Source organism: Zootoca vivipara, chromosome 7, assembly GCF_965207765.1.
Source record: "Zootoca vivipara chromosome 7, rZooViv2.hap1.1, whole genome shotgun sequence".
Lineage (NCBI taxonomy): Eukaryota > Metazoa > Chordata > Lepidosauria > Squamata > Lacertidae > Zootoca > Zootoca vivipara.
The window spans coordinates 50,497,721-50,569,576 of record NC_142590.1 but is presented as its reverse complement, the minus strand read 5'-3'; the positions used below and the strand labels follow the sequence as shown (position 1 = coordinate 50,569,576).

Genomic DNA, 71,856 nt, shown 5'->3' with positions numbered 1-71,856 from the left:
GGCCGGCTTGCAGTACAATCCTAGTATAGGCGTCTACTCGGAAGCAAGCCCCGCGAGCTCAAAGGCACTTTCTCCTAGAGGCAAGCGTACAAAAAGCATTGCAGCCTCGAAGCGCCCACAAGTGACCCTCTCAATATGGCGGCCACGTCGGCGGCGGCCCTGACCTCCACATGATGGCAACTGGAAGAGAGACGCCTGCTTTCCCCTACCAAGATGGCGGTAAGCCCTTCCTCGCCGGAGAAGGTATCACTTCCGGCTCGCGCTCCTCCGCTCCTCTCTGGCTATGGCCGCAGCGGGTCTGTCGGACGCAAAGCTGCGGGCGGAGCTGCTGGGCCTCGGCTACCAGCCGGGGCCCATTACCGATTCCACCCGCAAGCTCTACGCTAAGAAACTCACCCGGCTGAGGGCCGAGGTGGCTGCTGGGCTGAGGAGCCGCGGCAGCGCCGGCCAGACACACCCTCAGGGCCCGACAGGCCCCGCGAGCCCCAAGGCCGCGGCCGGGCCCAAGGCGGCTCCCCGGGGGCCCCGCGTCCCGGTTAGGAGGGAGGAGAGCGATGAGGAAGAGGAGGAGGGGGAGGAAGAGGAGGAAGAAGGGAACGACTACGAGCCGCCTCGTCGGGAGGCGGCGAGCGGGAGTCGAGGGCTGCTGCCTCAGGGCAATGACTGGCGGGCAGAGAGCGGGCTCGCCGCCCCCCGGAGGCCCCATTTGACGGCTCGGGAGGGAGCGACGCCGAGCAGCCGCTGGGAGGGCAGTAGCGGGTTGACTTCGAGGAGAGCCCGGCTGGAGGCGGGAGATGGCTTCGAGGCCCCTTACCAAAAGGATGCGGCGGCGCCCAGGTTCACCCCCAGCCCTTCGTGGGGAGCAGCATCCCCAGGAGGTGGCATAGGGTCAAGTCCCAGCAAGTGGTGGGAGAGCGAGCAGAGCGTGAGCCCCAGCCTTTCCTGGAAGCTCCCCGTGGTGGGGGGCAGTGCTGCAGGCTTCAGTAACAGGGCCCACCTCGAGGCCGAAAGGGGGATCGCCCCAAGCGCCTTCAGTAACAGGGCCCACCTAGAGACAGAAAGGGGAGTCACCCCAAGCTCCTATTTGGGGTCGCTGACCCAAAGGAGCGAAGAGGGGCTGACCTACAGGTCCCCATGGAGAGCGCAGAAGGAGGTTGGGCTAGCGCCCAGGAGTTTGAAAACAACACCATGGGGGGCAAGAGAGTTGGGTAGGGAGACACGTTGGGATGGGACGCGCCAGCATGTAGGCTTGAAACCCCAAGCGCAGGGCATAAGGAGGAAAGGCAGAGGCCTAGAATTTTATCTCTCCTGGTTCCTGTGGCTGGCAACCATAGGGCTGCTGGTAATTTTCCTGGGCATCCTTTGGGTGAAGATGATGGGACCTCCCCGACTGGAAGGACCTGAGAATTGTACGTGCGGGGTGTAATGCTGTTTTTCCCCTTCAACCCTGCTTCCATCTCTTCTTCCTCTTGCTGATAGCCTCATTTAGAGTTTTGTTGTTCCAGTTCCTTTTCTTTTCGGCTTGTTGCTTACGGAAACACAACTCGTAGAATGTTTTTGTGGCGAAAGTTAGCACCCGTTCCTTCAAAAGCTCATAATCAATGTACAAAAATGACTGAGGCTGCATGCTCACTATGTCTTTAAAGCACATTCAAAACACATTTTCCCCCTCAATGCTAGGCGCTGTAGTTTATTAAGGGTTGCTAGGAATTGTAACTCAATGATGGGTGAACTACAGCACCCAGAATCCTTTGAGGGAAAGAATGCAGTTGCAGTGTGCTTGAAAGTTATAATAGCCTAAAGATGATTAATCTTTTCAAGTAACCATTATAGGAAGTTTGTCCTGGCCCAGGTTCTAAGAATATGTTGTCAAAAGAAAGCTTTATGATGTCTTTCAGATTGGCTGCCTAGCAACTACTGATCTTGAAATGTTTAATAGTTACAGACACCAAAGAGATTAAGCAGATGAATTCTACCTTTTGAAAAGGATAGACTGAAATAACAATTCTCTTGTATGACTTTAGAATGACAAGTAGGAGATGGACATGGTTGTTACTAATAGGATGTTTCCTTCACTCTCTTAGACTACCACTCCAAAAGTCATAACAGTTACTTCAGTGACTACAAATTCATGATCAACTGGACAGTTTTTCTGGTCACTTTGTTCTTGCAAAGTATTGTGGGAAAATGTGTAAAAGATTCTTCCCACCCACTCCGATTTTAAAAACTGGTGAACTTTTATATGACGGTATATATCAGCTGTTACCCTTAGGTTACAGATTTATGATGAAGTAGTGGGATGTTCTTACTCATGCCAGAAATCAGTTTAGCATGCTTTCACCAGCATAACAGTAACTTCCTACAGTATGATAGCAAAATACTGTCTCAGTCAAGATTTGTCTGCACTATGTTTTAATCCATAAGTGTTCAAGAAACTAAACCACATTTTCTCTCTATAGTTACATTCAGAATCAAACCCCCAGATACTCTGCAAAGTAAACAAATGTGCTTATTTTGACATGAATGCAGAATAGTTATTTATTTCTCTTGTCTGATACTATGTTATGTAAATCATTTCCTTTTGATGGGAAATCTATGGATGCTTAACTTCCCAGTAAGTCCAATTGAACAAAATGGGGCATTTCCAAGGAACATTACTGTATTAGGTTTGTATTGCAGGTTTAACAAAATAGCATGCTTAGAGAATAAATTCCAGAAAAGTAGCCATGTCCATCTTCTGTAACAAAACAAAGTGGGCTTTAATCCGCAAAAGTTTATGCCACAATGAACTGTTAGTTTTGAAGATGCTACAAGACTAATTGTTTTTTAAAAAATAAATCCTTATTTTTTCTCATTCACAGTTAAGCTATTGCCCATGGATTGTGAAAGAACTAAAGAAGGTGTAAGTGTGAATCTTATTACCATCTCCAATGTTAAATTTCATTAATAAGTACAATGTACAGCTTACCTGTGACCCCTATCAGCCCCAGGCAGTTTGGCTAAAGGCTAGAGATGATGGGGAGTTTGTTCCACAATATCTGGAGGGCCACAGGCAGTGCTTTTTCTGGGGGGACGCTGGGGTCTGCATACCCCTAAACATTTTGTGAATACAGTGGTGCCTCGCTAGATGAATTTAATTTGTTCCACGGGTCTTTTCTTATAACGAAAAATTCATCTAGCGAATCCCATAGGAATGCATTGAATTTTTTTTAATATATTTTTTTTTAAAAAAATTGCCCATAGGAACGCATTAATTGAATTTCAATGCATTCCTATGGGAAACTGCGATTCGCTAGACAAATTTTTCATAAAACGAATTCGTCTAGCGAGGCAACCTCTGCTCGAAAAATCCTTTCGTTAAGCGGAAATTTCGTTAAGCAGGGCATTTGTTAAGCGAGGCACCACTGTATAAGTTTGGCCTCATTGAGGGGCAGTATTTCAATATGAGTAGGAAAATGAGAGTATCCCTAAACATTTTTTTTAGAAAAAAGCACTGGCCATAGGTCACTTAGTATCTGTGTTGCTACAGAAGAAAACCTCTGCTATTTTCCAAGAGAAATCTAATGATTTATTGATGTGCAATTAACAGACAGCTTGTTATAGATTACTAATTCAGACCATGTAAATCTAAGCTGCTGCAAATCTAAATCCTTCTTATTTTAGAGAAATATTCGTTAGTCAGTTGTAACAAAAGTGAGACTGATTTGTGACAAGGATTTCATCTGTAAAGCTACTTTTAAATAACAAGCTTAATAGAGCTAACCGTCTTTAATCTCTCCTGATGTGTGCTTGTAGTTGTGACTTTTTCTATAACATGTAGATGAATAAGACAAACCTTGTTATATAGTGCATATAATTAAAATGAAAGCCCTTGGTTTTTTTGTACATACGTAGATTTAAGATTATTTATCATCAAACTTACCGGTATTTAGAATATAAGAATTTGAGATCTGAGGACTGTATAGTTTTTGCACACACACCCAACCCCAAAATCCAATGTTTTACAGTGCACATAATCCACAGGATGTGATGGGTTTTATTCTGATAGTAACTGCAATGAAGGGAACTGATATATATTGAGTCCACTCATTCTCACCATCATCATACAAAATGATATACTTTAGCAATGACATTTGCAGAAAGAGAGAATTAAACTCCTGGCAAGAAACGAGGTCTTATGAGTCCATCCTTAGTTTTCAGTAGCTAAATTAGAGCGCATGAGAAATGTTCTATTTGATAGTTAGTTGTAATTTTTGTAGTTGGTTGAATTAAAGATCTGATGAATAATTTTCTCTCTTAATTTTTCAGTACTGTCAGGAAAAGCATGAAGAAATGGTAATGACCATTCTGTATGAACTATACAATTATCTTGCAATTCAAGCTGGTAAGTTCTTATTTATCTTTTTTCCAGTCATTTGTTCAAAGAAAATAGGTGTATACTAGCTAGGTTTTTTCAACCTTAATTTGAATTTAAAAGAGTGAGGACTGTTTTGTTTCCCTTCAAAGCCTGCAGAGGAATGTAGGAAAAACAGCCTTTCTAAATCTGAGCTGCATTATTATTAAAACAATCACCCCCTAATATGGCACTGATGTTTTCACATAGATAAAATGAGATTTAGGGTCATATTCAATTACTTTAGGGTCATATTCAACTAATCCATTGTGAGCCCATACAAGGATTCCCATTAGCGCAATGGGAATTCCCTCCTTTCCTCCCCCTGCACATATGCTGTGCCATTCCTATATCAGCTCCGGGAGGTTGGGGAAAAGCACAGTACAGATTTGATGAGAAGAGAGGGGGACAAGGAAAGTCCTTATCCTAACATAACCTTAGCCTTTGTGCTATGTTGAATACATGTCAAGCATTTCAGTTCTCAGATGTGCTTTCCTGATGTGACCCCCAGTCCATGTCCAAAATAGAGATGCAGTTCACAAGTTAAGTTCAAGACCTTCCTCTAGCTTTCACAGATACACAGCTTAAGGTTACCAGGAGTCCCCGTTTCCTGTGAACAGTCCCCAGATTTACAAATCAGTCCCCTGACAAAATCCTATCATTCCGACTCATTTCAATGAAGTGTCCCTGGATTCATTGAAAAAAATCTGGTAACCTTAATTTAGCAGATGACTAATCAAAATATCCCAAAGGATATTGATATGCTTTTCCCTGTGAAAGCCATGGTTGTGTGTTCATCCTTCACCCATCTCATCCTGGATACTATATGGAATGTTTCCATGAATGAGTTCCCTGATCACAGCAATGTATATGCCCCCTTTCCACCAGGCTGGCCCATTTTATATCATTAAGCATTACATTTCTCTCTGTGTGTCCCATTCTGCATTGCAGAACTGAACTGTGTCTGGAAAAACTTTGGAGGTCACTAGGGTGAGCTCCCATTGCTCGGTCCCAGCTCCTGCCATCCTAGGAAAGCACGTCAAAGTGCAAGTAGATAAATAGGTACCGCTCTGGCGGGAAGGTAAACGGTGTTTCCGTGCACTGCTCTGCTTTCGCCAGAAGCGGCTTAGTCATGCTGGCCACATGACCCGGAAAAACTCTGCGGACAAACGTTGGCTCCCTCGGCCTGTAAAGCGAGATGAGCGCCACAGCCCCAGAGTCGTTCGCGACTGGACTTAACTGTCAGGGGTCCTTTACCTTTTTCTAGGCAGCATTTCTTTAACGGCAACAGGGTCCTAGATGCGGTAGGCTGTAATCCTCTGCACACATTGGACACAGTGGGACTTTCAAATCGAAATGCAAAGGATTGCACTGTTAAATAACTTCTTGCGTCGTTCTCAGTATAGTTTGTTTGTATCTTGAACATATTTTTTTTTCAGCTGTCAACACAGCAGACGTTTTAATAGCTGGCCAAAACTACTTTGTGGGCAGTGGATGGTAGGGGTTTTAGGCCACTGTTTCATATAGTAGGCTTGTTTCCTGAATTTCAGTGGTTCTTAAGCTTTGTTGAAATTAATTTGTTTGTTCTTTGTACATCACATTTTCTTACCTTGTGGCCACTCTGCAGGGAAGGATACTTAAAAGTCTTTTGAACAAAAAATCATGACTGGTTATGTTCTTTATAACCACAGTGGGGGGCAGTGCATAAACTGCTTGCACTGTTGAAGAATTTGGCTTCTTTTCAGTTCAGATTTTGACATTTAACTTTAAAATTGGGTTGTGTCATCAGCATGTGGTAGATATATCAAAGCGTTCTTGATGGCTTCATGGCCTTGCAAATGAGAAACCAGTTTTTTTTAAAAAAAAAACCTGTCACTGGACAACTGCTTAAGTGTCAGGCTGTATCTTAGAGAGTGTGTCCATTATGATAGGCAGCAATCCCGTCTCACGCCCCTCTTGTGTTTATTGTGAAAGTCATAGTAGTAGTATGCCACCCTTCTTCCAAAGATCACAGGGCAGTCACAACAAAATGGCAACAACAAAATGAGAAAACAAAATACATAATAAAAACAAGAACAAAGCATTAGTCCTCCTCCCACAAGCAAATTTAAAGGCCATAGAATGTTAATCAACCAAAGGCCTGGTTATAGAGAAATGTTTTCGCCTGGCACCTAAAGATTTGTAATGAAGGCATCAGGTGAACCACAGAACATAACCTAACCAGCAGCTAAGTGGCAGCCCCGCTCTAAAACCTTTTCAGCATTGGAAGCCGGTCAACGTGTAACATCCCTGATCCCATCCTGAACATGAATCATCATGAAAGCATTTTTAAGGGGCATCTGGGGGTGGCCTCAGACATGTTATAAATCTTTGTATAATTTAGTATCCCATTACCCCAAAGTATTAGGCAAGGTACAGTTACACAAAGGCGGGACACATACATGCATTTCTTCAAAGGTATGGGCTGCTCTCATGGAATAAATGTGAGGTTTGATTGCCTTATGCTAGCATGTATACAGCAGTACAAATGTTATTAAGTCATAAAACTAAACCAGGTCTATATTCTGTAAAAACATTTTGGCTAGCATTAAAAGTGCTTTAAAAAGGAACTTAGCTCAGTGCTTCTTTACTATTTGGCAAGTTTCATGATTTCCATGTCAATAACGCTTTCTGTCTCTCCCACCACCACCAGGCAACTTTGAGTGTGGAAACCCTGATAATCTAGAAAGTAAATGCATTCCAGTGAGTGTGGCAAAGGATTATATAGAGGTAAGCAAGGCTATGACATTTTTCTATTGCTGTATATATTTGTATCTGCTATTTATTGCATTAAAACTAACTTTTATTTTATTTTTTCCCTTCAGTAATTTTATTATTATTATTTTGGCTGTTACTTGGTTGGCATTTTTTTCTTTTGAGTTGTTGCGTTGGAAAGCCTAAATAATATGACTGCTGAGACTTACCATTTCTTTTTCCATTTGAGAAACCAAAATCTTCCAGCATTTTAAAGTGGTTGCTTACAAAGCAGTAGTAAACACATTGCTTTCCTCTTTTCTTTTCTTTTTTGTACCTCTCTATAGAAAAGGATTGTTAGTATACTATAGTTATGCACACTTATGGGGTGTGTTCCTGCATCAAATATGATCATAAAATTATAGTCTTAGCTACTTAGAAAACTGAATAGAATCCTAACACTCATTTTAATGCATTTAAAAGGTTGCTAAACTACCGTAATTGTGCTGTAAATAGGAACCCTGTGTATATTTTCTCAAATTCCTCTGTATATTTTCTCAAATTCCCTGGAAAAGCAGGTGGAATATAAATATAATAAATTAAACAATATGGAAAGAATGTATTTACAGAAAAGTCTCACTGCTAGCTGAATGCAGAACTTACATCTTGGGGCCCACTTCCTTACAGAATGTGACTGCCTACAGTGCACAAAGGTTTGTGGATGCTTTGCAGCGGTTACTGGACAATCACAGAGACTCGGGGATATGGTAAGTGCATTGGAATGACCTGTGTTAAATTTATCTCCATATCTGTTCACTATCCCATGAGATTCAGTAGAGATGTGACTCAGGGAACCATAAGTGACTGTTTGAAAAGCAAGCAGTGTAAGACTTTCCCTAGGAAGACCCCCCAGGCTCCTAGAACCTGCTAACTACAAATGTTCTTCTAAGCCTGGCACTGTAAGATGTTTTTATTTATATTTGCATTTGATCTGCAGAATTTGATACCCACCAAGTTGTCCACCAGAGGTTTGGTAATTCACCTCCTTTTGCTTTCTGCCTGACATTGCCAAAACATGGGTTGACGGGCAACTGGAAGGTCATAGTTGCTAGCTGTGCAGCTGCATAACTCTCAAAGAAATGAAAGGCTGGATTTATAAAGGTGCAGTTGTACCAGGGCCCAATGCCTGCAAGGGGGCTTGAACTGAGCTTCCTTTCGCTCCTCCTCCTCCTCAGTGTCTGTCCCTACATCTTATAAAGCAAGATGTGCAAACACCCTTCTAAGCAATTTCTGTGAGATAAGCCAGCCTGGCTACTCCCACTTTTCAGTGTTTGTACTCTGTGAATGGAGTCAGAACTGTGATGAGCGAGTTATTTGGACAACATACCGTACTACAGGAATCTCTGCAGTTCTAAAGAGCTGCTGTTCTCCTCTCCCCGTTAGTGTGCTTTCCTTTCCTGCCTCTGTCCTTGGGATTTATAGTTTCTTTCCGTTCCATTCTGTTCCTTTTTAAAATGAAAGAAAATCAATCTGCTCTCCACAATCCCCCACCCCCATTTTTCACCATGTGAAAAATGAACATAATATTTTAGCAGCAGTTAATTCATTTTCAGCTTTGTATTCTTGTTCTAAAAAAGGTGTGCCTAGACATAACCTAGGTTTAAGGTGCCATTTAGCTCCTAGCTTTCACCTCTCAGTTTCTAACACTGGCTATAGGTCTAAAATAACTCCTTGGGAATAAATCTATTGTGCACTCTAGCCTGGGAACAATATCACAGCTGAACACAAGTGGGATTGTGCATCTAAAGCATCCAACCATCTGGCCAGGTTAGTATTGGTTGAAGCCTTGGAGGTGTATTTAAGTGCGAGTGGGCAGAAAAATCTGGCCCTTTTGTAGTACAAAGGTGCATCGCTCTGGTTAAAGGAACCAAAAGTTGATACCTATGATAAAAGCACCAAGTCCCCTTTTGTAGGCATTTAATGCCTCCTCCTGTATCTCCACAACAGGCATGCAAAACAGGTTTGACTGACTGACCCAGGTTAGGAAGTGAGCAAAACCAATGAGATTTGAGTATAAAATATGAAAATGCATGTGTATTCATTTTGTTGGTTGTCAAAATGTTCGTCTTTTGCTGAGAGCTGTAAAACTGCACATGCTCAGAGTATTTATTTGATAGTCCATGAAAGTAATAATAAATTTAAGAAATATCTTGACATATTTTCTGGTACTTTATTTCATGCATTCCTTTTGGGAGGAAGAGGGGGGACTGCACCAGCCCTCCAACTGCCTTAATGTGGCCTTGATGGTGTGTGCAGGCCTGACTTGTAATGCTTGGCTGTTAAACTTTATTTATTTCTTATTTGTGGAAGCTAGTGTGGTGTAATGATGGGGGCTTCCTGGTTCAAATCTTACATCTCCTTAGGACAGTTGCTCTCACATGCATACCTGTAATATGGAGATGATAACAGCCTACCCTACAGGAGGAAGGTAGGGGAAGTCCCATTGCACACTCAGAAATAGTGGTGCTGTCAGGACACTTGCTTAGCACTGCTTTGGATACAACTCAGTACATAGACTGGCTGTCATTTCTCAATCTGGAACCTCATTGGATCATATGGGGTAAGCAATATTTTGGTACATCATAACTGAGAAACCTGAGGCTCTCCCTGCTAATACCAGGGTGTTACTTGAAATACCAACAGTTCAGAATGCAGTGATCTCTCAGTTACGGAACAAGGGTACACTCTGCCTTTTCTGGGCTTTCAGGTGGACTGTAAAACTGATTCCAGTCCTCTGAGATTTATTAATTTTATTTTGTTTTAAGAGATTGATACTGAATACCATGTAGTTTATGCAGGTGGTTGAAATATGAGCTTGGTTATGCTGGCCTAGCTTTCATGTGGTTTAAATTCAGGAGATTCACGGAGCATTTGTTCCCGTTCTCTTGTGCTTGAAGCAAATGTAGTTATGTTAAAGGGAAGTTTTATGCTCTTTAAGGTATCTATAACACATACGAAATTTGGATAGTCTTGGTCACATCTTCAGAGTAGCTAACTTGCTCACTTGCATAAAGGGCAATATCCTTGCTGTCTTCAGTTGGTTCTGGAAGAACAGAATAAGCTTTTTTTCCCAGCAGCTGAGTTTGTTTATTTGTAAATGGTGGCTGCAGACTGTCTGGAGAGCAAACATCACCCTGTGCAAATCATTTCAGCTCTTTGAAAAATCATGCCATCTCTCTGAGTGCCTATTATATATTTATGAGGACTTCCTTGCCTGTCTCGTCCCGATATTATAGATTACTCTCTTGAACTGTGAGGGAGATATCAAGAGCCACTTGCTGCCGGCAGGAAGCCCATATAAATATATTTTCAAACTCTAATACAGATGTGCTATTTGAAAACACAATTATTTTGGTGAGCAGGAAAGGATGGATAATAGCAATTTGAAATGCATTCCTTTGCAGTTACCAGAGATTCAAGCCAGCTAGTGTGCTAAGATTATTCAATCTCCACTCATCATAGTTATTTCTGTGTGGTGTAGAATTCTTTATTTGAGATTCTGCATTTGTAGTCCTGTCTACAAAAGTTACTGTTGAAATTCCCATAGGCCTCAAATGACTTACTGTTTCTCATGAAGCTTGTAATCATGTCTCAGTTCAGGTTTTTTGGTAGGGTTAACCTGTTAGGACCCTGTTTTCACAATAGATTTTAAATCTGTTCAGCCACTGTGGCTTCAGTCTAACCAAAGATACTGGGAAAGATTGTTTAAAATTAGTTAGCCCTTTCAGCCTTTCACAGAAGTCCCGGCACACTTGTAAGCGTGATGTAGTGGTTAGAGCAGGGGTCCCCAGACTACGGCCCGGGGGCCGGATGCGGCCCAATTAGCCTGCCAATCCGGCCCGCGACGACCCCCGCCACCCGCCGCCGCCCGCTCTCGCGGCGCGCAGCGTGGCAGCGCTCTTCCGGGTTGGGAAAAAAGCGCTGAAAATCCTTTCTGCGCATGCGTATGGGCCTCTCCCGACCCGGAAGAAGTCATTTCTGGTGCACTTCCGGGTCGGGGGAGGCCCACGCGCATGCGCACAACGGATTTTTGGCGCTTTTCCGCCCCTGGAAGCGCCGCGCCCCCGCCCGCCGGCCCGCACAGGCACGCGCTCCCCCGCCCTCCGGCCCGACACGCGATTGGCGCGGTGGGAACCGGCCCAAACGCCGGTAAGTCTGGGGACCCCTGGGTTAGAGTTTTGGGCTCAGACTTGGGATACCAGGGTTCAAATCACCAATAGGCCGTGAAACTTGCTGGTGACCTTGGGCTGGTCACTGCTTCTCAGCCTCACAGAGTTGTTGTGAGGATGAAATGGGTAGGGGGAGAATCCCTGTATTGAGTTCCTTGGAGGAAAGGTAGGATATACTGTAAAAATAATAAGAAAATAAATAAATAAATACTGGTAACTATAATTCCTCGAGTTCTTTGGGGGAAGCCATTGTTGTTAAAATGGTATCAGATTCAATCTTTTATCAAGGCAGAATGATAGAAGAGTAAAACAATTTGCCTGTATATGTGTCCCTTTTGAAGCCCATGAGATTAGTGCACAAATTTGCATAGAATGCCTGGTACCAGATTTTAATTATTTTGGTATGGAATACAGTTCTGGGTAATGTTTTGAAGCTGATCCCAAAAGTACAGTCTTGCTGTGTTTTCATGTAAGTTGGTAGGTGCCAGTGCCTCAGTTCAGTAGTGTTTATCAGATTTCAGGCATAATTTTGAGGCATTGTTAACTCTCTCACTGCTGTAGAATAATTCAACAAGCCCGAGGCTGTGAGCAACAACAAAATACTCTCCTCCCCTAATCTCATTATCTAAAACTCTGCTGTAACCTAATGTTCGAAAATGTGTTCCATTTTTCCATTCTTTGTATAGGAAGACTCCACACTGCTAAACACTGTTCCCTTAGGGACATGCTTAGAATTGCTGGTGGGATGGAATTCAGTGTTTTCTAATTAAGATTTTCTTCACTGTTACAAGCCATAGCCTGGAAGCGTAAAATACACTCCCCACTTTTGTATTCACCATAATTAAGAGTTTCATCAACACTTGAGCAAATGGATCCTGTTCTGGCAGCTCAATATGAAACTCAATAAGAATGTACAGCATACTAAAGACCTGCTGCAGGCTTTCCAACAAATGTTGTGTGAACTTATTTGACACTGTTCTGTTAAGAGCAGAACCAAATAAGACAGCTGTGCTTGGGAACCCTGCTCCACATTTTAAGATCTTTCAGAAACTTGGGATCCAAATAATCCATGGGGGTGGGTAAAAAGTTGGGTGTAATGCGGTATGTCAGGAGCTTATGTGCACTGTTCAGCAGTATTTCTTGGACAACTGATTTGGACTATCTGTATGATGAGCTATTAATTGCAACGCTGGTGTAACATCAGTTGGCTGCCAAAAATGTGATCTGGATTTTTTTGTATACGCTGATTGAAAAGGCCTGGAGACTGGGAATTCTACAGCAGGGCTCTCCCAGATTTTTGTTAGTGAGCCTGCAGAGACTAAATTCAAAGTGCGGTAATTGCTGTACTTCTTCCATCTTTCTGTTTTGCGGCAATTCCTTTATCTGCCTTCAGTTTCTGAGAGAGGTTTTCACAGGCATTTTACCAGCATTGCTAGGGCTGGGCAATATCAGCTTTTCGACATCACGGTGTATCACCAGCCAAACACTGTGGTTTGGCAATATACCGCAATGTTGAAAAAACAAGATGCATTGTCCTCTGCGTGCAAGACACCAGGTGAAACTGCCCCAGCTCTCACCTCAAGAGGGTGAGACAATTCAGCTTGTTTGCGGCACTCAGCTGGGAGGATGGAAGGTCCTCCTGCCAGCTGAGACAGACCCAGTGCTCTTGCCGCTCTCACACAAGCAACAGAAGCATCAGGGCTGCTTTGCGCAGCTCAGCTGGGGGGAGGGAACGTCCCCTCCCCCAGCTGAGATTGCCCCAGTGCTCTTGCGCAGGCAGAGCATCGGGGCTCCTTTAACTGTTCGCTACAGAGAACGGCAAACACACTCTCCTCAGCTGAGCAGTTTCACAGAACCCCCACGCTGTTGCAGGCTTGTGTGAGCCAGGGCTGGGCTGGGGCCTGGCAGCTGCACACTCCTCAGTCGAACAGTTTAAAGATGCAGAGGGAGGAACAAGCTGTATCGGGGCCGTCGGCAAAGTGGGATGGCAATTTCACTCAGTAATATATCATTGGGGAAACCACCACCGCTCCTGAGTCCCTCTGCTAGTGGATGCTGCTAGTGGATGCTGCTAGCAGAGGGACTCGGGAGCGGTGGCGGTTTCACCAGTGATACGCCTCTGAGTGCAACCGACGTCACGGTCTGCTTCTCATACTGGTCCTGGGTGATAAATTGATACATTGCCCAGGCCTAGCATGTACAGACTCTTAAATTCTATATTCACACATTCTGCTGTCATGCAAGTCCATTTACTCAACTGCATGGTTTGAAAGCACTCCATGCCCAGTTACCAAATATCCTGAGATAATCGTCTCTTGCATTGAGACTCCCTTATCATGTTTACTCTGCTGGGTCCATGGGAAGCCAAGTTCCTGTAAAGCCCCTCTGGCACAGTTTGCCAAACTATCATTTTGTGGGGAGCTGGAATTATCCTAGTGGTCATTTCCAGTGTTTTCTCATTTTGCAGGATGAGGTTTTTCCTTATTGCAGATTTTGCACAGAATAAATTTGGTGTGCATATAATTATAGGCTTTCCCCTTGTCCTTTTCCAAAGATACACCAACATTTAATTCAGGTGAACTTAACATTTTATTCAACAAAATTGACTGCTGGAATTTGTTCCAAGGAAAATAGACCCAACATGCATGCACACTTTCACTTGATCTCTGTGCAGTCACTGGAGGAGGGAATCCAGTTTAAAAGTTTAATCTCCTGTATACTGTACTAAGAGGTGCTGTCAGAACAAACAAAAATACTATAGAAGATGACTACCTTGCTCGTGTGCTATCTTTGTTTGCTCTCATATCCTTCTCAATCTGCTGCTAATGAGCCACTCCTGGAATATTCTGAGAAGGTTGAGAGCAAGAAACTAAGGAGTGTGATGGAGAAGATATAATCCTGATAAATATGGACCATCAGTTTCTTTGCATTGTTCAGTCAAGGAATCTTTCTGCTTCATCCTTTCAGGTTACAAGGCGATGAGAGTTCCGAAGCAGTTACTACAGTGGGCCAAGTGGTTTGTCTCGAATCCACCCGTCCCCGGATGGGCTTAGGCTGCCGTTTCCGCCGGGCACTGAATACAGCAATTACTAACCTATTTATATTCTTCTGGAGTAAGTTTCCCCCTACTTTTATCTGTGACAGCCAAGATCTCCCGACAGTCTTGTACAGTGTGAGATTCTGGAAGGTTGAGGGAATAATGGATGAAATTGCTGAATATTTAACCTTGGGCCTAACAGCAAGAAACAGTCTTGAGACTGACTCACACACTGTGGGTGTTTGCCATTTCATGAAAATCATCCCGTGGCGGTCTCCCTGTGTGCACCAAAACTTCATGCAGTTGTGCTCTGGCATTTACCCCAATGAATTCTGCCCTCCTCCTCACAAGGCACTATTAATACCCTACTTCCTTAACAGTAGCAGTTTTACTTAGTCATGCATTGCTGACTAAGCACAGATCATGCACACACATTAGTTGAGATCCAAGTAGTGTGGTTAGGCATACATTCATGCAGCAGGGCTTCTGCTTCCTGTTTTTCTCCTGCAGCCATCTTTCTCCTCAAACCTCCAGAAGGTTGACCCCCCCCCCCAAAAGGAAATTTTGGGAGCTGCATGAAGAAGAAGCAAAACCTGCAACCCCCACTGTGCAAGAGGATTTTTGTTGCGCAAGTGGGCAGACCTCATTGGATGTCTCCTGTTTCATGGGGAATACCCCGCAAAGAATGTGCATGTGAATAATATAAATGGGAACAGGTTTTACGAGGAAAATACCAGCAGTCAGCCTTTACGCAGCTGGTGTGTTATAGTGGGTGTTGTTTGGATTTAGACTTGGGAGGGGGAGACAAGGTTTCAAATTCCCACTCAGCCATAAAGCTTGCTTGGGCCAGTCACTATGAATTGTCAGGATAAATTGGGATAGCTCTGAATTTCTTTGCTGAAAAAGTGAAACACTGTGATGATCTGCCAAGTTGGTGAAAACAAAGTGTTATGTTGCCATATTTGTAGCTCAATCCTTCACTGAAGTCTTCAGCTAACAGTAACTTAACTGTGTTTGCTAAAGCATAGAGATACCCTGTGAACTGGCAAAGCTAGTCTGATTTTATTTTATTATTAATCTACAAAGATTGCAAATGGTGTTCAGGCTTTATTGGGTCTCCAAGAGAAGAAAGTCTCATAGCTGTGTAGCACCTTCCAAAAAACACGTCTCTACATAATGGCTATAGCTGGGTGCATGGATGGGAATTATTAGAGAGCACCTTTGATAACTGATCTTAAGGATTGCAATGAAATATTTCAGGCTAGCTCATGTGTATTCAGAAGATTTCATCTCTGTGCTTCCTTCCTCACAGGTTTAGCTTTCCTTTGGGGGATTCTGATTCTTCTAAAGTATTACTGGCGGAAAAGGGAAGAAGAGGAACGGGACATGTATAAAATGGTGCAGAAAATCATAGGTAGCATTCACCTGCTAGTCAAATTATAAGTACTGTAAAATCATCTCAGTTTCATCAGTTTGCTTATTTGCCTGACTGCATGTGTTGTTCTCTCAACAGCTGCCGTCCAAGGTCACTACAAAGAATGGGAGCAGAATCTGGAACGGTACCCATATGTAGGCATCCTTCACATCAGAGACACACTCATCCCACCACAAGACAGGTGAGTTTTTCTTTGACTTTATTAATGGTCCTGATTAAGTTACCATGTAGATGTGGGGGTCACTCTTCCAAAATAATGGCCAACCAGTTGTCCCTGAGAAGCAGGCTGAGGAAGCAAGCATCCGTTCATATTTGCCACCAATATTTGGAATGCCTAAGAACTATTTTCCTCCAAATATAGATGATAGCCCCTGATAGGACCAGTCCTTCATGGATGTGCCTGAACTTTTCAAGCCATCTACATTCGGGACCACGATGATAACCTGCAGCAATGAGTTCTATAAGTTGATTGTTCAAAGCTCAAATGAATATTTCCTTCTGCTTGGCCCTGACGCTTTTGCAGATGATGTCTTTTGAGTTCCAGTTTTTAGAGAGAGAGATCTACAATGACACACAAGTTGGAAAGGGGCCTTTTTTCGCTTTTGTAGCTTCAAATGTTGGCTGCTACAGAAATGATCCTTGGTTGATCGTGCTCTAAGCATTAGATTAGACCACCATTTTCCTGCATTGCACAAATGCTCAGCTTTGGTTACAGTGCTCCTTTTTTATCCCCAGGAAAAAAATGAAGCGGGTTTGGGACCGAGCAGTGGACTTCCTTGCTTCAAATGAGTCACGTATTCAGACCGAGTCGCACAGGGTGGCAGGAGAGGACATGCTGGTGTGGCGTTGGACACAGCCTTCTTACCTCTCTGATTCAGATCATTAGCTCTGACCAGAGGCCAAGCCATTGGTTTAACACTGTGCAGGGCGATGTTCCCTCTTCTAGCTAGGGAATGTCCTGTTGCCCAAACTCAGGTGAACCCCTGATACTACTGTACATGTGTGTGAGAGTTGTACAATGACTCCTTGGGGGTGATCATTTTCTGTAAGGAATATAAATGTTGAAATGCAGGTGCACACCAAAGTTACTCTCATGGCATATATTTGGCTTTCATTACGTAACAATTAAAGAAGAGGAAACAGGATTCCTTGCCCTAATTGAAAGATGCCATTGATAGCTTTGCTTTGGTATTAAGGGAAGTCTGTATCCGACCATCTACTCAGAATGTCGGTGCTGACCACTAAAAGATGCTTTGTAAAGGTGTTCATTACAGAAGCACTGTGGATAAGAGTGGACAGCAAATATGCAAGGTATATTTGTTCTTACAAACTGATCAGGAATAATCTACTGGCATTGTTTATTGGGTGATGGGTGGGACTGAGAGGGCCAGGTCTTGAAACTTTGGAGGCAAGGTGGGAGGGGCTTAAAGCTTTTTTTTCCTTAGGCAGTGGTAGGTGAGCACATTTTTTTCCGCAAGCAGTAGAAAGCATTCAGTCTTAAAATGGCTTGGTGGGGAGCACCGGAATGCAAGAGCAGATGGGGCGCCAACAGTGTTTGGTACAAAAACAACTCCTCACAAATCAAGTGTTTACAGGATTGCCCAGGGAGTGGAAATCTTTTATTCAGCCAATATAGTAACATGTTTTGTGCATATAGCACCTTAGTTGGTCCAAGTTCATGCTGGTTTGTTTGTGAGGGGGAGAAACGCACCAAAATGCCATGCACTTCCTCAGTGACGTCATAAAGTCTGAGGCTCTGGCATGATGGCACGTCATTCCATTATTGGTTCAGGGCACCCACTTAACTCATCATGAACTTCGCCTCTGTCCAGTGGATATAGCAAGTTGCATATGAATTTGGAATAAAGTGTGCACATTTGAGCCTCTTTAAGTAAAATGAGCTGAGCCTTTATGCTACCTTTTGTGACATGTTTTGTTTCAACTGGCATATTTTTTTGCAAGTGGGTGGTAGCCTGAACTTGGAAGTTTGCCCTTTTACTCCCCCTGCTGGCAGAGCTGAAAAACTGACAGATTGGAGTTTTCACCTAGGTGCCCTTCGAGGCTGTTTTAGCAGCATGTAGCAATTCATTATGTGCCTCCTGCTGATTCATCATTGCTGAAATCAGTGCAAAGAAAAGCAGCCTCCAAAAACAAAGCACCAGGAGGTCTTATTGGTTAAGTAGAAGAAAATCTTGCATTCATTTGAATTTTATCCCCACATGTTGCCATCTGTAGCGTAGGCGGTGTCTTAGAGCAAAAGAAGAGATGTAACAGATGTCTCCGTGACATTAGCCATCCTTTTTTTTTTTACACAAACACTCCCCTTATACTGTTGAAGCCGATAAACAAATTATTGCTTTTAATGTATTCTTAATTTCTGCTGATGTTTGCAAAAAAATCCACAGTGCCTGCATTCTTAGGGCTTTAAAAGAAACATTTGTGGGTATTTTTTACCATCAGACTCTCAAGGGGAAATGCCAAACAATATTATGTACAGTTGACTAAGCTGTTCATTTATTTTTATGTAGATGGGCTGGTGCTATTTATTATACATTTTGTCTGTCCATTTTATCTTGCAAAATAAAAATTTGCTACAAATGGGACTGACTGGTATTGGTAACTACCGTAGTACCATCTCCTGACAAGGCAGACGCAGGCAGTTTGATTCCCTGGATATTCAATGCTGAAAGCACTCCTGAACTGAACTTCATCTGATCATATGGGGTTGCCATGAGTTATAGACAGCACTGGACAAGCACAATGGTACTTGTAAAAACTAAGGCCTTAGGGTGAGGTCCCATCATCCCTGACCATTGGCCATGCTGGCTAGGGCTGATGAGAGCCTGATTCCAACAACATCTGGAGGGCACTACATTGGCTACTCCTGCCCTGCAAATAACCAAAGCTAAACTCCAGCCTTCAGAAACAATTTACAAACATTCACAATGTCTGAGGATTTTAAAAGTTGAAAGGAAATCATAAGTTTCCAGAATGGATTTGGAAGAGAGATCACAGATCACTCATCCTACTTTTGCCCCTGGTAAACACTTGTTAAACCTGTTTGACCAAGAAGTGATAGTGGGATAAAAATCTCTCAAACTGCTTTAAATTCTTAAGATGGTCACCTGGTTTCCCACAGCACCCGAACTCTCACTAAGCTTAGTTGAGAGCATGTGAACATGCTGGCTCCTGGGGAGGAGCTTGCAGCCACGTTGCTCTTTTTTGGTCCTCCTGGCTAAGGTTTGGCTTAGCGTGCCAACCAGACAAGTTTGTTGTTAAGCCCTTTACTCTCTAGCCACAAGCTGTAACAGAGATTCTCATTTACAGTTCATGGTTAGTCAAGAGAGAGCTTTAACCACAAGTGTCAGGTTGGATGGCACACCATCATTGTCATGAATTTACTTGTATGCCAGGTTTCCATGGCAGAACCATGCTCAAACTAGCGCACGACAACATACAGAATATAATACAACAACAACTAAATATTATACATTAACAGTTACAAAATAACACAATTTAAACAAAACACCACACTAATAATCACTAGGGCAAACAAACATCTCATGTTAATAAATGCTGAAACAATGCCTAAAAATAAAATGCAAAACATCCAAATAGCACCACGCCTTGGCCATGCTTAGTGCAGCTGCAAAAAATGACGAGGAGCAAAATGGATGCAAGCTTCTACCCATGGGCCCTTACATCACACAGTCATGTTTGGCTTAGGGTTAAACTCTTTGCAAAATGAAAATACAAGCAATGAACTATTCCCTGAGAGATGGTAACTTCTAAACATAGCTGGGGATCTGAACCCAAGGCCAAGTCTAACCCCTTCACTGTACAGAAAACATTACCTAAGTCACTAGCGAGGGCTCGAAGAGAAAACAAAACAACTGAATGCAGACAGCACTGAGTTTTTATTTTTGCCCTCCTTCGCCATTAATGAAATATTGGGGTAGCCCCTGCTTCTACTTCATCGCCCCATCCTGATATGTGATGTAGCGGACAAAGTTCTACAGATCTTAGTTTAAAATGGTTTGTGCTTCAAAGGTACTGTCTGCAGCTGGTCTGTTGAAAGTTATTTCAGGGTGTCAGATGCGTGCACTGTTTTTATGCCTTTTTTAAAAATACTGAGATGCTGATGTGCTTTGAGTGTGTATTTTTTTTCCTGTGGCAGAGGCAGGCACATGCATTAGCCTGTTCATCCAATTGCACCTTTTCAGCAAGAGTTGCCTTGTGTTGGGGCAGTTCACAGTTTCCATTGACTGTTTTCTTCTGTCATTGTGACACACGCTAGGGAGACTATAAATCTGAGAAATCTGGGTTGATAATGCCATTGTGTCCTTTTACTGTCAAAAAGAAAGAAAAAATATGCACCAACTAAGCATCTAAAATAAAATTTGCCCTTTATCTTTTTTTATTTTCCATTTCCATTAAAGGCTTTTCATATTAAATGTTTTGTCTCCCACTGACATGACAGCTGATGCTGTTTTCTATTTATGGGAGCCTAGTTTGGGAACAGTGCCAGTTCTACTGGGAAAATCAGCATGAAGTAAATAATAAAAAGGAACAGGCGGTGAAATGTGCCCAAAGCAGCTCATTTCCCAAAGCCCTGGACTGTAACCTTCAAACACTTAGGCCGAATTAGATGGTACGCAAAATGCATAAATGGACTTTACATTTTTACACTTTTGCTTTAAATAATGGGGCAGGGGGAGTCAGAACCATGACATCCAAAGGGGAATGTTCACTTGCCTGCTGTCTAGTAGCCATCAACAGCTGTATCTTCCATGACTTTGTCCAATCCTCTTTTAAAGCCTTCCAGGTTGGAAACCGTCACCACATCTTGTTGGGAGCGAAGTCCATAGTTTTATGTTCTCTGTGCAGAAGGTACCTTCCAGCAAAACGTCAAATAAGCAGAGTGAGCTTAAGGTTTGTCCCCTAAATGGCAATGGCAGGTCCATTGTTCCCTTTCAGATAATCAGTCTTCAGTGTGATGGCATGGGATGCAGCCCTCTTTCCCAATGGTAGTCCTTTTAACCTGGGGATAGCTCACATTCTCCCACCAGCATTTTATTGTTGGGAAAATGCTGTTCTTTCCTCTCTGGAATGTCTCCATTGTTGCAAGTGCATATGTTTTCTGCTATTATAGGCATGTACTGGGTAGTGCCTACTTTATACCCATCTCTCTAGAAAGACTATTGGGGTAGCCAATGTGGTACCTTCCCATAAACCCCAGCCAGCATGAATCGTAGCCCAAAACATCTGGAAAGTGCCATATTGGCTACACCTGCTATACCTCCTGTTCTTTTATAGGGGATAGAATAGCTACTGCCCCGGTGGGAGCCATCACAAGTATAACATTGTGTATGTAATCTAATCTTGCACGTAAAGGTAAAGGACCCCTGGCAGTTAAGGCCAGTCGCAAACAACTCTGGGGTTGCGGTGCTCATCTCGCTTTACTGGCCAAGGGAACCGATGTTTGTCCACAGACAGTTTTTCCGGGTCATGCGGCCAGCATGACAAAGCCGCTTCTGGCTAAACCAGAGCAGCGCACAGAAATGCTGTTTACCTTCCCGCCAGAGCGGTACCTATTTATCTACTTGCACTTTGACGTGCTTTCGAACTGCTAGATTGGCAGGAGCTGGGACCGAGCAATGGGATCTCACCCCGTCGTGGGGATTCAAACTGCCGACCTTCCAATCAGCAAGCCCTAGGCTCAGTGGTTTAGACCACAGCGCAACCCACATCCCTATCATACACAAATATAAATATAAATAATCTGGAAAGGCTATCATTCAGGGCATTGACCATTGGAGTGTTTGGGTAGATATCATAACTCAGACTATTTTCAAAATTAGTGTCAGATCATAAAGACAACCCTTGTTCCCTACAGCTGTAGACAAGTCGATTTTAAAATGGCGGGAGTCCCATCCCCCCAGCCTTTTGTCTTGAGTTTTCTTCCTGAACTCCAGCAGTATGGGGCTTGTCTGCTCCTTTACAGATTTTTTAAAAGCTGTTTTAAGAGAACTGTGGAGAATTTGCACAGCAGAATATACAGTTGTACAAAGAACCTCAAAGACGTTTATATTACAAACCTAGCTAGCGGATCCTCTTAATTGGCAGCAGGCTTAGCAGTTCTACAGAGGTTTATTTCCCCCCAATAACAATCAAACTGGTAGGGAGGCAATGCAAACCTACTGCAATAAAAGAACACAAACCCATTAACACAAATTCTAAAACCCCGTCCACAACCCCAATGCAAGCAAAATATAGCTATAGGCTTTGGTGCTTTGTCAGCACTGAAGGACTTGCTTGCCGTTTAGTATTTGATCAGACAAGAGGCAGCAGATGCCCCACGTTTCCATCACTGAAGAGGAACTTCTCCATGCGCTTCTTACTGGAGCTACTGCTGAGTATGTGCCGTCCTTCCACTTGCTTCTGCCAAGGCTAGTGACAATTATTCTTCCTGATCAAAAAATGAGGCTCTTCCTCAAACCTCTTGAGTGATGCTGGGAACCAAGCTTCAGACTCTGCACAGGAGAGATAAAAAGACTCCGCATCAACGCCAAGGATTTCCACACATAATGAATCACCGCCCACTTTGTCCCTACTGCTCTGTCTGTACAACCAAAACTCATTCATTCTGGTGGGCAGAGAGAGAGCGGAAGGTGGCTTGTTAGATATTAGAAGCAACGTTGCCCGTGGTGAACATTCATCCCACACGTTTCTCTGTTTGCAGGGAAGGTTTTTCCAGGTGGTGTATACAACACAAGACGATGCCCCTATTGTATCACTTTCTATACACCTTAAAAAGATGGTCTGTCTCTGCTCTCTAGGCAAAAAAATACTGTCATCCTTGGACCTACGGCATTTTTTTCATATGGTTGCATATAGTTAACCCTAGCAGAACTGTCTTACTGTGTTAGCAATGCTCATCCTATAAATGCTCAAGCTGTAACAGGGTTAGAAGCCCAAGCCAAGCCTCAGTAAGTTTTCTTCAAGCTTCTAGTAAATTTGCAGACACTCTAGTAATTTTTGCTCCTTGTACATACAGGAACATAGGTCTCTGCTGTGATGTCTGAGAATAGCACATGGGTCGATCATAGAATATTTGCAGCTGCTCTGAAGGAAATTAATGGATCTTTGGGTATGGAAGGGAAATTATCTACACAAAAGAGAAGAACTGGCTAGGACAGGCATCCCCAAACTTCGGCCCTCCAGATGTTTTGGACTACAATTCCCATCTTCCCCGACCACTGGTCTGTTAGCTAGGGATCATGGGAGTTGTAGGCCAAAACATCTGGAGGGCCACAGTTTGGGGATGCCTGGGCTAGGACTCCAAGCAGTAGGTCAGCAAAAATAATATTTTAGTTCCATTAGCTGGCAGATCTTCATGGGGAGGCTACTACATGTGTGTATAGATGCATTAATGGCAGCATACAGTTGTTGTTGTTGTTGTTGTTTAGTCGTTTAGTCGTGTCCGACATAGCAACATACAAACAGGTGTTAGGTAAATCATGCTTGGAGTCTACATGTGAATTTGAGCCTTAAATCACTTTCCCTAATAAATTCTTGCCATTGCGCAAGGCCACGTGTCAGTCTCATTTCACTTGCCTAGCTATGAGGAGGACCTGACTATACAATTACGCAGGCTTGGCAGCTCACTGGCAGCCAACACCATCTGCAAAAGGCATCCCTGCTGCAAAAGGAAGGAGACTGATCTGGCTCTGATTTCCTCTGTCTAGAAAGCTGTGTAAAAAGGTAGTGATATTGGTTGTGTGCTCTGCTCAGACAGGGGATTAATGAATCGGTCAAGGTAGTAAAATATGATTCTGGGTGTTCTACATAAGTTGCAGAAGGAATGGCAAAGTGTGGCTCTGGCTTGTCATCTGTTATCCCCAGAGCGTCCTTTCATTCCTGATTGTATCACATTCTTCCCCACCAAAACTGACACTTTCTTGCACCTTAACATTCCTTAACATACAGTACCAGATCCAATAGCTGTTCTGCTAAGCAATACAGTGGTACCTCGCTTTATGAACACAATTGGTTCTGGAAGTCTGTTCGTAAACTGAAGCTTTCATAAACTGAAGCGAACTTTCCCATTGAAAGTAATGGAAAGTGGATTAATCTGTTCCAGACGGTCTGCAGAGTACTCAACCTGAAGCGTACTTAACCCGAAGTATGAGTGTAATTGGTTCCGGAAGTCTGTTCATAAACTGAAGCGTTCATAAACTGAAGCGAACTTTCCCATTGAAAGTAATGGAAAGTGAATTAATCCATTCCAGATGGGTCCGCGGCATTCGTAAACTGAAAATTCATAAACCGAGGTGTTCATAAACCGAGATTCCACTGTAGTTCATATGCCTCAAGTTTCTTGCTTCTCTTAATGCATATCTCATGGACATCTGAAAGACATGAGGTTGACAAATGATGCACTAAATCATGTCCTTTAGAAAAGCAAAGCAAATAAAATCCAACTGAAGGGCTGTGAAACTCAGAAAACACTTTTAAAAAAAAATGTCTGTTTGGATTATCTCTCAGCTTAGAACAAACGAGAGGAAAACCGTTAGAGACAAATGCTTGGGCAAATCAAGAAATGCTCATTCCCTTTAGCAATGAGTCAGTACACAGCCTAGGATGAATGTGTTTTGATTCTGGGTTAAATCACAGCAGTCCTCCTGATTCAGAGATGCTCAAATGCTCAGGAAGTCCGCAGCTAGCTGAGTGGAAAAGCTGTGCCCACATAGACATCAGGCGCAGAGCTGGCAGTTCTACATCCACATTGACAGACGGATGCGTAAGAATGCTCCCGGCCATCCTGTATGCAAGGGAGGACAGAACTGCACTGCCTAAATTGCATTGGCCTGCACCTCTGTATGCCCACACCAGCAGTAACCAACAACAGCCTGTATGTGTGGAGTGCAACTACAGTACTTGGAACTGCCTCCATCATGTGAAAGAGGGTTTAGCATTGTGCATTTCCAGGCATCAAAAAGCCTCTACTGAACGCACAGGATGATGATCACTGGGCAAACAGGCATAACTGAGCTGATCATTTTTTTAAAAAAAAAAAAGACTAATCAAAGTGCCAAATAACAGCCATTGATTATACAGTAGTTCAGATGATGATGATTTTATCATTTTTACAGCTGGTCAGGTGTGTTTAAGGTCCAAGGTTGGTCTGTAAAACAACACATACATGCCGTAATGCAATACAATCGTACCTTGGACCCCGAACGCCTTGTGAGTTGAACGTTTTGGCTCCTGAATGTCGCAAACCCAGAAGTGAGTGTTCCAGTTTGCGAACATTCTTTGGAACCCGAACATCCAAAGGGGCTTCTATGGCTTCTGATTGGCTGCAGGAGCTTCCTGCAGCCAATCAGAAGCCGTGCTTTGATTTCCAAACGTTTTGGAAGTCGAACGGACGTCTGGAATGGATTCCGTTGAACTTCCGAGGTACGACTGTACTTGCTTTCAGGTAATGTCTGCCCAAGTGTGTTTTAAGTTTCCAGAGGGTACTCATCCTTTGGTTTGGAAAGTATTGGAGCCAGGTAGCACCTTCTAAACATATTTCTACAAATGCCAGACTCCTGGCCATAATGGCACCCAGCATAAGACATGGTGGCTGACAAACCTTAGAAGTTAAGCAAATGGATGCAAGCATCGTTCCACTAAACCAGCCTTCCCCAACTTGGTGTTTTGGAGTACAGCTCCTATCAGGCCCAACCAGGTGGAGTAAAGATGAACTAAATCATGTCCTTTTGAAAAGCAGAGCAAATAAAACAGAGAAGGGCTGTGCCACTCAATTAACTTGCCTTAAAAAAAAGTCAGTAGACATGTCCACCGTCCCCTTTACACTAACTAAATTCTCCCTGCAGAAGAGAAGTTTGAACATGATTCTTGCAACGTGCTTTGTCAGAGATAGCACATGGCAAATAGATCTGTATAAACAATTCCTAGAAGGCATTAATCCATGACATGCTCATCACCCAAGGGAAGGAGAGCTTACAAGGCAGATGGATAGCATTGCTGCAGATAATGGCTTCATTCCCATGTGGAAGAGACTCATGTGGAAGACTTCGATGCTAAGGGCTCCTTCACACATTAGATACTGTATACATCTAGGATTTTGTTTTAAAATGTTCAGCTAAAGGAGGAAAGTGTGCTTGCAACAAACAGGTGTTTGGAAATGCATTGGCTCAGGCATGTCTCTGCAGAATGTGTGAACTAATACTTAGCAGTCCAATATACTTAGGAAAAGTTTAGGCCCCTTCTGAACGTTTAGAATGTAAAGCTGAAAATTGCAGGGGATGTTTATTTTACAGCTGTGACAAGCATATGAAAGATCCAAAATATCCAGGGTAAGGGAAAGCTGCCATATTGGAAAATGGTCAATTTCTCACCCTTTAGCTAAAAGCACCCATATATCTGAAAATGACAAGATATGCCTTAATTGAACAAACCTCACCGAAGGATCTTACAGCCCAAATGATAAGGATTGCTCAGAGAATTATTTTGCAGAGGATTTTAAAACTGAGGGTTTGGGGGAGATTTATCAGGGCTATCCAAGCAACGTGCCTTGCAGATTTCAGCTTTTCATTCCAAATGTCCAGGTCATTTGCTAATGTCACTGGAGCTACAGTTACATGTGTTTGTCTATATATGAGTTTTATAGCACATATAACATTGCAAAGGCAGCCAAACATAGATTGCACCCATTTTTGTCATACAAAAATAACCCTTCTTCAGACATTAGCTATGGCAGCCGCATGCCTAGCTAGATACCTGGGCCACAGTCCAACACCACATTAAGCATGCTGAAGCACATTGAAATCAGTGGGCTTCAATGCACTGAACAATGTGTTATCCTGGGTCCCTGATCTCTAAATTTGCCCTTTCAGATTGTGCCTTGGTTTGGGCTGCTATTATTATTATTATCACTTTAAAAATAAAAGTTTTATAGTCCAAATTGTGGGACATATTTTCAGCCCTCTTCTGCCACACAACTAAAATTAGCATTCCAGCAAAACAGGATAGCCACATGGGTCAGATAAGGACGAGCAGACCTGCTTATGAAGCCTAGAAACAGGATTACACAACCCACACACAGCTCCACATCCTGGATAAGGTTTCCGGGGTGGGACTTGATTGTTATTAATAAATGTCCTGAGATCATGCAGACTGAAACCTGGGAAATTAATTTCACCATCAGTGTGGGATGGAATAAAATTTCTGATGGGTCTATAAACCGATTCCTATTCTAATGGCTAGCTTATACTTGTCTACTCAGAAGTAAGCCTTGCTGCGATTAATAAGACTTGCTCCCCAGTAATTGTGTCTAGGACTGCTGCAAATATCTGTTTAAAGGGCTGGAGTCAACCCAGGGCTTCTCCACACTTGTTCTTTCCAGGAAGAGGTCTGCACTTCAATGCTCCATATCCAAGCATTTATTATTATTTTTTATTGCCCAGAGTTCCCCCATGAAAATCAGCTCTTTAAAGCGGAATCAGAGCAAACGTCAATTCAGGTTTCCCATGGATTGAAGTTTGCTCCAATATAGCTTTAAAGAATGGGTTTTTACAGAGAACGCTCAAGGCAAAAAAGAAAAGGGCTCTCAGACATGGAGATTTAAATAGTTGACCATGCCTGGGAAAAGTGAGGGAAAGGTTAAGTGTGGCTAAGCCCCTAGATGGAAGAAGGGTGTGCTTTAGTGTGACTTAACAGGGATGTGGGAAGGGTTCACATTTTTAGGCAAAGTTACCTAATTTGCATTTTCCAAAATGATACACAAACTGAAACACTGCAACCCTGTGAAATTTGGACTTCTCTGAATTTTGCAGTGTAGTTCTTCAGCAAAGCAATGTGCACAAACGTGCAGATACTAAGGTAAAGTTTCCATAAAATGCATACATTTCCCAAAATAGCATATAGAAATGCACTACATTATGGGAAATTGCTTCGCACAACTGTGTGCGTCAGGTACAGTTGCATATAAAGATGTGTGTGCATATTAGGAGAAATCCACACGAAAATGCTGCTGAATTTTCTTGAGGACTTATTTTTAAAAAATTCACAAACTGATGTGGAAATGTGGAGAAATGAACTTAAGAGAGTAAAAATGAGAAACTGAGAGAAACTGAAATTGACAGATGCACAGTCCCTAGTTATCAGTGAATAATAATAATAATAATAATAATAATAATAATAATAATAATAATAATAATTTATTATTTATACCCTGCCCATCTGGCTGGGTTTCCCCAGCCACTCTGGGCGGCGTCCAACAGAAGAATAAAAAAACCGATTAAAGATTAAAAGCCTCTCTAAACAGGGCTGCCTTCAGATGTCTTCTAAAAATCTGGTAGATGTTTTTCTCTTTGACATCTGGTGGGAGGGTGTACCACAGGGCGGGTGCCACTACCGAGAAGGCCCTCTGCCTGGTTCCCTGCAACTTGGCTTCTCGCAACGAGGGAACCACCAGAAGGCACTGGACCTCAGTGTCCGGGCAGAACGATGGGGGTGGAGTTTAGTCTGCATGATTTCACAATGACAGTGATGCCTTAATAGTCAAAGCTCCAGTTGACAGCACAAGGGTGGTTTGGATATAACTGGTCATTACTCAGAGCACCAATTCAAACTGCCATAACAAGCCAGTGCATATTTGGGTTGCCAGCTTTTGTTTTTGTTTTTTTAATTGTGGCACATGGGCAAGGCCTGGGGTCAGAGGCCAGATTTGACTGAGTCCAGAATCGTTAGGTGTTTGTACAAGTAGAGGCCAAGTTACTTGCATAACTTGTCTTCAGATGAAATCTGGCAACTAAAAATTCTGACTGAGAGTCTCAGCCCAAAATAAGACGTTGTTGCTGCAAACACAGCTAGGATGCTCTAGCCAAATATGAAAGGCTGCACAGAGCAACAGAGCACAAGCTACAGATCTAGCGTCTCCTACCTTAGCAGCTCCAAGTGCCAAGAACATAATGCAGACTACTCCGGCCTGCCAATGGCCAAGAGTAATAATATCTTTGTGCCTATAATTAGTGCTTATTAGCATACTTTGAATCAAAAGCAGGCCTGGTCTCCCCTTAGAGTGCTGTGCTTTTGACAAGTGGCTGAGTAATTGGCTCTGGTGCTTTGCGACTCCTTCAGCTATGGTACTCCGCACGGCCAGCTGCCCCAGGGACCTTGCAAAGGCCACAACCTCCCCATATTTCATAGACTTCTTGTTCAGCAATCCTCAGCTCTGCATGTCTTAATGATATAATAACTTGCAAAGGACACGTCTCTTGGCACCACAATGTACTCGACATAAAAATTTAATCTCTTCAAATAATCATACATTATAAAATGCACACCATGTTACATTCATTTGGCTTGGCACAGGAGCTGCCCCACAAGCGTCTGACCAAGTTCTACAAAAGGAATCGGAGTTCTCTTCCAAGCTCTTCTGAACTCTCAGTGTAGGATTTTCCATGCCCTTAGGCATAGCTGCCAAGTTTTCCCTTTTCTCGCGAGGAAGCCTATTCAGCATAATGGAAAATCCCTTTAAAAAAGGGATAACTTGGCAGCTATGCCTTAGGATTGCTGCTAAATGGAAATAAAGGGAGTGTCTCCACTAGCGCCAATCTATGGATGGTTTTTTTTTTGTAACAGATCCATGCAGAATACCAGAGTAACCAGTGCCACAGATGAGTGTGGTTGCTAGTGCAATTGTAATGTCCAAGTTACAGGTAGGTAGCCGTGTTGGTCTGAGTCGAAGCAAAATAAAAAAATTCCTTCAGTAGCACCTTAAAGACCAACTAAGTTTATATTTTGGTATGAGCTTTCGTGTGCATGCACACTTCTTCAGATCTGGTATCAGATCTTTCGTGTGCATGCACACTTCTTCACATCTGGTATCTGAAGAAGTGTGCATGCACACGAAAGCTCATACCAAAATATAAACTTAGTTGGTCTTTAAGGTGCTACTGAAGGAATTTTTTTATTTTGTAATGTCCAAGTCTGTATTATGTGATGTGAGGGGCGGTGTCAGTAGTAGATGATCTAACACCACATCTCACTGATGTAATAATAATAATAATTTATTATTTATACCCCGCCCATCTGGCTGGGTCTCCCCAGCCACTCTGGGCAGCTTCCAACAGAAAAATAGAACACAGTAATCTATTAAACATTAAAAGCCTCCCTGAACAGGGCTGCCTTCAGATGTCTTCTAAAAGTCTGGTAGTTGTTTTCCTTTTTGACATCTGTTGGGAGGGCGTTCCACAGGGCAGGCGCCACCACCGAGAAGGCCCTCTGCCTAGTAAGAGATGCACTATGTAAGAGATACACTATGTACCATAATCTTAGCGTCATTGGAAGCTACATACCAGTGGAGTTACAGCAATATAATTCCTTACCAAGAATAGCAGGAATGCCTCTTCAGACACATAGCTGCCAAGTTCCGGCCTGAGAAATAAGGGACTGGACCTGAAGTAGCGCTGCTGCCATTTTGGAACTGGGCAGAGCATGCTCAGAAGCGACTTTTGATGCTGCTCTGCCCTGTTCCAAAACAGCGGCCGCACCAGATGTCACGCTGCAGCCATTTTGGAACTGGGCAAAGCAGCATCAAAAGTCGCTTCTGAGCATGCTCCGCCCAGTTCCAAAATGGCCACCGCACCAGAATAAACCGAGGAAAAACAAAAAAAATCCGTTTTTTTCGGCTGGGGACAGCCGGAAAAACGGGGGTTTCCCGGGGAATACGGGAGACTTGGCAACTATGCAGACATTGTGTGGGGGGAATTGTATGAAATCACATTTAGATTATCATGTTATGATTGCACACATGTCTTTTTTCCTGCAGGGAGAGATTCCTTCTGAGAAAAGATGATTAGTCAGGGCTTTCCAGTGCAAACTGTAGCTTGTTCCACATGAACTAGGACTTCTCTGCATGCACACCGAACCACCACCACCAGTGCTGCTGCCACTCTGTAGCCTCCATGTGAGATGGAGTCTGCACCAAAGCCTTTAGGCAGTGGCACATACTGATGTCATTAGTGCTTAAAAACCTTTTTCATTGGCCTCAGCCAATGGAAATCTAACAAAACCTGGTGTGGCTTCTGACAAGTCCTTTGAAAACTCTAGTGGGTTCTAGCTGGGCAAAAGAACGCCCAAATCTAGTTGGAATTCTGTCTTGACTCATAAAATGGGCTGTTGCAGTTTGAGAGAAGAACCTGCTCCATCTTGGGTGGGTGTTGCTTTTGAAACTTAGCACCACCCACCCTGCTGTGAGTTCAGCCCTGCACTCGCTGAGGGGCCATCAGAGGGTGCAATAGAGACCCTTTTTAAGGGGCAAGGGCCAGTGCGGGATTAATTTCAAACCTGAGTAAATCCCAGGTTGGGGTGCTGTGTTGGAGTAGAAAGGTTGGATGGGGAACAGAAAATATGCTGGTCTCCAGCCCTGGCTGGTTACAGAGCCAGAGAGGGGACTCCATGGGGCTCAATGGCATTGCATGAAATTTCAAGAGCATGAGGCGGGGTTGTGCCCTCAATTATGAATGGGGCCAATGGAAAGCTCTCAACTTTGAGGGGGGTTTTAAGCCTAACTTGATAAGAGAAGTGAAATCTCAAGGGGTGGGGGTGTCTAGTTGTCCCTGTGATGTCTGTCACCTGCCTGTTTAAGGGTATGGACTAGGATTTTCACAAGGAATAAAAAGCACAGTGAGAAACTGGGACCTGGACTAACTGAACCCCCCTGTGATAGGTGCTGCTAAGGAATGGGAAGTGGACTCTTGTAGGAGAGAGAGGGCTCACGAAGTCTACATGTCCCCCCCCCTCTCTCTCTCATTCTCACCACACCATTTGTTATGAAGGTGAGCTAGGCAAGTAGACAGACCACATATCTGCACATTGGCAGTTCAAGCCACTGAAACCACAGAGGCTCTGCTGATTTCAATTGGCTGAAGAGAGCCAGCTCATGGCACACAGAGAAAGAGGTGCAGAGTTTGGCAAAGAGGGACTAACAATTACAAGGAAGAAACAGGAGGAGCTGTCCAGCTCAGCTGCACTACAGTAGCTCACCTCAGCTCACATCTTGTAGACTTCAAGAAGAGCTCATTTCAAGGTGTGTTTTTTCCATTCCTCAAATGTAGGAGTCTGCAAATAACACTGGCTGAACGGGGCTCTCATGCAGGTGCATGTTTGGTCTATAAGTAAGCCAGCTTATCACTCATAAAAGCAGAGGGGTTTCCGAGGTGACCATTTTTAAAACAGCACTAGGTGTGCTTAACAAGCTAGACCCAGATCTAATGAGGTGTGCTTGAGCTGTACTTGGCACAACTGTGCCAAAGACACTATATTTTATCTGGGATTCATTTACAGCCTCTAGGGGTGATGTTCCCTTTTACCTTGTATTTCCTTTGAAACTTTGTGCAGGGGATTGTAGGCATGCACAAGCTCACATAAGAGTGTTGTTTTGTTGCATGGATTTAAAGCATGGAACCCCTAAGGTGCCACAACATTCCCTGCACAATACCTCTTAGTGCATAATTAAGCCAACATTTCTTTATACAGTGTGTTTATTCATTATTTCCAACTATACACCACCTTTCAAGTCTTTGGTCTCCAAAGTAGCAAATAATGGGATCAAACAATAAAGCATTTCTAAGACACTTTTTTTAAAAACCCAGTATGTCCACACACACACACACACACACACACACACACGGAGAGAGAGAGAGAGAGAGAGAGAGAGAGAGAGAGAGAGAGAGAGAGAGAGAGAATATACCTACCAAAATCAACAAAGTCTTGTGACACCTTTACAGCTAAGTAGAAAAGGAAAGGCAGGGCAGGGTGTATAGGTGCCAACTCCTTGGGGCCCTGGGTGGCTGAGCACCCACAAAATTCCCCACAAAGGGGCTGGGCACCCACACATTTTGGTGCCAGGGCCATGCACACTACATGTCAAGGCAGCCCTGTTTAGGGAAGCTTTTAATGTTTGATGGATTTCTGTATTTTAATGTTTTGTTGGAAGCCACCCAGAGTGGCTGGGGGAACCCGGCCAGATGGGCGGGGTATAAATATTATATTATTATTATTATTATTATTATTATTATTATTATTATTATTATGTCACTCACAATCCCAGGCACCCACAGTTGCTGGCACTCCTGGCGGGGTGGTTTTGCTGAGCTCTGGCGGAAGGGCTCCAACACATCAGTTGCACCAGCAGAAACTCGTTGGGCAGCAGATTGCACAATCTATTGTGCAACAAGTTTACCAGAAACCTGCTTATGCTTTCCCTCATGCATTAATATTCTGCTGGCACAGGGGAAAAAATCACCAGTGTTTTCACTGTGTGACTCTAACTTAGTGCTGCAAGAAGTCTGGACTCACCCCGTTCAAAGCAACTGAATCAAGTTGGCATGGGCACTTTTGCTGCAAAGAATTGCTTCCACACTGTCTGTTTCTCAATGGGAAATGTTAGAACCGCCTGTCACCGCCATAGCAGGCAGCAGGAACATTTAAAAAAACCAATCTCATCCACTCACGTGGTGACACATCTATGCTTGTTCTTCCATAGTGTGGAGGGAGTGGGAGAACAATCAGTGAAGAAATGTGTGCTTATATCAGTACAAGCATGAGATGATGGCAATGCCACAAGCTCATCTCAGACTCCTTTCCAGGGTGCTTATTTGATGTAACAAAGAGCTAATGACACTCTGGCAGCCAGAGCACAGAAGCTCATCATCATCATCTCTTTTTACCAGTTTATGTGAGATTGACTGAAGCAAGCTAGAGTTTTACGGCTATTAATTTATCACTTGCAGGGCCAGGGACTATGGTTATTCTGAAGCCCACAGCATGCTGCAGAATCTGAAGTGGCAGCAGAATTAAAGTTATCTCGTGACCTCCCCCCCCCCTCCGGAGATTTGCAGCTGTTTTACCCAGGAGGCGATTGGTAGGGAGTGTTAGACTGTCAAGTTAATCTATAATTACATTCAGGCAGCTTGGTGGGTTGAAGGAGGCTCTGACGAGGTGACAGTTACATGTGGGGTGAAACTGAACCTCTGGCGTTCATAATTCTGAGCCCAGGGCACCTGCAGCCACCATAATGAGCCTTGTTAGGGAACTTTTTCAGCTTCCAACTGCAGCAAAAATTCCTTCCATGGCATGTTTGTGGGGATGTTTGTAAGCCAACTTCGAAAACAACAGTTCAGAGCAAATGTAGATTACATACTGATCCCAGCCCAGTTGATATGAATCAGGTGGTTCTGAATCATAGAATCATAGAGTTGGAAGAGACCACAAGGGCCATCCAGTCCAACCCCCTGCCAAGCAGGAAACACCATCAAAGCATTCCTGACAGATGGCTGTCAAGCCTCTGCTTAAAGACCTCCAAAGGATGAGACTCCACCACACTCCTTGGCAGCAAGTTCCACTGTCGAACAGCTCTTACTGTTAGGAAGTTCTTCCTAATGTTTAGGTGGAATCTTCTTTCTTGTAGCTTGAATCCATTGCTCCGTGTTTGCTTCTATGGAGCAGCAGAAAACAACATTTCACCCTCTTCTATATGAAGAGCCACTGTTTTATTTGATTTTGAGGCTGTAAGTAAAGCTTACTATTTCCCACTGAGGTGGCCATTCTGGCAATGTGAAACTTCTCAGCAGCAAATCCACATCAATGACATGAACAGGAAGATACTGGGAAAAAAATGTGGTGGTTTTCCCCCCACACACACATGTTCACATCATAGGGTGCCATGACCAAATTAAGGACATGACAAAACTCAACGGACAACAGCGGGCTGGCTGAAGCCTGTGTTTTACCATAAAGCTCTGGATATTGGAATATGTGCAGTTGGCTGGGGACATGATAAGGCGTGTGGTGGATGGATCCTACACTCCCCTGCTATTTAGCTGTTCAAACACAGCGGGAAAATGGAGGTAACTGGCTGGCAAGGGTACCTGCCTTTTCCCTTGATGGATGGCAAGGGCAGACCTTGGTAATATGCCGCCCTGTGCAAGGCCCTGAGACACCTTCCTCCAGCCTTGTGGCACCAGTTTAAGCCGTGCTTTGGGAAGGAGGCGTGAGGTTCTGGCAGGGTCCTGGTAAGTGCTTGGCTGGCTTTGGAAAGGAGGAGTCTAGGACTTTGGCAGAGCCCTCACGCCTCCTTCTCGAAGCTGGGCAAGCGCTAACTGGCCTTTGAGAAACACGCAGCCCAACAAGATAATGACAAAAATTTACCAACAGCATACAAATCAGTATGGCTAACCTGACCCAAAAATACCCACCCACCCCACTCACAAATGAAATCAAAAACCATCATAGCCAATCACAAAGGAACAACTACACCCCTGGCCAACCCAAATCTCTCTCACCATCAAAAGACCTCCTTCTTTGGAGGTCTTTAAGCAGAGGCTTGACAGCCATCTGTCAGGAATGCTTTGATGGTGTTTCCTGCTTGGCAGGGGGTTGGACTGGATGGCCCTTGTGGTCTCTTCCAACTCTATGATTCTATGATTCTATGAAAAGAACACAAGCGAATAAAGAGGTACCAACACAAAAAAACTGACATCAAGCCCTACATATATTAAGCAAAACAGAAACATCTTCACCTACTCTCACCCCCATCCACCCTCCCATCCCCTATCTACCTCGTTTTCCCTCTTTCTTCTTAGTGTCTTAACAAATGAAACTGATTTGCAAAAATGATACATGTTAAAATATGAGTGATACTGCACACACCTTTGTAATTCAAGAAATCTTTAATAAAGAATTTTTTTTAAAAAAAAACCCTGGGCTTCGAGAAGGCGTCCTCCTCTACTGTGTGGCCAGTACAACTGCAGTGCTCGCATTTCCCCCAAATTCGCCTCTGTGCATGGTCACTTGGCATGCTGTCCCTCCTGCCTCCTCCTGCATCTGAGGGAAACTCTAATGGTTGGGTGATAGGAAAGTGCTGGCAGGTTTCTTCCAGATGAGCAACTCTGCAGCAAGTCTTTAAAGTGAAGCTGGTCCGCACGTCTAATTTTCCGAGACTAGACTTGCTGCAACAGCTCTTTTTGCTGTAGTAATGCAACAAGGTGCTGTGCTATTTCTTTCCGCGTCCAACAGGTGGCACAGGTATTTCACAGGTCATTCATTTTAGTCTGCAAGAAGCATCCCTCATATTAGGAAGAGAAAGAGAGATAGTGGATTTGACTGGACTGGCTAGTCCATAAAGTAACGGAGGCAAGCTTTTGTTCAGAAATTCATCTTCAGAACTGTTGTTGATGTATAGTTGTTGTTGCTGTTAATAAAATTAAAATTTTAAAATAATAGTTAAAAATGTTTTTATTGCATAACACCATTAATATTAAGCTATGAAAGCAGAATAAGGAATTGTTCGCTCACCTCCATCTAAACCTTAGCATTACTGGTGTAGAAAGGGAACCAGTTTTCAAGTTAGCAATAGCAGTGCATGCGCCACTTACGATGTTTCATGGAGGTACCAGGGTGCTAGGCTGGAGGCAGGAAGGTGGGGAAGCAAATGTTTCATTCTGTGGCTGATTCCTGTCAGCTGGAGCCTGTGATGGAGCAGTTATGGAACTACTCTGTGTACAGCTTGCAGTGGTCGGAAAACCTTCATTGTGAAGAGACCAATCTCTTGGCGCATTAGAGGAACTGCCTTCTAACCGAAGCACCTTCGATTCCGTCTGACAAGACTGCTTTAAAAGCCCAGTGGCTGATATGGGCAAGTCAGGGATTATCACCAGTATTTGGCTTAGTTATGTACTATAGTTGCTTTTTCTTGGCCTGCATAAAGACCAGCTAAAATATCACTGTGAGCAACACCTCAGTGCTGTCTGGTGGCGTCGTAGTAGCTGGACAAATAAATGGCCCAGAAGCTGTCACTAGGGGACCCTAAGCAAGCTGTTTGGTGCCTGTGATTCTAGTTGCCGTGAGAGAAAATGTCAAATTATAAATTAATAGTTCAGCTAGAATCAAGGAAGCAGTCCTTAAATAGAATGAGGCAGCCACCTCAGGCAGTTGTTTTTGGATGTCCTGAAAGGGTACCAAGGTGTTAGTTTTTAAATTTGTGAAGTTGTTGTTGTTGTTGAAGTTATTATTGTTCTTTACTTGCCTCCAGGGAAGAAGGAGAAGCATTGGCGTGTCTATCTGCCTCAAGGGCCAAAGTAACTTGACCAGACTGAGGTACATCCTGCATCCTGACCTGAGGGGGCAGGGAGATTGACAGGGGGGCATTGCTGTTTCACAAGAAAAATGTCTTCAGCCAGCTCTGGTAAGATCATGCAACATTGTTATAGCACTGATACACCACCGGTTCTACTGCATTTGGGTGCCACCCAGAATTCCAGTCACTGTGAAACAACAGGAGGTGTTCCAGAATGGCATCTGTTTGGCTGCTGTGAGAAATAGGACCAGATTGGCCTTTTGTTGGATCCAGAAGGGCTGTTTTTATGTTCCTTAAATGCCACTGTTGTTGTTGTTTAGTCGTTTAGCCGTGTCCGACTCTTTGTGACCCCATGGACCAGAGCACACCAGGCACTCCTGTCTTCCACTGCCTCCCGCAGTTTGGTCAAACTCATGTTTGTAGCTTCGAGAAATTGCCACTATCATCTATCAAAGGCACTCAGGGAGCACACATGTACAGAAAGATTTATGCCATATCAGAAATGCGAAATAAGATGAAGCCCATGCCTGTTGCTCTTGTGCTAAACCTGTTATTTATATGTATCAGTTTCTCCTTTGCTGACAAAATGGCCACCCTCTCTGTCTATGTCATACCATGCTTCCACTTGTGGGGAATTTCAAAGGCACCCAGCCACATGGTAGGATAGGGAAATCTTAAGAATTAATCCAGTCTTAAATAGAGTGTGATAGGTAAAATGTAGACTCAAAAGTAGAAGGATGACAGCCATTTTAGGGACACGTATTATTGGGTCACAGATAATAGCTTTTGGGGAGCCACAGCACAGTATTAATAGAAGCATAGAAGCAAGAGGGTACTAAGCATGCTGTAATTTTAACACTTGGTTGAAATAACCATCTAAACACCTCAGATAACTTGGAGCGAACTATTAAAATGAGCCCGTCCTTTGTTGTTGGCATAGAATGTCCCTGTGCAGCATTTATAATTAGATCACAATATCACCACAATTTCATTCCAATTTGCTGTTTACTCCCTGGCCAATGACAGATTTATCAAATATTTCCCTGGTATGTTCAGACCAGAATAAGGCAAAACTGCTTTCACCTGAGGAAATGATTATCTTTATCAAGCGTAAATCTCTTCGCCCATGAACAACTTCTTCCCCGTTGCACTTAATTTCTGCACTCTTTTTGTGAACACTTGAATAGTCCCAGCCACCCTTGGACATTACTTGGCATTCGTGTTACGTGGAATAGACAAGCATAGCAATTTTGCACTGCTGCACCATGGGAGTTGTTGCAGGATTAAGTATGAGCTCTGAATTTGCATGCTACATTTGTCCACATGACTTCTTGCCCCAGGATAGCTAGGACTGCTCACACATGGACAAGGAAAGAAAGAAAGGGGGAAACATGCGTGATTGAACTGGCCCTGAGAGGAAAGTTGTCAGCCTGGCTCTTTCTGCTTGTGTTGGCATTTGTGGGGTTGGATCATGACTCAGCATACAGGATGTAAGGCTTGGTATACTAGAATGAGTAAGCCTGTAGCTGGAAACAGGGGCGTGGGTTGGGAGATGATGGGGAATTATTTGTGCAATTTCTAAATGCAGAATGAAGCTCTATTTAAAAAACATTTTTTCTTAAAGAAATGAAAACCAGGCTGTTCTATGTAGCAATTATTTGACCATTTAGAAGATTTTTGAGGATAGCATTTCCATTCATGCAGTAAATAGGGTTTAGGGCAGGAATCTGGAACAATTGCTTTTTACAAGAGAAGGCAATGTATGGGGACAATGTTCTGTTATTTAGCTGTAATCCAGTACTTATAGTTTTGCAGCTCCGGTACTTATCATTCACATGCCAGACTCTGAATGTGGGTTGAATTCTCCTTAACATAAATCTGCAAAGAACTGTGGCACAAACAGTCCTTAACACAAAAAAGAATAAAAAAGTATTTTAAAAACTACAGATTTTATTTTATTTTTTGCAATAACATAATTATAATATCTACAAATGTTTCAGTAATCAATCCTTAACAGGCCAAATCCTTTGCAGTATATTTCAAAAATATGCAGCACAGGATCTGGCCTATTAAGGATTTATTAAAATCCTTCTAAAATATACTGCATAGGATTTGCCCTAGTAAGGCTTTATTATTCGCCTTTTTGTATATATGATGATTGATTGATTGATTGTAATAGAGAATCCTGTATTTTTAATGCATTTTCCCCTCAACTCTGATTTTGGTTGCTGAGTTTTCCTCAACCTACACATCTGTTGCAGCCCTATGAAGAAAGTATAAAACATGATGGTAATTTTCACACCTATCTTGCATAGTTATTAAAGAGCAAGGGGAACTCTGTTCCTGCCCCAAGCCTATAGACATGAGCCTGAAAGCCTTTTAACACCTGTTTGCAAGTTTCAAAGGGACCTTTGTCTCCCTGTGGATCCTTCCCTCCCACAGCATGTGGCGAATGTTGAGCTTTGCTGATTCAATAATCCACCAGCTGCCAATGTGTCTGCTTCCTTCTATCGCAGACATGTGAGTTATGTCACTGCACAAGTACAGAAGAGGACTGGCATGTGTTAAGTAACAGTTGCAGGCTAACATAGTCAACAGCGGAAATAAAAAGAAACATTGAAGACCCTGGTGAAATATTAATTGCAACATGGCAGATTTTGACGGGATCTTCACTTTCAGGGGTCAATACAAAATACAAACATTGCTTTAGGCTTAGATCTCCACATAGAGGGAAATTTCTCTGACCAGCAAGCAGAAAATTCCATCCATTGAAGGGTTTCTTTTTCTAACCTGGAGCCCTCAGCCTAATCTAGGCATGGCCAAACTTGGCCCTCCAACTGTTTGGGGACTACAATTCCCATCATCCCTGACCACTGGTCTTGTTAGCTAGGGGTGATGGGAGTTGTAGTCCCCAAACAGCTGGAGGGCCAAGTTTGGCCATGCCTGTGCTGTGGCATGGAGGGAGGAAATGGGGAGAAGGGAAGTAACACAGAGAGAAAAGGAGCATTTGTGTCACTCCCTATATGGGCTCTGGCTCCCCACTACTGGCAAAAGATTTCCCGCAAGGGTACACAGCCTTCAGTGAAAAAGAAGGTTCATCATATCTGAAATAGACTATGTAAAAAAGAAATTTAGGGACAAATTCCAAATAGCTGCCTTGTTTGTTTATAGCAACTTGGTGGGAGAAACAAAACACCCCACCCCTGTATGGTTCTAGAGATGTTTACTCATCATTTGACATGAGCTTCTTGTAAGCAGCATGCTAGATGTATCGGATGCATGTACATATGGAATTGAGCATTCAGTGTGATGGGTCTTCGGCTGCTTCATAATAATGGGAAGCCAAAGTGTAAGAAAGAACAAAAAGTAATGGGAATACAAAATACCATCCGACAATACATACTCTGTACGTTTAGCGGAGTACATAAACCAAGCAATTTATGCTAGACGTGAATGCAGTGCATTGCTGAATGGGAGACGGTGACTTTTTTGCATGAGAGAGTCATAATGCTCTTTATTCAGCTCATGAACAGGGCAGTCACATAGCTATGCAATGATGCAGAAATATTGGTTCCCCTGGCAGCAAGTGCATTCTGAAATATTTCCTTTTAGGTAAAGCAATCCTGAGGTCCAAGATGGAATGTCGACAGTCTAGGTTAGGCGCAGGGCCGGCTCTAAGGCAAGGCTGGGTGGCACAGGGCGCTGGGGCGCCCACCCGCCGCGCCGGGAAACGGGGCAGGGGAGCGCCGGAGGGATCTTGGAACCATGGCGCCAGGGCACCAAATACACTTAAGACGGCCCTGGTTAGGGGGCTGTTCCCCCTTTGGCTGCATTTATGAAGAATATGTTTTAGAGATCATTGTAATCTACACATGGATCCCTTTCCTGCCTGTGTAGATTGAATGCTGACCACCCTTTGCACATAGAATCTGCAGACCCCTTGAATGACATGGGACGCCACTGAGTCCTGCTAGTAGTGTATATGTTGTTTGGCTAGTCAACACACCAGGAGACCAGACCAACAAATCCTACAGCCAGCCTTCAGCAAAGCGGGGGTGTGTGTGTGTGAAAGAAAGGTCAGAAACCTTTGTTAGAAACTATTTAGAGACTCGCATTGGGTTAACGCAAGTGAATGCCATGGAAGTGCTGTGAAGTGCTGTCTGGGATCTCCATTTCTCTATTCTGGTCACTGAGATATAAAAAGAGATGAAATCACTAGGAAAAGTACTGTGCCACAGGGAAGGATGCTCACTTTCCATAGGCAACATTATCCTTGAGTTGCCAGCGTCTATTAAGGAAAGCAAAAAACACTGTCACCTTGACATTAGTGGACGCTTCTGAACAAAGATAAATGAATAGAGCAGCTGTGGTGGTCTTTGTTTTGTTTGTGAGTGGGGTGGGAACAACCATATCCTAGGCCAAGCCCAACATTTCTCACCATCAAAGGAAAACAAGCGAACAACAGAGAACCTACACAAATGTTGCTGACAAAAAAAAAAAACCACACCTATTAAGTAAAATAAAAACATTGTCACGGCACCCCGCCCTCCCCCATCTACTTTCCTTCCCCTCATCTCACCAATGTCTCAACAAATGAAACGGAGTTGTAAAAAATGCTAAGAGACACATTGCTCTTATCTTTGTAAACCAAGAAAACCCTTAATAAAATAAAATGAATTGTAATATATACAATGTTTTTCCTTTTTAAAGAAAAGGCCGGCTTGATTATTTGGACTAAATCAATCACTGCTGGCTGCATTGCAGGGGGTTGGACTAGATGACCCTCAGAAACCCTCCAGTTCTATGATTCTGTGATTCTACAAGTCTATGATTCTATTATCTATGTAGGACTGATACATCTTTTGCAACTTTCAGATGTGAAGCCTTGTTATACTGTCCGGTAAACTTAATGCCAAGAGCCTCCTGCTGTAAGTTGTATTTATTTCTAATGTAAGTTTCTATTGCTTTTCAATAACAAGCAAAAAACAAATAGTGAACAACAGGAAAATCTTATACAATACAGAATAAAAATATGTGTGCAGCAAAGAAATATGTACATAAAGCAAAACATTCGATCTTTATAAGCTTTTTGTAATGAAATAACTTGACACACTGTAGGGATGGGGTGGTTGTGTTCAATTTTATTTGTATAGGAAATAAAAGAAAACCAAATTGGAAAAAGTCATACTTTGTCCTCTGGCTTCTTTTAGTTTCTTTTCCAATATGGTTATTTGCCATACTGGAAGTCAAGAAGTCAAGTACCAGAAGTCAAGATTATTCAAACTATCCCCCCCCCCAAAAAAGTGGCCAAAAAGATAGGTGATTAGTTCCTGTTTTTAATATTAGGGTCCTCATTTGAAAAAAGGTCATGTAGGCTGCATTTAGGTTTCTTCATTGTCCTATCCTAAAGGTTTTGGCAGTGCTACCTGGCAATGGGGCCTTAAGGCTCTCCCAAGCTCAACACAGAAAACCACATCTATGGACTACACAGATCGTATTAGCACTGCATTGGACCTCATCAGCCATGACATTAAAGTGGAACATTTTATCCTCAAAGTGAGAGCTCTACCCTTAGATTTAGGCCATACTACAGCGGTGGTTTAAATGTTCTCGAAGCTACGAACATGAGTTTGACCAAATTGCGGGAGGCAGTGCAAGACAGGAGTGCCTGGCGTGCTATGGTCCATGGGGTCACGAAGAGTCGGACACGACTAAACGACTAAACAACAACAACAGCGGTGGAACACATGCTTCATACAAACAGGATCCCAAGCTCAATAACAGGCTAGTTGGCAATAAACACTGATTCTACTAAAATTTTGCAGAATTGAGCCAGCAGTTTGAGGAGAAACATTTCAGTGAATTTAGCAGCCCCACCTAATTGAGGAACATCCTGGGGAATTTAGCAGCCCTACCGAATTATAGCAATGATTGAAGTGATTTTGTCACTCACACCCAAGAAAAAAAGAGGGAAAGTCAGACAGAACATGTTGAGGTAGGTGAACAATATCTAATTGCTTCTTGTCATTTCAAGGCAGGCCTTGGACCAGTGTTTGGCAGTAAAACAGATGCAGACCCCTTGGGTTTGGCCATGGCTAATTGGCATGCAAAATAAATTTGGATTGAATAAAATTGATTAAATGAATCCCAGTCGCAGTGCCTTGTGACTTTGGCTGCTCTGTGCAGTAAAATGAAGGGACAGAATGCTGTGGTTGAACAACAGACTGCAGTACTTCAGCTTCTAGGTAGGAGATTACATTTTTTAAATGTTTCTTTAAATCAGTTACTCCCTTTAAATAGCAAGCAAGCAAAGGGCTACACTAGAACACTTCTCCCTCATATGCTAGTTTTCTATCTGTAGGGAATTTTTAAAAGCTTTCAAATGAGGTATCCCCAATCTACCATTTGAAGAAATACTGTCTGTTCCGCCATCTCAGTCTGAGGCATGTGGTAACATCAGAAAATATGTATTAATGTCACCTAGAGTCCTCATCATTCCTTTTCTTTCCAATGAGTGATGCTGTTTATTCAGGGCAGCCAAATTGCCACTGCCACCACCCCAAGCAGCATTTAAACCAAGCAAAAACCTTGCTCTCCCTCCCTCTGTAGCCTGAGGTAAAGTTATTCAAAGGGAGTTCTCCAGAACCACATAACATAAATGTTTAAAAAGTAATTCATAGGCAAAACATTGAAGGTAAGGACTGAGGAGTCAGATCAGAAATGACATCTGGATATGAGATGGGTTCCTCGGGCTATGCAGAGGGGAAGACATGGGTTCGGTTTGATATATTTCCCAGCAAACGAACAAGGCATCCTAGTTCAAAGAACTGTTTAATCTGTCGCTGTGTTCCCAGAGCCTAGCTTATATATGACCTCTCCCTCCCACCACAGAATACTTTTCTTCCCCATCATGTAAAACTCGATTTGCTTCAGCCACATGAATCATTTTGTGTAGTGCTAATTATTAGCAGTGATCCATGTGTTATGATAACATCTGGGAGTCCCAAAACACAATGTGGACTTAATAAGAAGGTAGAATATATATATGTGAAGAATATTTAGTTCAAAGAACTGAAGGCTACTAGAGCCTAACCGGCTAGAGAACTAACCGGAAAAGGGCGTAACTGGCAATGAAGACCAGGATTGTGGAATTCTGCTACAGCAATTTGTTCCCTTGTTCATCCATGCGGCCTAGGCTGGATGCAACATCTTTCTTTAATAGACTCTTGACCGCAGCACCCAACAGACACTGAGATTTAATTTGGGTGCAATCTCTCTCTGGGCTCATCCACACCTGCACTTGTCTTGTGCCTCATATGCATGGATCTGGGCAGTTTTCTCTTTGTCCCACCACTTCCCCTGAGAAAATGAACTCTCTACTGCTGAATTGGAGACAGGGCTGGCCCACCCATGTGGCAAGGTGAGGCAATCACCTCAGGTGGCAGGATCCAGAGGAGCAGCAAATCCCAATGTATATCTTTATTCCACACACACGCACACATGTTCCTGATGTAGAACTTTACTCACCCTGTCTTCCCTGATGGGGAGTGGGTGCACCATTTTGTGGTTTGCCTCAGGCACCAAAATGTCTTGAACCAGCCCTGATCAAAGCAAATATCAGTCTGCAGAAAACTCAACTGATGTTTGCACCGATTCAACATTAAGGAGTGGGTTTTCAGGGGTGGGGAGTGGTGGTACAAGCAAAAGTGTGGATGAGCTCTCTGTCTCTCTCAGTACTTGCGATACACCAGGATTATATATCTATAGTCCTACCTTTCTATCATCACAACAGCAGCAACAAAATCTCAGGCCAAAATTCCTATTGAAGTCACTCCATTAAATTTGGATACTTTTGCTTCTCAGAATTTTTATGTAGTATTCTATTACTAATTATTGGACTAAGAGCCCTCACCTATTTGAAATGTGTTTACTGGGGACTGAGAAGGACTAAGAAATATCCATGCCATACATTTGAAGCACATGGTTTCCTCCAAATAAGCATGGGAGCTGTAGATTACCGCTCATGGAGCTACAATTCCCAGGATTCTTTGAGGGAAGCAATGTGCTTTAATGTTGCAGGTGCTACCTTATATTGTTTTGCATTCCTCAAGCTACCTCTAAAAACCATTTTGGGATCAGTCAAAGTTGTGAAGAAGTATGATGTTTTCCCCATCCTTTCAATGTGTGTTTAATGGGTGAAACTGATATGCTAATTCACTTTAGTGTCAGAAAGTGCAGCGTTTAGCGGGCGCTAATTCAACTACATGAGTGTGATAATGTGAAGTCTGGTTTTTGTTTTTACTTTGGATTTGTTTGTAAAAGGTAGGTTTTAAGCACCCCCAAACTTGTGGGTAGTATCCACCATTTGCAGCCACCTGGAATGCACAGAATGTTCTTGAAATCATGCCTGGCTGGAAGAGCGGTAGGGAGGACAAGTATCAGAATTCAAGTTTGCAATGACTCCTGAATTTGGAATCTGAGGGGTGTCAGGCAGCTTCAATCTGGGTGCCAGCACCAGCTCCGTCCAAAGAAGAAAAGTTCAGGGTAACCAGCAAGACGAGCAGAAAAGACCCTTATAAAAGCATGTAGGTCACACTTGCTGTCTGGGTGTAAGCTACTGCTTTCATTCAACCTACAACTACACACATCTCACTTCTGTGGCTGGGGCAAGGAAGGGATGTTCTGGAAGATGCCAACTGTGAAACTGAGCAAGAACCTTCATTCTGACTGTGCTATTTTAATCAAGCCTATCCACCCATCTGCCTAAGAGGCTACCAGCAACTTTCGGCAGTTATTACATTAACCATCTCTGAGCTGCATCAGATGCTTCGCTTTCCCCCCAAAGGCAAGCTGTTCTAGGTAACAATGACAGTCTTCTTCTTCTCCAAACCTTTATTAGGCATTACAAATATAGGCCATCATAAAACACCCATATATAAAATTTTAAAATACTGTATATACAAATAAACAACCATGTAAAAATATGTAAGAACGATGGTATTCATTGGTGTTTCTTCCCACCACACTAAGAGATACTATTGATAAAAACTCAGCCACCCTTGCAGTTTCTTCCAGGTTAATGTCCTCTTCGCCGATCACTCGTAGCCGAGTGAGATTGTCTTCGATAAACACGGTTTTAACAATGAGTCTGTAAGTGACTGTGGAGGCCAATTCTGGATCCACACGTCCTTCCACAGTGGGGACATTGGTTTCCAGGCGGGGGTTGATCACGGTGTGGATTTGCCAAGCGTGCCTTCCTCTTAGCATGTTTCTCGCTTGCGTCCTGAGTTCGAGTGTCTTCAAAGCCCATAACACCTTTGCTAAAGGCTGTTCTCCAACTGGAGCGCTCGCAGGCCAGTGTTTCCCAGTTGTCAGTGTTTACTACATTTTTTTAGATTTGCCTTAAGACAGTCTTTAAACCTCTTTTGTTGACCACCAGCATTACGCTTTCCATTTTTAAGTTTGGAATAGAGTAGTTGCTTTGGAAGACGATCATCAGGCATCTGCACAACATGACCAGTCCAATGAAGTTGATGTTGAAGAATCATTGCTTCAACACTGGTGATATTTGCATCTTCCAGTACACTGATATTAGTTCACCTGTCTTCCCAAGTGATGTGTAAAATTTTTCGGAGACACCGTTGATGGAATCTTTCAAGGAGCTGGAGATGACATTTATAAATGGTCCATGTTTCACAAGCATATAGTAAGGTTGGTAGTACAATAGCTTTGTAAACAAGCATTTTGGTTTCCCTGCGAATGTCCCGGTCCTCAAACACTCTGCACTTCAATCGGGAGAAAGCCTCACTCGCAGAGCTCAGTCGATGCTGGATTTCGGCATCAATGTTAGGATAGGTGAACACCAATCCCGCATCAGAAATGTGGTCCTGGAGGCACCTCTTGTCGAACATTTTTTATCCAAAAATCATTCAGACTCAGATTTACTCTTTACAGTTCTGAGGATTAATAGCATAGCTGCCAAGTTATCCCTTTTTTAAAGGGATTTTCCCTTATGCTGAATAGGCTTCCTCGCGAGAAAAGGGAAAACTTGGCAGCTATGATTAATAGGAGAGTTGTAAACACTAGATGTGACTATGTAAAATGGTTAAGACAAAAGGAATCCCAGTTTATTTTTATGTTCAAGATGCTCCATCCAGAAATTCTGAGTTGGACCTGAATTGTTTTATTTAACTGAATTGTTTTACTTAACTGTATGGCCATGCATCTTTATTTCTGTGTCTTAAATCAGAGTTGGTCTGTAGCTTTAAATGTTCTGTGTCTTCATGATTAGCAGGAGAGTCACCTGTGGTCGGTTTGGTGTATATTAGACTTTCAACATCCTGGGTTGGGTAGCAGTGGTTACATGGTTTTATGACCACTGCTCCTTAGAAGTTGACTGTATACATTTCTGAGGTATGCTATTATTTTGTTTACTTTTGTGTTGTTTACCTTTATTGTATGAATACTGTATTAGTGTTTTTGATTATTAAGAACCTTGTTCATGCTGGTTATTGTCCTTGATATCTTTGGTAGTTGAACACTGAAGAAGACCACGTCGAAACAGTGTCATTATCCAGATCACTGTCTTATTATTTGCTATGATTTGCATCAACAGATATCGCTAAGCTATTCAAATGATTATATCACTGGATGAATTTCATTTTGATACTATATGGACTGTACTCTTGAATATCGCTTCGCTGCACCTTTAAAGATATATACAAAGATATACATTTATGCTCTTATTATTCATCATTCTTCAGTCTACGTGTTGCCGCTGTTGTCTTTAGGTAGGAGAAGTGATCAACATTTTCCAACGTTACACCATTGAGTTGGATTTGTGGCGCTGCAGAGGAGTTATTTTGTACTTGTTGGTGCAGCACTTTGGTTTTTTGGATGTTGAGTACAGGCCAAGCTTTTCGTAAGCGTCCGCAAAGATATTTAGGATGGTTTGGAGGTCGTCCTCTGAGCATGCGCACACTACGTTGTCATCAGCATACTGAAGCTCTATGATGGACGTTATGGTAACCTTACTCTTTGCTTTCAGCCTGCTCAGATTGAAGAGCTTTCCATCTGATTGATATATGATTTCTACTCCGGTGGGGAGTTTCCCTTCGACAAAGTGTAGGATCATGGCAATGAAAATAATGAAGAGAGTTGGGGCAATAACACAACCCTGTTTAACACCTGATCCCACTGTGAATTGTTCACTTTGAGAGCCATTGTTATCTGCGATTGTTGCTGATTGTTGTTATATCTGTCTTACAGGTTAATGTAAGACACATAGAATCTGATATTTTCATTGTGCCGTCATGTTAGACTATCCAGAAAAGGGAATAGCATGTGTTTGCGTAGCTGGGTATACAATGGACAGTAGAAGAGAATATGTTCTACTGTGTCCGGCACATTCAGAAAACATCCGCAATGTCTATCGTTTCTGGGGATGTTTAAATATCTGCCCTTGACAAAAGCTATGGAGTAACATAAAGGCCCTGCATTGGACTAGAATTATTCATTTTTGCAATATAAGTGACTTCGTTATCTGTTGGATTTAAACCATAAAACATGGGGGAGCAAATTTTATTTACAGCTGACTCGATGTTTCGTTTTTCAATGTCCCATAATCTGATTCGAATATTACGATAAATATATTGCTCGCTTGAATTGTAGAAGAATTCCAAGTAACAATGACAGTCAGTGGGGGACCTGTGGGTCATTATGTTTGACCATAATGCCCATGTATTTATGTTATTTCATACACATGAGCTGCGCACATGTTAAAAAGCTGTGCCAAATGCCAACTACATGCGAGCACATGGTATACGGCAATCTGCATGCAGTGTTCATTTTGTCACCAAGATCAGTGCTTCTCAAGCTGTCTGATGTGGTGGACTGGCAATGCCCCCCCAAATGTGCCAGGGACAAGTACCTGAAGTGGTCCCTGAAGTGTCCCACCCGTGGTGGAGTTGCCATGGACCAGCTCAGAAACTGCCACCAGTCCATGGACGACCACTTTGAGTAGCAGTGACTTAGACAGAGCAGTGTCCTTTGTAGGAAATATTTAAAGCAGCCCACAGTCACAGGTTTTTCCCCATCAATGTCACAAGTGTTTTTCTTCCTTCTCGTTGTCTCCATTTAACTCCCTCCAAGCCCAGTTGCGTCAGCTGTCGGCTGCACATAACAGATGCTTGTCAACAATTTCCAAGAAGATCAGGTGACACCTTGTGTTCCAATTCGCTCCCTTCCCTTACAGCCCAACTCACATACTGAGGCTGGACTTCCAAGCAAGGCTGCATTAGAGCAAGCAAACCAAACGGATCAACATCTCGGATGAATCTGGGATAGTTGTGAACCACCACAACCTTTGCATATACTGGTGATTATCAAACGGACAGCTGGGTGAGTAACTATTTTGTGCATCCACCAAGGTCTTCTTTTAGCTCTAGAGGGAAAGTTCTGATTTTGCTCTGAAATTATAGACTGTTGGGGTTCATCTTTAAACTTGGGTATACCTCCTTCATTTGGATCAGACAGGGGCAGACTTGGACAATGAGGATGGAATATGAATCAAGGGGTTGAATAAGTGAAACCTACTAGGTTCAGTTCTGCAAAAGTTCACTGCGTTGCTGTTCATGTTAGAGAGAATTTAGGGCGTTCTGAATATTCTTCTCTAATTCCCACTGCGTAAGTGTTTCTACAACATCCCCATATTGCTCCTGAGTGGGGAAAAGGCTGCCAAATATTTGCTGACTTGCAGGTGTATTTCAATCTTAAGTGCACAGAATTTAGAATATTAGACCTTGTCTTCTATAAATATATTACAACATGCACAAAAAGGGTATTATTTCCATTGAAAATTATAGAAGGGTCTCTAAATAGCAGGTCTTTGAGATCGAAGCCCAAGGCCATGAGATCTGCTTACACAGCTGGGTAGATTGTATGACAGCAGTCTTTGGCTGAAACACTAAACTCTTAGGTTGAGGGGTATGTTCCTCAAATCTTAACCTTAATGTTGCTGTGGCGGTGAAGAGGGAGTATTTGTTATGATGTGACCAGTTCATTCCATTAAAAAAACTCTCTTGGTGATGGAACGTTTTGACCAATCCGCTACTCTCCGGTTAAAAAAATCACTGCCTTTGAGATCAAATTTGTTTTGCAGTATAACAGGAGAGGTTGCTATCTGCTAGCCTAATAAATCTGTGTTGACTGTCAATAAACCCATGTTGTAGCCTCTGGTTCATAGCAGAATATTTCAGACCCAGCTGATGGTGGAGGAGGAGGAGGGGGGGGAAGAAGGGAAGCACACATCCACACATCGGACAAGTAACTTAATCTCCGCTACTTGTTCTCCACGGACCCGTACTTGAAGGAAAGTCACTTTTCACATACTAATTATACACTGGGAATTAAAGCTGCAATTGTAAGCATGTTTACTTGAAAGTTGGCATCTTCAAAATCAATATGATTGACTACAGAGGAAAATGTGTTAACACCAGAGTGTTGAAGTGAAATATATTTTTCTCATTCAGAAATCTGTCACTGGGGACAAACTTCTTGCCTTTTCTATGCCCCTACTCAAAAGTGATTTCCCCACCCTGGTGCTGCCACCAAATTCAGATCACAATTTGGTCTGATTGCAAGCATTATTAAAGTAAAGTTACCAGACATCCCCGGTTCCCGGGGACAGTCCCCAGATTTACAAATCAGTCCCCTGACAAAAGCCTGTCATTCCTACTGAAATTGACAAGTGGCCCCGGATTCATTGAAAAAGAATCTGGTAACCTTATATTAAAGACAATTAAGACTAAGGCACAGAAAAGCCTTGCAATTGGAGAGCGGCTTCACAGTACCTTTTGAGTTCATTCCAGGCCATACTGAGTTCATTCCAGGTTAGGGCAAGGGAGATTCCTATTCGTAGTTCTGTACCATATGCATATTTGCAAAATACCCTTCCTTTTCCTAAATTAGCAAAGGGTGATCACAGAACTTAGTGCCGAACTGGCCTAGATCCATACTGAAATGAAAAAAGCTGAAAGCCAGAGGCATTTTTATGAAGGTAGCTAGAAGTGTCTGCCAACTATGGTGCAGGATGTGGGGGGAAGCTTTTATAACCACACACCCCAAAATATTGGCACTTACTCAGATATATCTTATGTCGGGGGGAGACCGAGGGACAGCTACAGAAAATTTACTAAAGGTACACAAACCACCCGCCAAAGCAACAGCAGTTCCTCCATTATCCCAAATGCCCAAGCAATCACAGGCAAAGAGATGCAGCATTTTAGCAGCATATCAATCCTGGCTAATGCCTCTCCCATCCTTGCTGTCTCCAATCCTCCAGCTTTGCAGTGCAACCATATAAATCCTTCAGTGAAGCAAACTGTATCTTTGCTTCTTGTACATGAGGGATGCTGGGACCAGACATAAACTTTATGAACATCATATTCTTTCAGGAAAGGAAATACAAGATTAAAAGGGCTCAGAGTCTGTGCACACAAGGATTTATGGCCTTGGTGCTGGAACTTGACTCCTCACAGAGAATGAAGCTTTTCATTTTCAGCACTCTGTCACCCAAGACAGTTATTCTTTCAGATGAAGGAAAAGGAGCCAAAGTAGATTTAGAAATACACTGAGGACTAATGCTACACATCCTGGCTTTGTGCATGAACTGTCTGTATGGAAATAAGCAATGAGCTTGCTGAAGTCAACCAAATCTTTCCCCAATATCTGCAGGGGGCTTTCGATCAGATACTAGGGCAATTTTTCAATAAAGCAACAGAGAGACGTGTCTGTCTCAGGCTGCAATGAGAGGCTGAATTACACAATGGGTGAAGCAGATTTAAGGCAGATTGTACAGAACCACTTGCGTACATTCTTGCCCTCTACTGGTTAAAGTTAGTATACATATATACAGTATTTTCCATTACTGTTTGGGTGACACATTTGCTTCTTTCTTGACTTTAAAACAGAACACTTTATAACATCTGATGGATCTATACATATAGATATGTGTAGGGTAGTTAATGTTTTCAAGAAGCAGGTAAATATTAAATCGGAGGGGAGGGAATCAAAATTGTTCCCAAAGTGGGAGGATGTTTTATGACATGAGCAAAGCATTCCTATACACCAGTTTTTGGTGCTGGTGGAACAATGCCCAAAGAACCTCTACCTGTGTCAGTGGACAGTGGAGGTGCCACTAGCCCTGAATCCAGCAAGCTCCTTGCCTGCACCACTCCAAGACCCACCCTAAGGCCAGCTGTAGCCAAATCATATTGGTTGTCAGTACAGGATTCTGATAAATAATAATAATAATAATAATAATAATATAATTTATTATTTATACCCCGCCCATCTGGCTGGGTTTCCCCAGCCACTCTGGGCGGCTTCCAACAGAAATATTAAAATACACTAATTTCTTAAAGATTAAAAGCTTCCCTAAACAGGGCTGCCTTCAGATGCCCTCTAAAAGTCTGGTAGTTATTTTTCTTTTTGGCATCTGGTGGGAGGGTGTTCCACAGGGCGGGTGCCACTACCGAGAAGGCCCTCTGCCTGGTTCCCTGTAACTTGGCTTCTCGCAGCAAGGGAACCGCCAGAAGGCCCTCGGCACTGGACCTCAGTGTCCGGGCAGAACGATGGGGGTGGAGACGCTCCTTCAGGGCATGTTAGGGAGACACTCCCTAACAATGTTGAAACAACACATGAGACAAAGTCAAAGCATCTGCTGAGCAGCACCCAACGTGAGCCAGATCTCGAATGGAAAAGATACATGGGTGGGTTGCCAACTAGTTGACCCAGCCGGGCTCTTGCGCCTTTGACAGTGGCTCAATGGACAACAAGGATAGCGGGTTCAGTGCCTCTTGTGGCACCAGCTCCACCTTCACCTGTTGCATGGAGCTTGCATAGAATAAGTTGGCGAGGAATCTCATGGAAGAACAGCCAAGAACATCCTCTAGTCTAGTCACTGCTGCTGGTCATGGGGTGGGCCTTCCTTGTGGTCAGGGGTGAATGCTGTATCTTGGGAGGGTGCCTTGAGGAGAGCAAAGGAAGACAGACAGTCCACCTCTCTCTCTGTACCGTATGTGTGCCCTCCTCGGTTTCTCTATAAAAAAATCTCAGATCAGGACACACCACCCCAGTCAATAAAATGACATCAGCAACCATTTTCCTTTCCCCCTTGCCTCACGAAGTCACATCAGGGCATATATAAATATATTGTCCTTGCAGGAGGAGGTTAAAAATAAAGAAAAGTACTGTCCTGTGACTTTACAAGGAAAAGGGGAAAAGGAAACCTTTCCCTGTGCCCTAGTGTTAGCAGATGTGGAACATCCTGATCTGAGGTTTCTTTCGGGAAGATGGGGGTGCAGGGAGGTGAAGTGAAGTGATTCCCTGAGGGAAAGGCGAAAACCACTTTTGCTGACGCCAAGATGTTAATGGGTGAGGAATGTCCTGTGTGGGTTCCCCAATGCATCACTTTATTGACAGGGAACGTCCTGATCCTGGGGTCCCAGAGACAAAGTAGAAAAGCTCATTAGCAGCTCCCCGGTAAGCAAATGGAGATTGTTCTCCCAACCAGGAGTCTCCATAAGGAGAGAGAAGGTGCTTATTAATAACTTTATGTTAGCTGGCAGTAGGAATGCCCTGATCTAGCTGCTTTCAGGGGAGCCATATTAACCTGATACCTCTCCTAGGTCATGTTTCCTTACCTTTCTGCTCTGCCAACCTTATCCATGCAATCTAAATTGGGTCCACCTTGGATACATACCTCAGGCCTTGGAATGCAGCCTGTAACTATGTCTCTAAAAGTGTGTTAGGTGGAATATGCATTCATTTTCTGGCTATATAGCCTTCTCTTAGCCCAGAAACCAGTACATGCAATGCTTGTAAAGTGTAGGGACTATTGCAATAGATGCCTGACCTTTATGAGAATTGCACTGGACAGTGGAGAATTGGGAGCGAGGAAGCAATTTGTTCCTGTTTTCTGACCTGCTGAATTTCTGCTTTAGGTTACAGGAACGTTCTCAGAGGATTACTCAGCAGCCGGAAGGCACAGGCACTTTAGAACTTGAGCTCACTTGCTGGCGTGAAGAGCCTCAAGCCATCTTCTATTCCCAGCTAGAGAGAACGAAAGTTGGGTTGTTTCTCCAGTCGTGGCTTAGCATCTAAGAGAGTCGGGTAGAGACAGAGAGAGAGAGGTGTTCCAGTGCCTCTGCTGCACCATGGTGGTGCAGAATAATCTGGACCTTGGGGATTCTAGAAGATGGACTGTGCTGGAGCCATTTATCCACCAGGTTGGAGGCCACATGAGCATGATGAAGTATGATGACTACACCGTCTGCAAACCCCTCGTCTCCCAGGAGCAGTGGTTCTACGAAACTCTCCCTGCTGCGATGAAACGATTCACACCTCAGTACAAAGGTAGGCTCCAAGACCCCAGCGTCTACTGGAAAGTAGGTCCCTTTGCATGTTGAGTCAACATAAATGAGATCGGGCCGCAAGATTCAACGTTAACGCAAGAAAGAGGGTTTGCATTCAGTGATTGGTGTTTATTGCATGGTTCCCATCTGTTGTTCCTCATCATCAGTTACCAAAGCTGATTGGCTTTGCCAATAATGCATTTTGGTGAGGGAGGCATGCCATCCCCTTCTTCCCCATGCAGATCAGACCACTAATAATTTTTATTGCCGTCTGATCAGGGTCACAGGATCGTCAGTGCTCAGTACTCCACTGTGGGGTTCAGTGCTGTGCCTGCGTCAATCTCACAGTCACAGCGTGTAGCTGAAGACATTGTGCAAGCAGAACTAGAAACTGCTCAGTCTACAATTACACGATTGCTTTCTGCAGTCTACAATTACACGATTGCTTTCTCCTGTGCCGTGGAGAAATTATTTGCTGCTGAAAAGTAGCCAAAATATGTAGGCCACTTGTTGTTTGCTGCTTGTGAAGGAAAATGAAATTTGATACACGAGTGAAAACATGGGGCTAGATCTAACATTCGTCTTGCTAAGGTTGTGTACGCATTACTGTTTACTATGACTCCAATGGGCTCCCGCTGCTGGTGTTTGAAGCCATGTATGTGTGACATTAGCCACCATCCAACTATATCCTGTAGTTTATTGAGAAGTACTGCTGATTGGTGCACTTTCTCTCAAACCAGCTTCCATCTGATTTGAAAACAAAACCATGATTAAGCTGTGAAGGTGAAAGCAAGAAGCAGTGACTTCACCCTTATAAAATGTTGCCAACTTTTTGTACAGCAGGGATGGGAATTTGTAGCCCTCTGAGCAATGGTCAAGGATGATGGGAGTTGTAGTCCAGCAGCATTTGGAGAGACACGGTTTTCCCATTGCTGTTTTATCAGGTCAGGCTACAACCCATATTACTTTCATGCTAGCTGTGCCTTTGTGTGAACAAACATCTGCAAGCCCCAAAAAAGGTTGTTGTCAGGATTGCAATCCCAGATGGAAATGGTGTCCCAGTTTGAAAACTTTACCTCGGTCTAAGAACAGAATCCGAATGGTGGAAGGGCACTGGTGGAGGGAACGCGCGCCTTGGTTTAAGAATGGTTTCGGTTTAAGAACGGACTTCTGGAACAGATTAAGTTTGCAAACCAAGGCACCACTGTAGTGTTCTTATGCAGTTACACTGTTACATTGCCATTTCTTTGTGATCTGGCACAGACCTTTCATCAAGCACACTGAGATTTCCAGAAGCACTTCCATCCCCTTGCTCAGCAATAATTTGATCTTTTTCTTTAATGAGACCCCAAGGGTTCCCCTACAGAGCTAGGCTGCCACCTTGAATTGGATTAGAGAGAAACAGTTGCTTGTTTGACAGTCTCTCTTCTTGGCAGGAACACCCCCCCCCCCATCAGTGAAGTCTTCTTGCATAAGGTTAATATTTTCATGTTGCTGTAGTCAAATAAGCTGGTGCACTTCTGTGACTAAGAAGAGCATGACCTGGGAAGGCCAAATGATGCCTCTTCTATTAACTCACTAGGTGGTCTTAGGCAGGTCAACCACCTTCAGCTTCAGCTACTCCTCCTCCCAGCTTGCAGCATGGGGTTGTTGTCAGGATTACTGATAATACTGGATTGTATCCAACTAAGGTCTGCTCTGAGTTGGACTAGCATTGGATACAACCCTACGTATGTGATGTAAAGCTTTAAAATACTCCATTAATTGCTATATACATGCTATTTATTACGAACGAAAGGTGAATGTGGGATCTCACCCCCCTCCATTAGCAACTTGCTGGAAGGCTGTGCTTGTTTAGATGTGAAATCCAAGGTCTTAGAAAGCAAAGCAAAGTCATGGGGGCAGGGCAGGCAGATGGAATCATCATCAGCCTAAACAACATTAACACTCAGCCTTGATCTTTGCCCATTTCCTGCTCTCCTAAGTCACATTGTAAGGTGAGCCAAGATACATGACACCAGGCATCTTGTCTGAATCTAACTGGCACTGGGGATCATGTGTCTAGAGCTGACATCATCTCCTCTCTCCCAGAGAGGTAGCACATGCTCCAGAAGGCAAATTCCGCCATCTCTCAGCTCACCAACAGTAAAGCTTGCTCTAAAGTGCCAGGTGGAGGAAGTTCTGACTTCTTTTTAAGCCTGGGAGAAGGAAAAGTTATGCTAAAAAGACTATTAGAAAGGTACCAGGCAAACCTCTCAGGGGAGGCAATTCCATAGCTAGGGGGTTCATCCCTAAAAAGACCCTCTCCCTCACTTCACTGGGTGGGGGTGCTCAGAACTGGGCTTCTGAAGAGGACATCAAATATATACATGCATGGGCATAGCCAGTACTTAACTGAGGTTCTGCCCCCTCTAAGATGAAGCCTGCCCCCCTAACATAAATCCTGGCTACGCCCATGCATACAGGAAAAGGTGTATATGAGCCTATCACACCCGTGCTTCCCTGTCCTCACTAGCTCCCAATCTGTTTCTGAGACCAATTCAAAATGGCAGTGTTGACCTTTGAAAGACCTACTACACAGTTTGGGACCAGGGTACCTGAAGAACTGTCCATCACCACATAAAGCTACCCTTAAAATTCTCTTTGAAGGGACTTCTCCAGATGCCCCTGCTGAGTGAGGAAAGTGCTTTTTCAATGGTGGTACCCTAGCTGTGAAATGCCAGCCTTGGAATAACACAGTATCTTTTCTGATTTTTGGCTGTGGCCTGGTTTTGGGTATTCATCCTCACATGGGCTTCATGGCTGATTTTATGTTCTTCGTTTTCTGTGGATGAACATGTTTAGTGTGTTTGTTTTGCTTTAAAGGATTTTATAGTGTTGTTGTTGTAAATTGCTTTGGGACTTTTCCTGTGTGAAGCAATTCATAAACTGGATGAGTTGAACCGAACTGAATTTTTGGTGCCAAGCAAAGACCTTTTCCTGGGATTTTTAATCAGCTAGTTTCTGAGTCCCTATTACCGGTCCCACATTTTATTCAAATGTATGAAATTTTAGCTTGTTTTTAATTCTATTACAAGCTGCCCTGAGAACCGGCTATTGGAAGGCCTATAAGTACTTGGGAAATCATAGATAGGCATATACATAGTTAAGAGATTAAAAGAAACAAATTAGGCATCTAGAAGCATGCTTCTTAAAATCTAAAAGCAGAATTTTGTTACTCTAATCTACACAGACCCACGATAAAATGTGTTTCGAATGAAACATCTGTGAAAGAAGAGAGAGCCTTAAAGATCTAAAAGAGCTTGTAATCAATACGTACATTTTCAAAATAGGATCAGGGAAGTGAAATATCAATATGTAAGCATGGGATAAGAGGCTCTTAAACTGATATTCTTCTATCAAACACTTTGCTGCCTGCCTTAACCAAAAAGTTATTATTTCGCTCACTCCCATTATTTTTTCTAAAGTGTGTTAAAAGCAGTTCAGCTCACACACTTCCTCCACTGTTGTTAATTAACTTCCCCCTGGTGACTGTAAGTAAAACAACAGAAGACAATGCTGCCCCAGCCAAAACCTTATGCCTCCACCTCTCTCCCTCTCTCTGGGGCAAGATAAAAAGCATTTCCCTCATGCCCTGGGCTGGCAGATTTCCATGGCAGCATAACATATAGTGGTTTGAACACCTGCATTTTAAGGCTTCTCTTTTAGCTCAGCCACTTGCCAATATTTTGTCTTGCATATGCGAGGTGTTCCCTATATATGACCCAGTAAAGGCAACTAATGCTCCCTCTCAATGGCCATTTGAGAAACAGCCTCAGGATGTATCTCTTTACTTTAAAAACAATTTTACACCTCCACAATTCCAGTGACAAAGCCGTGAACCTTGTCTGAGGATCGAGACCCCTCTGCAGATTTTTTTTCTTGTCTCATGTCCCTTTCTTTAGTTTGTACCTTATTCTTGGGTATTCTTGTGCTGCTGTTTGCACGCTGACATTCCCCATCTCTGGAGTTGGGGAAGGTAGAGGGATTTTCATGGCGCAAGTCTGCTCCCAGGATGGGTTGCACCCAGCCTGCTGCTTGAAATGGCAGGCAGGATTGTTTACTCATGAGTAGGTCTGCCATCAGTTAGATGCTTCAGATATAAATATTTTGGGTCAGTGACCAGTAGAGAAGATAAAAAGGGGAAAAAACCACATAAAACACAATAAAATTTGTTAAGTATAATATTAAATATGTAGATTAAAAGAATGTCAATATTTTTTTAAAAAAAACAACAACAATGAGAAATATAAAATAATTATTTTTAAATGGTATAAAACAAGGTAAGGTACTGATAATTCTAAAATTAATACAAGATAATGTGCAGCAATTTTTAAAGTTTTAATTGTATATTTTACTCCCAAGGAGAGGCACTTTTAGGATTCCCTGCCTCAGCTGCCAAAAACACTTGGCCAGCCTTCATTATTATTTACCTTAACGTGGAGGGAGGGGGTGCCATTAGCTGTTCAGCCTCAGATAGCGAAATATCTTTGGCTGGCTCTGCTCTTTTCCATTAGGCAAAATGGTAGCCTAAAAGGAATACCTGTGCACTCTCTGGCTTGGATTCACCAGTGTGGTTGGACCTTGGGTCTATTTTTATACACCCTGAAGGCTTCACAGAGGCCTAGGGACCATTGCGTAATAATGCCATTTTGCAAAACTTTGCTTGGCTATCGCTACAATCTAGGCTGCAACCATATGTACTTAGGAGTTCAGTGGGACTTACTTCAGAGTAAACATGCATAGAATTGCAGTGCCTGTTTACAGAGACGACAGCTCCTTTTATGCATTTCCAACAGGAAAAATGACCTTGAGACAAGTTTGCTTCTCTCTCTCTCTCTCTTTCACGAACACTTCCCTTCCCCAAAGCCGCCTGCTGAGAACTACTGTGAAATTACAGATTTGTTTTTCAGGCCAGGTTCTGCCCAGATTCATATTGCACATGGCAGTAAATAAATGTGCCTATTAATTTAAAAATATACACACAAGAACGGAGCTAGGGAGCTACATAGCAAAACAGCTTCTGAGAATTGCTGAGATGCTTCTAGCATGCTGATACCTTCTATAAATACTCTCTGCCTGACTAATTTGCTATGCACATACCCCAACTGAATCATCAGGGGTACCAAAACGAAGGCTAAACCAAGCCTTCAGGACGTAGAAATCTGGTAACAGCTTTTGCCCCTTCGGTGATACATTTCTAATCTAAACTGTAGCAAAGCCCATTGCAGAAGCTCATGCACTGAAACCGAGTTGCATGTGCTGCTGGGTTTTTTGATCATATGTTGCACATACCAGTGAAATGAGGTGCCATGAATCTCTTGGCTAGTTTTGTTGCAACAGATTAACACGCCTCCCCTCCCCTTCTCTGGGAATATGTGACAATTAATCCACTAGCCCATTCTTCCACTGAGCTTTGCCCATAGCTGCCAAGTTTTCCCTTTTCTCACGAGGAAGCCTATTCAGCATAAGGGAAAATCCCTTAAAAAAAGGGATAACTTGGCAGCTATGGCTTTGCCATAAAAAATACTGGTTGGCAATTCCAATTAGTATACACCAATTGCATCAGGTCAAGAGAAATAGGTTGTATTTGCAAAAAGTGTGGGTCCCAACCAATTGGTCCCAAACCTCCAAATGTAACTGTTGAGGCATGCAAATAAACTATAGGGAAGTGGCTCCCTCACTGCTGCTTTAACCTATGAAGGGTCACCGTTGGCATTTGATGGCATACACAATGTTAGAAGATGAGCAATTAAATAGTCCTGAGATGGTATGTTGGATGTTGTTGGGGCCAGTAATGATGTTGTCCGGGTGTATGTGGCAGCAAATGCCAACGGTGCCCTTCAGCTCTCTATATTGGACAAACAGGCCAAACCCTACGCCAAAGGATAAATGGACATAAATCTGACATCAGGAACCATAAGACTGAAAAACCAGTAGGAGAACACTTCAATCTCCCAGGACATTCTATACAAGATCTCAAAGCAGCTGTTTTATTACAGAGAAATTTCAGGAACAGACTGGAAAGGGAAGTTGCTGAATTGGAAATCATTACCAAGCTTAAAACCATGGAAGCACCTGGGATGAATAGAGACATCGGATTCTTATCTCATTATGCATGATCAAGCTTTCTTTAGCACCTCAGCCCAGGACTAATTGCAGCCATCAGCAGCCATTAACAGCCATCTACAGGTTTACCACTCCCATCAGCCCATCACCCATTCCCACCCACCCCCACCACCCTCTGTATATATATATAGGGTCTGACACTTCTGTTTCTAGTGTATCTGAAGAAGTGTGCATGCACACGAAAGCTCATACCAAAATATAAACTTAGTTGGTCTTTAAGGAATTTGGTCTGAAGGAATTTTTTTATTTTGCTTCGACTCAGACCAACACGGCTACCTACCTGTAACTTTTGCCACTAGCTTATTGATCATTGGGAACAAAGTTTAACAAGTATAGGTAGGATACAGAACCTCTCCTTCACAGGTTTTCAAGAACAATTGAGCTGGCATTCATTACAGATGCCAACAGAATAGGATGCTTTGCCTCAAGTTGGACTGCATGGTCCTTCAGATCCCTTCCAAAATTTCTGATTCTGTTCCAGTGCATGAGTTTTAGGTTATGTTTAAGACTTCTTGGTCTTGGACAAAATAAGTGTTAGGCTATGCAGCCGTTCTGTGTCTATTCCCTCCTCCTTGTTTGGCAAACACACACAAAAAACACTGATTGATTCATGAACAAAAATAGATCTGGTGTTTCCTCCCACCTCTTAGGGTATATAGCCAGAGTCAGGACCAAGAATTTATACATGTTGAGAGCAGGTTAGTTCAGCATTCCCAACACCCCATAATCAAGAGGTGGAAATCATACTGATCTCAGATTGTCCAACACTGGCCAATTCTGCTGAAAATAAGAGACCTTTACAGGAAAATCCCACAGTGACTGTTCTTTCAAGTCCTTCTGTCTCTTCTTTTGGTTTAACTCTGCAGCACAGAAGCTATCTGCTATGGGAGCAGCCATTCAAGCACATCCATATATCTGTGCTGGTCTTATATTTTGAGCAGCTGTGAAAAAGAGGAGGGCCCCAACAGTCTTAACGCTGATCACCAAGAGACAACAGCTGCTTAGGATATCAGAGGCAGGCTAGGGAAGCATCTTGAACGTGAAATACATGCAGAACTAGGTTAGTAGAGTAAGAAGATGCTGTGCTTATTATGAGCATTTCCCCCCCTGTAAGACAGTGGACAGATAACAGCTCCTGGAGTTAACGGTGCAGGAGATTACCTACAAAAATACTTTTAGGGTGCAATCCAAACCCTCAATCTGCCCTGCTAGAGAGGGGTGTTGGATGGGGCAGAGGTCTCCATCCACCCAGCCCACAATAGCTCCGCCAGCGTGTGCAAAGAGAGCTCTGTCTGCTGAAGCCACAGGCAGGTGGAAGTTCTGTTCCTCCATCATATCCCACCACTGCTTGGCCAGGGTTTGGATTCCTCTGTCATCAAATATTGACAAAATTGGGGGTGTCGGCTACCTCCAGGTTTTGGAATAGAGAAGAAAACCAGGTCCTCGCGCTTCATCAAATCTCCCACACTCAGTAGCTGTGGAAGGGGCTAATATGTGAAGCAACCTCTGCAAAGTGGCTGCCAACGCACAGCCGCAGGGTAGAAGGGCATCAGTTGGCAACCCTGCTCTGTCCCAAGTTCCCACCAGAAGATTTGGAAGCCTCTGGGCACTGCTGAGAGCAGCTCACGTGGAAGTCGGAGCTGGGGATGAAAAGCGCCATGCTGTGCCTGAAGGAAGAGGGACAACTGCCGTTGGCCTTTCATCCAAAGGTCAAAGCTGCCTCCTCTGCAAGCCAGGCCCGAAAGCAATCTGTCATTTGAGATGTTCTGGGCCGCAACTGTGATCACTCAGGCTTTATTGGGAGTGGAGTAAATATGTAAAAGGTTACCCAGCTGGCACTTCAGCCATATGAGTCCCGTCAAAGTCAGCAGGAAGGAACTTCGCTGAAATATCAGGGTGCTTTGGCGCAGTAGATTAGGAGGGACTCTCTCTTTGGGGCTGCCTTGTCACAACCCATGGCTTAATCCTATCCCTTAGGCCTGATTTTCTCAGTATGGGATGGCTCTCCAGGTGGTTGCCTTGCAACCCCAATTTGGATGTAGGATATTGAAGGTTTATCCATTCATACAGGCCACAATTCTTCTGGTATAGCACACTTGCAAACCTGAGGTTCTTCTATCCCGGGGGGCGGGGCGGAGAGGGGGAGAAAAGGCATTTGGTCTGGAATTTATCTGATCTCTACAACCACCCCTTGTTAGATGAGCCTCTTCCTGTTCTTCCCTCTTTCTCTTGTTTTACCACCTTTGTTTTTCCTGGAGGAAAGGACATGCCATTCTGGCTTATGTTGTTTCTGAATGGCGCTATATAAAACAAAAAGAAAATGTGGATGCAGTTTTTTGGGGGGAGGGGGAGGGATCCGCAAAGTACTCTGCCACTCTGCAGTTAGTGCAAGGCAGCTTTTTAATTGTGCAAGCATGCGTTTCAAAAACCACTTTGATACAGCATCTGTTTGTTTCTTTTTACAACAACAAACTACCCAGAGCTGCCAACCCTCCCGTTTTTTGCAGGAAACTCCCTTATTCCAAGCCACAGCTGTCAACCTTCCCCTTTTTTGCTGGAAATTCCCTTATTCCAGCGCCGTTTCCCGCTGCTATCCTGGATTGTTAGATATACCGTAGACCAGGGGTCAGCAACCTTTTTCAGCCGTGGGCCAGTCCACCATCCCTTAGACCATGTGGTGGGCCGGACTATATATTTTTTTGGGGGGGGGGGTGAACGAATTCCTATGCCCCACAAACAACCCAGAGATGCATTTTAAATAAAAGGACACATTCTACTCATGTAAAAACACGCCGATTCCTGGACCGTCAGCGGGCCAGATTGAGAAGGCGATTGGGCCGCATCCGGCCCACGGGCCTTAGGTTGCCTACCCATGCCGTAGACTGTCCCCAGGACAGGTGAGGCTGCTGATCCCTTATTTTCAAATCCAAAAGTTGGGAGCTATGCAAACAACCTCAGCTGCAGCACCATAGGTGTAGCAGGCAACTAATTTGGAACTACTGCCCTTCCAGTATTACTGTTATTATTATTGCATTTAAATGCCATCTTTATTCCAAGGAGCTCCAGGTGGCATACATGGTTCTACCCCCTCCTAATTTAATCCTCGCAACAACCCTGTGAGGCAGCTTAGGTTCAGAGGCAGCGACTGGACAGGGAACTTCATGGCCAAGTGAGAATTTGAACTCTGGTCTCCAGCACTCTAACCACTACACCGCAATGGCTCTCACGGGTTTAAGGATCAGGGATAAGAACAGGGATAAGAATTCTGCCCATGGACTATTCTGAGCTTTTAGCCTTTGGGACATGGCAAGTTAAAACCCAAATAAACAAATGAACAATAAAGAGGGCTATTTTGGTACGATACCATCACACTTGTTCCTGCTTGGAATATCCTTCTCTAAAATATTCCAACAACAAGATCCACTGACTTAAGTATGCCAGACCTTGCTTTCGTTTTCCATGGTGTTTTATTTTAGGGCAATAACTATTGCCACACATGTGAAATCTGAGCAATGTGGGTAAGGGCCCGTGCTATTTTAGAACATGCAAAGCAGCCGATCTCATATATAAAGGAAAGGCTAAAGGGTAGATAATAAGACCACTTACCACTGCTTTAGTCCCAGTTACAGATGAGAGGACAGCCAAGGTGTGTGTGTGGGGGGGCGACAATCAAGCTTTAAGAACTCTTGTAATTTTCCTGATTTCAGGAACTGGTTATTTTATCTGATTGCCTTATTTGAAGGTTCGGGTTCTGCACAGGAACAGTTACTAACAGTGAAGTAAAGTTGTGTATGGTGGGAGAGCCGTGCCTTAAAATCAAACTGCTGCTGAATTCCTGTAAAGCAGGAGTTGGGATCAATTTGAAGTGCAGGAAGAGAACACTGAACTCTTACTTTATTCTCTTAAAACAACTCCCCTAGACATTTCCCTCAGTGGAAATGCTGGATGTAATGTCCACTGAGAGAGACAGAGATAGGAAAAGCAGCTTCAGGTTAGGGGAGGGTTCATCACTCCCTTCTCACCCACCCACCCCACCCCACATGCTGCACTTTAAGCCATTTGTCCCACGCTCCAGTTTATAGGATAGATTTCATATAAAGTACAGTGTTGGAATGGAGATGAAAGGAAAAGGCATTTCAGAGAGGTCAAGTACTGTTTTCTGATGCATGCCAGGGAACATGCTTGACTCCTGAAAGTCAAAGATCTAAATAGAACTAGCTTAGAACTGCCTGTAGCTTCCTATGCAACTACAAATGGTATCGTAGGTTCTCTTCACACAATATAGCCACACTCCCCACAAAGAGCAGGATCATAGTCTGAGGGTGATTCTGGATCCATCTTTGTTGCTAGAGGCCCAGGTGACCTCCAAAGCGAAGTGTGCTTCGTGCAATACTGCTGGGACAGCTCAGCTGGTTGAGCATGAGATTCTTAATCTCGGTGTCCTGAGTTTGAGCCCCACACTGGGCAAAAGATTCCTGCATTGTTGGACCTTTGTGGTCCCTTCCAACTCTACAATTCTATGATTATATGATAGCATCCCAAGAAGCCACAGTCACTTCATTTTTGCCCTAACCAAACATAGATAAAGGCTTCACAAATTATCTATGGCGTACTAACCAAATTCACAAACTAAGGGTGGGATCCAACGTTGCGTTGTGATGAATGTTCCATCTGCACAAGCATTGAAGCTTGCCAGGTGGAACAACCCCCCCCGTCCCCTTCACATGCTATTCTTAGGGGTTCCCCTGACTTCCCCAGAGCTAATTTTGGGGGGTCCATTGGGGGAGGGGAATCCCTGTTGCGCAAGTGGGGCTTATTAGGTGAATTCTACCCTAAGTAATTTGGAGGAAACCAATATTTGCAGAGGTTCTCAGAGGAAGTAAATTGGAACTGTGCCTGACTGACTCATTAAAAGTACTTAATTGTGAACTTTTTTTGCTCCTCCCAGCACTGATATACTGTACTTCAGGTGAACTTATCTCTCTCGCTTTTTCATTTTTGTCTTTCCTTTAAAGGTATTGTTTCTGTACACCTCAAGAAGGACAGCATGGGCAATTTGAGCCTCATAGCCTGCCCGCAAACGGATGACCGCAGTTCCCTGGACAATGCCTCCAAGGAGTCTTCAATGACAATTTGGCAGAAGCTCAACCAGGCAAACACCAGCAGTGGTGACCACACGTTTGTCAAATGGAACCATGGCCCACTCACAAACACCGCCAAAGACAGGTGAGGAGCCCGCCTCCAGCAAAACATGCACCTGTGCAATGCCCCTGCTTCACAAACCAGCAGTGAACACACCTGGGTTGTCCTCATCCTTGAGGGTAGCTCAAGAAATGGGAATTCCACATGGAAATAGGAACTGCACATAACATTAGTCTATCCCAAGGGATGCAAAAGCACTGAGAGCAATTGGAAACGCATTCAGCTCACCAAGGGACATGAGTCTTTTCAGTGGCAAAGTCCTTATTTAAAGCATCACATGTTGAACAGAAGCTAGTGCACTTGGCTTCAGTAAGGGGGCCATATCTCCTTCCATCATAAACTAAACCAGGAATGAAAAACCATGTTGTCTGAGGGCCGCATTCCTGTCTGGGCAACCATCCAGGCTTAGAAATATGCACCAGGTTTTACTGGTGTTACTGGCACTTACGCATGTTTAACTTACACAATTTCAACTTTACATGCTTGCAAACGCAAATCAAATGCACGGAACACAGAGAGCTTCAGAGCTCTTTCTGTGCAGGGTTTTCCCAGTGTGTAAAAAATCCACTTGAGAGCTCTTTGGGCAAAGTGGAGAGCTTACAAGCTTTGCTTTTTTTGGGGGGGGGGGTAAGACCAGAATGCCATCTCCATAAAGTAAGATTGCCCATGTGGCAGTTCCAAGGGGTTGCTTGGACTATACACATTTTTGTGTATACATGCCATCTGTGAGTTACCTGCAAACATGTTTAGGGTCAGGGTCAGGTGATAGGCTTTTACTTCTAGATAGTAGGCTAATCATATTTTCCCCCCCCTTTTTTTTTCCTTTTGCATTGTGTGTAGCTGCCAGGGGAAAGCGGTATTACAGACAGACCTTCAGTACCACAGAGACGTGCCTTCAATTATGGAGGATGCCAATGGGAACCAACCAGAAAAGAACAGCTATAATCCCTGGGGACTATACTGCCATAAACAGCATCTAAACCGCATGTCTTCGAAGTATAATGAGAACAAACTTCATCGTATCTTTTTCCTAGCTGTTTTTCTACATTTTATTTCATTTTTATAATCCCAAGGTTGCAATGCAGAACTCCCAGTATCCCTTTCACTTTTAATAATAGATGAGTGTTTCAACATACATTATATATTGTGGATAATTTGTTCTAATTTTAGGCTCTAGTAGTACTGGATAAAATAGAAATACATAAGGAACAATCTAGTAAAGTTTAGTCATAATAAGTACTGGCATTTGTTTCTGTGGGACTAGGGCTGGAACACTTACTTGGGAGTAAGCAGCGGCGTACCCAGGATCAAAACTAGGGGGGCAAGGGGCGGGGCCAAGGAATGGGAGGGGAGGAGCCACAAAGTGGGAATGTGGGCGGGGCTATGGAGCCCAAGTGAAACTGACTCCGGTCTCACCTAGGCGCCGCGAAGCTTTTTGCAGTCGGAGGCGCCGGGGCTCCGCTGACAGCACGCAGCCAGGGTGCTCGCTCTGGCCCGCTGGGCTGCCCCTGGTGCACTATGGCCAGGACCCCAGCGGAGCGCACAGCTGTGGGCGAGAGCGGCGCTGCCGGCGGGGCTGGTGGGCAGAGGCGAAGCACAGCCCAGCGGAGCGTGAGTTCGGCGTTCCCGCCCGCCCCACTGCGTCCTCCAGCTTCCTGTCACGCTCTCTGGTTCCCTGCCACGCTTGGCCTTGCCGGAGGGCGCGACGGGGAGCTGGAGGGAGGGTGCAGCCACCGGCAGTGCTGCTGTCGCCCACGGCTGCGCCAGCCCTGCTTCTGGGGGGGCAGCTGCCCCCCCCACCCCACGCTAGGTACGCCCATGGGAGTAAGTGCATGGAACTCAATGGGACATACTTACAAGCAGGCAGGTATCGCAGTGTTAGTCACAACTAATATATGCTGGATTTTGCCCACATTCCCAAGCTCTGTATGAGCCTTGTCTCAAAAATACTGAAACAATAAATCGGAAAAATGCAAATAAATGTTTATTTATATTATTTCTAATCCACCTTATAACAGAAGTTCTCTGTCACAATGTGTCATGTTCACAATGTTGGAGGGAAGAGATTTGCATCTCATAGATTTTTAGCTTCACTGTTATTTCATGTATAGGAAGCTGAGTTTCAAAATATGAAAAGCTGAGTTTTGCACTCCTCTAATACCACTTTGACAATATTTAAAAGCTATGCATTCAAATGTAAAAGTTTCAAAGGGAAGTTTTAAGCAGTCTGGATTTGCTCTGATTTTCCTTTCAGCTCTACTTTATCTCACTCAGTGAAAAGGGGGGGGAGTCTACATGCACAAAAGTCTGTCTGAAGTCATGTAAGACCCAGCTCCTGATACACATCTCAAAGCCCAATCATGTAATAAGAACTTTCTATCAACCTTTATGCATTGGTTGGTGTCCTTTATACCCGGAAAGCCTCCACCGGCCTTTCGCAGTGACTGAAAATGATGGGCAGCTCAGAGGCAGTAGGACCTTCCCAGGATAAATGAGTGGAGATGGAAACAAAAAGCTGGTCAAGGGAGCTAGCGCAGGTGGACTGCAAAGTTTTGCTACAGTTGTATACCTAAGTAGAAAAAAATTGATTTCCTTAACTCATGTGTCCAGAATTTTTGTTGCTTGAAAATGTGGTCTCCAAATATAAATGCCCTTGCATTCTGGACTTAAAGATGGGAACCAGACAGCATGGTGATGATGCATCAGAAGAGAAGAAAGCACGCCAAATAAAGAAGTGTGAACAGAGTACATCAGCATCCCTTGGAGCCCGTATTTGTGGGATGCAGGTAAGAACAGCTCATTCTAGTGTTTCAAAAAAGAAGAGGCGAGGTGTGTCATCAGAGAGTACATTCTTCAACGGTACAAGGAAATAGGGCTTGGAATGAAACTACAATATATACCAACTGAGAATGTAGTGTTAGAAAAAAATAACATTATTGATTTTACAGCTCAGCTGTAGCCTGACTCTTTCCTTTAAAAAAAAGAGAGAGATAATAAACCTGAAATATTTGTTGATTTGAGAAGGTTGTCTAGCATACAGAGGTGAAAGATACCTCCTAAATATTATAGGTTAAAAAAAAACACTTCCTACTTCTTGTTGATAAAACAATTAAGATTCCTGTAACACCCTAAAAATAAGAACAGCCTATTGAAAATAACTTCTCAAACAGCTAATGTGTTGTCCTTTGTTCCCCCCCCCCAAGGTCTACCAGGCAGACACTGTTCAATATCTCTGCAAAGATAAGTACTATGGGCGGAAACTCTCACCGGACGGCTTCAGGCAAGCCCTCTCGCAGTTCCTTCATAATGGGAATCGCCTCCGAACGGATCTTGTGGAACCCATTGTGTCTCAGTTGAAGGCTCTTCTGTCGGTCATCAAAAAGCAGAACTCTTACCGGTTCTACTCCAGCTCGCTTCTCATAAACTATGAGGGACTGGAGAAAGCAACGCCTTCAGACAATCACCCTCAGGGACAGGGAAACAGCCACCCCAAAGTGGATGTCCGTATGATAGACTTTGCTCATACAACCAACAAAGGCTCTAGGTTTAATCACACCATTTATGAGGGACCAGATCATGGCTACATTTTCGGTCTGGAAAACCTAATAAAAACTTTTCAGAGTATCTCTGTGGGAGAATGACAATGGCTGAACTACCGAGAGACCTTGTGGCTGTAAAAGGCACACCCTGTACTTCAGAGCAATGGCTCTCCCAGCAACTATGTCACAGCCAGAGTTTTCAGGGGGTGAACTGATGACATACAGTATTAGGAAAAACTCTGAAGATGCTACATGCTACTGTGGATTACACAGAATCCATCATACCGGCGATCCATAAGAAGGTTATTGCCCTTCCTTGTTTTAACATTGTCCATTCATATCATCTCTCAGCTAGAAGGAAATGTTACTTGAAAATCATTTTAGGACTCGTTCGTAAAGCACCATTTAGACTTGCAAGGCCAACAGAGGCCAAACACATGAAGTGCTCCTGAAAAAGGGTGGTGTAGATAGTTTAGCAAGTCCTTAAAAACCTCCAGCTTTACATTTTAGTTCACTGTTTGATGGGCCAAGGACTTTCAAGAAAGCAATCAGATGACAACCATGCTCCACAAGCTCAGCCGCCACCAAACTCTGGCACTTTACAAATGGACTGTAGCTCAATTCCTCGATTCTTTATATTCCATACCAGAGGTTGTGGGAAAGTATTCTCCAAGGAATCTATGTGTCAGCCAAAAGGAGTGAGTGAGTAAAGCGATAAAAAGCAGAAGCAGGCAGGGGCAAGATAGCCCCTCCTGGAATAAGGCAGTGCTTTCAAAGGTTCTCTGATGGAAGAGCTAGAAGGGCTGTTATGGAGAGGGTGCAAAATCTGTGGAATAACAGTCAGAAATGAATTCATGTCATGGCTTTTTATATTGGAGAGATGTCACCTGAGGAATTAGACAGGCCTTGAAGACATGTGTGCACAGATATCAGGGTTAGGGCCCAGAGGCGGAGCTAGCTGCTCCGGCACCCAGAGCGGCGCACATGCTGTGCACCTGGGGGCGGGGCCATGGGGCGGGACGAGCGTCTCAAGGGGAGAGACGCCCATGAGGGCTGCTTTTGGGCGGGGGAAGGGAGCCCCACCACTTTGTCAGCAGCCTTCCTCCCTTCTCTCTTCTTTTGCCAGCTCGGTAGAGGGTGGTCCCCCCCCCCCGGAAGCAGCCTGGGAGCGGGGGGGCAATGGTGCACTGCCCACCCGCGACTCCCAAGCCTCCCCCAAGCTGTCAAAACGAAGGGGGAAGGCCACCAGCAAGGCAGCGCAGCTCCACCCCTTCCCCCAACAGCTCAGGGTAGGCTTGGGAGTCATGGGTGGGTGGCGTGCCGAATGTCACCCCCCTCAGTGATGACACCTGGGTCTGTCCACCCCACCCCCCACCCCTTCCTTTGCCCCTGTTAGGACCCAAGTGTCATCTAGATGTTTTGAGTTGCATTTCTATGCATGTGTGTGTGCGCCGACAAAACTTGACAAAATGTTTACAGACTTTGTTAATCTTTGTGAATATGGAACCACCAAATAATCAATTCCTTCCTGTGTCCTATGTCACATGGGAAAACTGTTAGAATATGTTTGAATAGAGAGAAGCCCAAAATGGGAATGTCAAACTGTAAATAAATTGCATAGGCCGTGTAACAAACTGGTTAAGTCTGCGTTTCCTTTCTGCTGTTTCTTAAAGATCTGTTGGCATTTGCATAATTGCTATAAAAATCATCGTTTCCCCTTGTTTAAATTTCAGGCCTCCAGGGAAATCTTTTTGCTGCCTATGTGTTGCCTGTGGCTTGCGAATAGCCGCAGATTGTGACAGGAAGAGTAAATCATTAGGCCAAGTACATGCTCCGCTTAGACTGCTACCCAGCTTAAGGAAATTGCTAAAAGAAGTAGTTCACAATACCAAATATTGCTAACATGCAAATGACAGCGAGCATCCGGAGCAGAATCATTTGAGCTGTCAAAGTCTCCAGGCACAAATAGCTATTGTCTTCATTTGTGCTGCTCATAGAATTCAGATCCTTGTTACACTTAAAAAGAAAAAGGAAAAATAATCACTCTTCCCCACCCCCTTCAAAAAGTAATTAATGCAAATCAAAGCTTCCAGAGGGATAGCCATTTTTGTTGCTGCAAAAACAACCAAGAGTCTTGTGGAGACTTAAAAGCCACAGGTGTCATCTGGCAAAGTAGTACTCAGAGCAGTCATATGGACTCTGCATACATATAAAAAAAATGCCGTGAAAATGCTTTTTTAAAAAAACATTTTGAAAAATAAATTGAATTTTGCATAGCCCAGTGCTGCCATCTAGTGTCACACCTGTATATTGCACTTACAACACATTTAAAATGTTTTATTTGCAGAGAAAACCCACTGAAATCCATGGACTTAAGTTAGCCAAGTTATATATATTTATCTTAATGGGTCTACTGTGACCACCAGATACCATCCTAACACATTTTATTATGGCATGAAGTTTCATGGATTTGAGCCCACATCATCAGATGCAAATATAGTTCATTTTCTGCCAAGTTTCAGACAACTGTGCATTTTACATATTGTGGGCTA

General features: G+C 43.6%; 2 protein-coding genes across 3 annotated transcripts; both read left to right on the top strand.

Annotated features, from left to right (window-relative positions):
- Positions 1 to 231: 231 nt before the first annotated feature.
- Positions 232 to 18,430, top strand: LEMD2 (LEM domain nuclear envelope protein 2). Its single transcript, XM_035121706.3, has 9 exons — positions 232 to 1,409; positions 2,862 to 2,902; positions 4,309 to 4,384; positions 7,086 to 7,162; positions 7,814 to 7,893; positions 14,323 to 14,468; positions 15,705 to 15,806; positions 15,906 to 16,008; positions 16,563 to 18,430. The coding sequence occupies exons 1-9, from the start codon at positions 284 to 286 to the stop codon at positions 16,711 to 16,713; spliced, it is 1,902 nt and encodes a 633-aa protein (XP_034977597.2). The 5' UTR covers positions 232 to 283; the 3' UTR covers positions 16,714 to 18,430.
- Positions 18,431 to 49,124: 30,694 nt separating this feature from the next.
- On the top strand, positions 49,125 to 71,323 carry IP6K3 (inositol hexakisphosphate kinase 3). Of its 2 annotated transcripts, XM_088674188.1 has the most exons (7): positions 49,249 to 49,380; positions 53,985 to 54,396; positions 61,430 to 61,623; positions 65,579 to 65,789; positions 66,606 to 66,784; positions 68,376 to 68,551; positions 68,969 to 71,317. In XM_088674188.1, the coding sequence occupies exons 4-7, from the start codon at positions 65,611 to 65,613 to the stop codon at positions 69,404 to 69,406; spliced, it is 972 nt and encodes a 323-aa protein (XP_088530314.1). In that variant the 5' UTR covers positions 49,249 to 49,380; positions 53,985 to 54,396; positions 61,430 to 61,623; positions 65,579 to 65,610; the 3' UTR covers positions 69,407 to 71,317. The 2 variants fall into 2 exon arrangements, with proteins under 2 accessions (XP_034977598.3, XP_088530314.1); XM_035121707.3 differs by lacking the exon at positions 61,430 to 61,623 and having other exon boundaries at positions 49,125 to 49,380; positions 68,969 to 71,323.
- The last annotated feature ends 533 nt before the right edge of the window (positions 71,324 to 71,856 follow it).

Bases quoted from the DNA above. Each gene is read 5' to 3' on its own strand.
- LEMD2 (XM_035121706.3), top strand. From the start codon at position 284: ATGGCCGCAGCGGGTCTGTCGGACGCAAAGCTGCGGGCGGAGCTGCTG. The intron at 2,903-4,308 runs GTAAGTGTGAAT...TTAATTTTTCAG, and splicing joins GTGAAAGAACTAAAGAAGGT to TACTGTCAGGAAAAGCATGA. The intron at 4,385-7,085 runs GTAAGTTCTTAT...CACCACCACCAG, and splicing joins TTATCTTGCAATTCAAGCTG to GCAACTTTGAGTGTGGAAAC.
- IP6K3 (XM_035121707.3), top strand. From the start codon at position 54,198: ATGGTGGTGCAGAATAATCTGGACCTTGGGGATTCTAGAAGATGGACT. The intron at 54,397-65,578 runs GTAGGCTCCAAG...TTTCCTTTAAAG, and splicing joins ATTCACACCTCAGTACAAAG to GTATTGTTTCTGTACACCTC. The intron at 65,790-66,605 runs GTGAGGAGCCCG...CATTGTGTGTAG, and splicing joins ACAAACACCGCCAAAGACAG to CTGCCAGGGGAAAGCGGTAT.